Source organism: Nicotiana sylvestris, chromosome 9, assembly GCF_000393655.2.
Source record: "Nicotiana sylvestris chromosome 9, ASM39365v2, whole genome shotgun sequence".
NCBI lineage: Eukaryota > Viridiplantae > Streptophyta > Magnoliopsida > Solanales > Solanaceae > Nicotiana > Nicotiana sylvestris.
In genome coordinates, this window is record NC_091065.1 from 5,853,576 (window position 1) to 5,925,664 (window position 72,089).

General features: G+C 37.3%; 2 protein-coding genes across 5 annotated transcripts; both read right to left on the bottom strand.

Annotated features, from left to right (window-relative positions):
- Positions 1 to 25,404: 25,404 nt before the first annotated feature.
- On the bottom strand, positions 25,405 to 39,373 carry LOC104245041 (replication factor C subunit 3). 4 transcript variants are annotated; one of them, XM_070156560.1, is made up of 12 exons: positions 39,290 to 39,373; positions 38,448 to 38,579; positions 38,248 to 38,358; positions 38,095 to 38,127; positions 32,417 to 32,585; positions 31,567 to 31,748; positions 30,473 to 30,609; positions 30,226 to 30,324; positions 29,633 to 29,702; positions 29,483 to 29,557; positions 28,603 to 28,648; positions 25,405 to 25,629 (listed from the first exon to the last, which is right to left on the bottom strand). In XM_070156560.1, exons 2-12 carry the CDS (start codon positions 38,529 to 38,531, stop codon positions 25,571 to 25,573), a joined length of 1,065 nt encoding a protein of 354 aa, XP_070012661.1. In that variant the 5' UTR covers positions 38,532 to 38,579; positions 39,290 to 39,373; the 3' UTR covers positions 25,405 to 25,570. The 4 variants fall into 4 exon arrangements, with proteins under 4 accessions (XP_070012661.1, XP_070012664.1, XP_070012663.1 ...); XM_070156563.1 differs by having other exon boundaries at positions 38,448 to 38,554; positions 39,290 to 39,316; XM_070156562.1 differs by lacking the exon at positions 39,290 to 39,373 and adding an exon at positions 39,135 to 39,273 and having other exon boundaries at positions 38,448 to 38,554.
- An 8,873-nt stretch (positions 39,374 to 48,246) lies between these two features.
- Positions 48,247 to 51,103, bottom strand: LOC104214670 (uncharacterized). The gene is made up of 5 exons (XM_070156789.1): positions 50,758 to 51,103; positions 50,381 to 50,585; positions 49,681 to 50,231; positions 48,895 to 49,505; positions 48,247 to 48,690 (listed from the first exon to the last, which is right to left on the bottom strand). The coding sequence occupies exons 1-5, from the start codon at positions 51,101 to 51,103 to the stop codon at positions 48,247 to 48,249; spliced, it is 2,157 nt and encodes a 718-aa protein (XP_070012890.1).
- Between the last annotated feature and the right edge of the window lie 20,986 nt (positions 51,104 to 72,089).

A 72,089-nucleotide genomic window follows, 5' to 3' on the forward strand; every position in this document is an offset into this window, starting at 1 on the left:
GGAATACAATTCAAGTTGAGCAATCAGGCGCCCACCTGGAGAGCAAGGGAATACAATTCAAGTTCAACAGTCAGGCGCCCACCTGGAGAGCAAGGAAATACAATTCAAGTTCAGCAATCAGGCGCCCACCTGGAGAGCAAGGGAATACAATTCAAGTTCAGCAGTCAGGCGCCCACATGGAGAGCATGGGAATACATTCAAGTCAGCAGTCAGGCGCCCACCTGGAGAGCACGGGAATACATTCAAGTTCAGTAGTCAGGAGCCCACCTGGAGAGCACGGGAATATAATTCAAGTTCAGCAGTCTGGCATCCACCTGGAGAAATGGAAAGCATCTCAGATTGCAATTCAAGTCAGCAACAAAAGAAGCTCGCGGCAAGAATGCGAGTCAACAGCCCGAGGTGATCAACAAAAGTTAGTCACAATAAAGAAAAAGAGAGAGGAGAAAGGCAAGAAGTTAATCCAAATGTAGAAGTTGATGAAAGATGTGGGTTGCCCAAGACATGGTTGAGGTCACAAGCACTACATGTCTGGTCTTGATCCGAAAATCTGAAGAAGAACGAACTAGTATCTGCAACTAGCAAGCGTCAAGGTTCAAATCCCAAGTATGCATGAAGAACCATTCAAGACTCAAGATCAAGCTTCAGAAGACTTATAGATAGGAATCTTGTAACTCATAGTTGTCAGACTTAGTTAGTCTTTTTCATTTTTTGATTTTGATATAATAACAAGACCGCGGACTGGAACCTCGACGGAACGGCACCTCGATCGGCTCTCCACCTCGTATACTCCATCATCTCACTCATCTCTGAACTACATGTGGCCTGATTCCTTTATAGCCAAGGATATGTAGGCAGCTCAAATACCAGGGCTCGGTCACATTCCCCTTTTCTCTTAGTTTTAGTCCTTCCAAATAAGGGTCGGGTCAAAAAACTTGTCTAGTCATTCTTTGTCTGAAAACTCTTCGCGTTCCAGTCAAAGAGGGGCAGCTGTAGACATGTGATATTTGACCCTCCCCAATATTTTTATATTTTAGCATGTAAATATTTAATTTAGGCCTAATATAGCTATTTCAACTCATTTTGACTCTTTTACTTTATTTTATTACAAGAAAAATGAAAATTACAAAAAATATTTTAGTTTATGTATTTTTCATAAGTTTTTTTAAAAAAATAATACAAAAAATAATACCTTATTTTTTATCTTTATATAATTTCGAAAACACAAAAGTAGTTTCATGTTTAGTTTAATTAATTAGGATTAGCTTTGACATTTATTTCAAATCATAAAAATATAAAAAAAAATATATTCTGCATTTAGGATTTTATTTTACATTTTTAGATTAATTAAGTAAGTTGTTGTTTGACAAAAATAGAAAAAATCATAAAAAATAGTCATGTTGCATTTTACTCTTTAATTTTCGAATTTTGGCAATTTTTTTTATTTGGTATTTAATTAGTTGGGATAATTATTATTTTGAGTAATTAATCTAATTTAGTAGGCTGAATCTTGGGTCAATTTGACCCATTTGATTTTTGAAGTAATTAACATGGGGTTTTAAGAGTAGTCTATGAATTGTTTAAATTGGGTAGTCTTACCTAACTAATTAGGAAGCTTCTAGAATGGTGGGGTTGGGAGTGCATTACTGAATAGAGTAAAGAAAAGGATTTGAGTGGAGTCAACTAAAAAATTAGGGAAGGGTATTTGTGAATAGGTAATTCATTTCTGCTACCTATTTAAAGAGAAGGAAATACACTGAAATAGGGGGACCTCTTTACAAATCCGCCGCAGAGGACAAAACAAGATCCTATTCCCCTGTAACTTCATCTTCTCAAAAAAAAAAACATAGGAGACCCACCCCCTGATCGACGGTCTTCATAGAAGAAACAACAAAAATTTTTATGGCTTCCTCTGAAGCGAAAACCCCTGAACGTTGGCACCCCAAACAACACCCCTGAGCCGTCTTCTTCTTCATCACATTCGCCAACCAACCCCCCCCCCCCCCAGCGAAACTTCATCTTTTTCATGGATTAAAGTCGCTAAACACACACACGCACACACAGTAGAGAGAACGGACAGAAAATCGGGACGGAGGGAGAGGATTTTTGACTGGGTTTATTTGTCGCAAAAAATTGAATTTGACTGATATTTGGGTTTGAGTTCATGTTCGATTCGAGATTCGTGGTGCCGAGTCGAGTTCCCAGTAGTTGCTCGAGGTTCCAGTCCAATTTCTGCTCGTGTTTGCCGAACTCCATCCCATCCTTTTTCTCCATTAGTCTGTTGAAACTAGGTACTATATTTGGTCAAATAATATAAAATTGCAGATTTGCTTGAACAAGAATTGTATGGAATTGTTTATGTTTCCTCTGTTTCATTCCTGATTGGTAGCCATTTTTTTTGTTATTTTTGTGTTGTTGAAATATTGTGATGCGTTTGAAGATATGTAGAGGAATTAAAAGGTTGAGACTATTATCTTTACTCTCTGTAAAATAAGGAAAAGGAAGGGTTATGTTCTTGGGTACCTTTTATGTGATATGTACTTTTGTTGTGCCATGATGGATTACCTGGAGCTATATCATTCCCATGTAGTATTTTCTTTATTAAGTTTATATATACTATGAATTAAAATATGTACTCGACTTTGGTGTAGTAAATCAAAAGTTCTTCTTCACGTGTCAACTGGTTGGTACAGTCTACCTCATTTACTTTAGTCTCTTTTTTTCCCTCTTACTCTTTGCTATACTTATCCTTTAATATTGATTAATCTGTTGCGGCGATTTACTATTATCATTCAGACTACAACAAGATTGAAGTATTTCATTTAGGATATTAAGGTTTGTGTGCTTTGTTACTCTTCGAGGGATTAATGGATTATAGTATTAAGTACTTGTTTAATATTACACTCCAGTGATCACAATGCCTAAGTTTACATTTCATCCACAATTACTTCCATAATTCATGGCTTCTCAATAATCTCTAACGTAGGAGATGAACAGCTTATGAATATCGTAGCTTGCTTTAGGCGCAATTAAAAAATCATCGTTATTATGGGTATGTTTCCCGTGAATAGTTACGATGCCAAATTCCCAACTTCGGGTGTGCATTTCATGTGACCCTACCATAATTTTGAATAATGATAGTAGAAATAAACATGTTATAAATACGGGTGTGCATTTCATGTGACCCGATTCTAATTCTCAACAACAGTAAATAAAATGTGTCATGGACCACGAGTGCATTTCATGTGGCATGGTTCAAGGCGTGTTTTAAATAACGTTGAATTTTCCTAAAAATAATTAAAAGCATTTAAATGAGTTAAAAATGTAATAAATCAGATAATAGGCCAATTTTAATAGTTTAAGAAACCGTGCTAGAACCACGGAATCCAGGGATGATTAACACCTTCCCCCGGGTTAACAGAATTCCTTACTCAGAATTTCTGGTTTGCAGACTTCAAAAGGAAAGTCGATTTTTCCTTGATTTGGGATTTTAAAATAAATTGGTGACTTGGAACACCAATTAAAATATTCCAAGTGGCGACTCTAAAAAAATCCCATTTTGAATAATGTCATTTTAATTGAAAAAACTCCCTTATATCTTCCTCGTGTAGGTAAAAAGGAGGTGTGACACTTCCCCAACTCGTGAAGTCCCAGCAATAGGTAAGCTCTGGCTAGATGTTCGCCCTCGTTTCCTTCAGTATTTTGGCAATCCTCGATTCCTTTGAGGGATTTCCTTTCCAGCTCCACTATGCCCTGCTCCAAGTATGCCAATTGCTTATTGGCACTGACAACCATGTCTTTCCACTCCTCAATCAGCTTTTGGTTGGCTTCTTGTATCTCACGGTGCTCGCTTTCGCATTCCCAGATCCTCTTGCGCAGTTGATTGTATTTGACCTGTGCTTCGGCCTTTTCATCTATGATCCTATGACCTCGAACAAACCCGAGCTGGCCCAGACCCTTATGATTATCCTTCAACCAGCTTGAATAGTAGGGAGCACAACCATCGTGGTATCTATCTGGCTCGATGGTATCCCTTCCCATGACGATCTTGCAGTTCCACATATGCTGAGCTTGGCACTTGTAAGGGCTATCATCATCTTGGAAGTCGGCCCGGAAATGACTCATCTTGTCCACCCTGTGTACAACTTGCTTTCTACCAGCTTGCCTCATAGCCCGAAGAGGGACGTAAGGGTATGTTCCTCTTAGACCGACCAGTATCAGAAATGGTGCATCCCTAAATCGGGCGATGAACTCATCGGTAGGGAACCACTCGAACATCCATTGTACCTGACCCTCAGTTAGATTATCAAACAGCTCCACCCATCCCTTGGCGTCTTCCGGCTGAGCGAACATATTGGGCATGTAATTCATTCGCCTTGGATGATAGAAGGCTATATGATCATCCCAGTCCCTTCGCTGAATCTCTTGTCGGTATTCACCTCTTTGGAGATGCTCCATGAGCTAGAGCTGGAGTAGCAAATTGCAGTCCTCGAAGTGTTTGGCTCCTTGTTGACACTTCTCCAGGGCTCAGTATATTTCCGGAATGATCATGGGCACAATATTGAATGGTTGCCCACCAATTCCCTCCATTAGAGTTTTAGTTACCATAGTCGGCCTGGTATGGATCCTTGATTTCTTCATTGGAAACACTATCATCCCCAGGAAACAAAACATGAAGACGAAGACCGTTTGGTGAATATGCCCCAATTATTAATGGCAAACTCGTCAGGATAGGTACGGTAGGATTTGTTGTGACTGTACCTCTCGTACAAATAATCAAAAGGGATGTAGGATTCTTTCAAACACGTCAGATCTGGATTCTTCTTTAAACCCATCATTTTGAGGAAGCCCATGCCCTTGCGGTTTTCAAGCATTAACAGACCCAGAGTTTCCCATGCTATACCGGCCAATCCCCCTATTTCTTCTAGCAAGGGTGTCATTTCAATTTCCCCGAAGCGAAATACGGACATCTCACAATCCCAAAATAAAGTAGCAGCTTCTATGATTTTGTTGTTGTGTTGGATTTCCAGGAGGGAAGGTAGGTTGTCCAAATATTTCCGGACAAGGGTCTGATCACTGGAGTGAAAGTCCTCCCACCAGCTTAGCAATTTTGGGTGGATGTTGGTGACCATGCCGAATCTGGAGACTTCGTGCCTCGTATTTCTGCAAGACAAATAAGGTTAGGCTCTTACCCCCACCAGACTCGGATACTTAATATCAACAATTGGCATAATGCATTTAGTTCTCCAAATAAATGCACAGAACGTGGTAGTGTCCATTTGGGTTTAGGGAAACCCAGTGGACTTTGGACAAGGCCATCTTAAATAGTCATTATGCAAACAACATAACTGACTCGACTAGGTTTGACCATGATGCATGCACAGTTAAATAGAGTAAGGTTTCTATGGGATTTTACACTGGTACCCTTGAGCGGACAACTCAAGGGGGAAAGGCACGGATGACGGAACCGTCGACTACACCGTTTATCGATAGGTTTTACCGCAAATATGTCTTTTTCGGATTTAAGGGGTGATAATATTGGAAGAGCGCAACCACTCATTATAAGCATTGCTATGGTATTTGTTTGGCACGAGTGGAATATGATGTTGAGCATGATTATTGAATAATTAAAAGCATGTTGTCACGTATTTGCACGTTAAGAAGGCAATAAATACAACAGTTTTCATAATTTAAAGCAATAGTAAAGGAAAGAAACAAAAGACAAGTCAATTGCGCAATTGAAAAGGGAATTGAATGCTTAAAGGAATTAAACAAGTAGTTTCACATAAAGAGGTGTAAATTCACAATAGTAGTCTGAAATGGTAAAAGCCTAAAGTCCCCAGCAGAGTCGCCATGCTATCGCGTCCCCTTTTTCTCGCGAAATCGGGTTTATGACATTTGGAGGGACAACTCATTCCTTTTGAGAACTGGGTTTGCGTTTGAAGAGTCACCACCTAATGATTAAGGTGCATTAGGACACCAATAGAGATTCAACTCTAAGTTTGTTTGAATAACCAGAGATTGGGTAAAGGCTTGAAATTATCCTAAGAGGAAGGTGTTAGGCACCCCTTAGGATCCACTAGTGTGGTTCCCGGCCATACAGTTATTGTGAATTGGGGTACAATTAACATATAAGTAGATAAGGCTCAAATAAGAGGGGATTTCAATACATAATGGTTTGAAAGTAGACAAAGTTTGAAAGAACAATTAAAAGAGCTGATTTTTTAATAAGGAATTACAATGCTAAAAGAGAATAAAGAATAAAGGAAGGGGGTCCTAGGTTTATTAAAAATATGGATCACCCCACACAATATCCGGTAATCACTCCTCAATGAGGGGCTACACGTGACATTATCACGTGGTCATTATATCCATATCTACCAATCCCACCCTATTAAGGTATTAAAGCACGGATTGGTCTCGATTACTTATTGCATGCTATTACCCGTCCCGTTCCTATCTGTCCCGGAGGCACTTAGGACTACTAATCCTAAAAGGGATGGATATTAGGCTCATTTGAAGTTTCAAGTGTAAAAATTCTAAGGCGACATACAAAACATATAAAGACTGCACATTAAAGGGGAAACACATAAACATATAAGGCTCAAGTATACCTCCTCTAAACAAAACAATCCAATAGCACGACTTAAACAAATGAGTAAGGTCTGATTCTAAAAAATATACTTGAGGGAAGAGGAGATTGTTGTATTGCAGCAGGCCTGGCTTATTACCTGACTTAGTTAGGAAACAGAATCGGGCCTACCTACTGATTGTAACACTCAAACAAATAACAGAGGCGAGTTCAGTTTTATTTATATTGCCTAAGGCTTGCCTAAATGTTTAGGTGAGACCTTAGAAACATGATATCTATTACTGATTCCGAATAGACTGATTTTAAAACGAACCAGTTTCAGATTTTGCGGGTGATGGCATTTATTATTGCTGATTTAAACCCTATGAACATGATATCTAACATTGAGTGGGAATGAAACGAGTCAGAATTATTTAAGAATACCTATAGGCATGATTTCTATGCGTTACTGATTTTAGGTCCTTATAGACATGATACCTAACATTGCATGTGAGTAGAAACGAACATGATTTTACTGATGAACCCCTATAGGCATGATTTCTATATGTTACTGATTTTAACGCGTTACTAGATTATAACCACTTGGGCCCTAAAACATGATATCTAAATGGTGACAAATGTGCAGAATTTTAGATGATCCCTATAGGCAGGTTATCTAGATGTGAAGTTAAACAAGAAGTCCTATAGACATAGTTTCTAAATGCAGTTTATAAAATTAAAATACCATATAGGCATGGTTTTTGAATATGCAGAAATTTAAAAATAGTCCTATAGGCATGGTTTCTAAATACAGTTTGAATATGCAAAACTTTTAAATAGTCCTATAGGCATGGTTTCTACCTTTGACATGCATAAATACCCAACCCTTTTCACTAGCCAGCCCCAAATGTTTATTACAAATTATTACACACCAAGAATATTAAATACATCAATACATTAAAAAAAATACAACTAGAGGAGGCCCGATTCTTGGTTCCTCTTTGAGCTATGGAATAACTGCCTTAGGATGCCATTGCTTCAAAGCCTTTTTCCAACTTGAGTGTGTCATAGTTCCCTAAGAGCCTCAATAGGACACCGGGCAGTGCTTACACCCAAATTACATCACCAGAAAAGGGACAAGTATAGTGTGGAAATGCCAGCCCTTATGTGTCCAAGTTCATAGGGAGCTCATGGGTCCCAATTCAAGGCTCACATGAGGGGGACAGAACATAAGTCTAAGAGAGAGTGGAAGTGCAGAAACTGAGTTTTAAAAGCTGAGGGAACAAAGAAAAGGGAAAGGTGATGGGAGACAGCCATTAATACTTTAAAGAGTTGATAAATTCACACCAAAGGGGCAGGGGATTGGGAATCCATTGCAAGGGCCTATATACTTAGGCATGAGTCAATTCTGGGCATGCACAACAATAGGGGTGATGTCATGCTTGTAAATCAACCAAAACACACAACTTATAAGGGTAACATGAAATTTATGATCCTATGAGGACCAAGTTTGAGTCATGTTCAGCAATATTCGATGTTGTCATGCCCCAAACAAACCATAAGTATCAAACACATTGGGGTAGGGATTTAGGATCCATAATACATTGATTCAGAACAGGAGAAAAGAAATTACAACATGCTAAATAAAGTACTGAAATAGATACAAGCAATAGACAGACAAGAATGCAAGAACATTAAGTAACCATGTTGTTGTTGGTATTGAAAACTTAATTAGAATATACCAGTCAAAGAAGAAAAATACAGTAAAGAAAGGTAGCAGGACTTCGAAATATAGCTTTGGCTTTCAGCCAGCTAAACAGGCAACAGTACAAGTAGTAAAGCAAGAGAGAGTGTTTTGAGTGTAAGTGTGAGTTCAAACTAAAAGTGTTCGTGTCTTATTTGTGAAAAACTTAGGGTATTTATAGTTGAAAGTAGGTAATGAAATAAGGTACAAATCATAGTACTATATTAACTTAAGAACTCAGAATCAATCAATTAGAGAATCAAGGAAATACTCAACTAAGTTAAGGGAATCAAGATCAAACGGAAAGATTCAGTACCATATAAGGCAAGAAGAAAAATCAGTGCATGATTAAATAAGGAAGGAGTCAAGGTTCAGTTGGCATAGAGTAGTCAATTAGGACCAAATTCAGAAAAATTCAATTAAGGAAAGGCTCAGTATAGCAAATAAGGTAACAAAATCAGTTAATTTAAACAGGCGAGTAGAATTCTAGGGCTTTGAAAGAAAATCTTTCAATTACCAACAATCAAGGAAAATTAGAATCAATCATGGGAAGTCATGATTCTGTATTCTCAACGTATAAATAGAGGCGAATGAACAAGAGTAGCAAACAAAGTCAGTCATATAGACAGAAAGAAACAAGATATGAACAAACACAATCATTCAGAGGTGGTATAAGTAGGCTAAGATTCAGCAGAATATATTCGAAGCCTGGTGGCCACGAGACACTAACAAGAATCAAGCCAAAGAAAGTCATGCTAACACACAGAACCCAGGCAAAGAAAGTCATGCTAACACACAGAACCAAGACAAAGAAAATCAGGCTAACACATATAACCAAAACGAAGAAATCATGCTAACATACAGAAACAAATAAAGAAAATCAGGCTAACACACAGAAACAAATAAAGAAAACCAGGCTAACACACAAAAACAACTAAAGAACATATTTAAGAAATTAGGGTTTTTTACAGAGTTGAGTTGAAAAATAGTAAGAACATAGAATCGGTCAAGATAAACAAGGGAAAAAGTTTAATCACGAAGAAATCAGTCGGGACAGGTGTAGAAAGAACTCCGAAAAACCTAGTTTTTCAAAGGGATAAAAACGGTTTAGAGTAGAAGATCTTTTAGAAGAAAGCTCGAGAATAAGCAAATCATAGAAGGAAATAATCTTTAAGCATAAAAATAACATAGATCTGAGAGATTCAGGAGGGAGTCAAGTTTTCAAAAGGAAACCCAAGTAGAAATCGGAAGAACCTATTGAAACTTCACCGATCGTGACATATGAGGTATGATTTTGCCCAAAATCACACCAGAGAACCCATAAGTAATAGAAACAGAAACCCTAGGTCCAAATCAACATGGCCCAGGATCCTTGAAGGCCTTAGAGATGATGAGCAGGGTGATGAGAGACCTATTGGAGGCTTGGGTTGAAAGGGATAGTCACCGGAGATGACCGGAGACGGAGGGGAGTGGAAGAGTCTAGGGTTAGGTTTGAGAGAAGAGTGGAGATGAGAGAGCATCTGAAGGCGGCGGATTGGGGGAAATGAATTAGGTTTAAGGGTCATATGGAAATTAAAAAGGAAAAGAATTATTTGGACCGTTGATTTGGAAGATCAACGGTTATGATTAAATGGGTAGGTGGGTTCCGGGTTTGAAGATGGGTTTGGGTTGGATTAAATTGAAATTGGGTCGGGGGTTAAAAGGTTTCCAACTGGGGTCAGAATTGGGCTATAATTGAAATAAAATTGGGCTAGCACTTAAATAGCCAATTTTTCCTATTTGATTTATAAAAATAATGAATTGATTTCTGGAAATAAATTAAAGGTACCCAAATGATTTATAATACATAATTAACTATTTAAAAATACCAGACCTAAGTTTTATGAATATAAACATAATTAATCGTAAAAGAGGCTAATATTGTAATTACATACAATTTAACTTTAAAAATACTAAATGGCCTTGTAAAAAATATCCAAAAATTATATTAGCCATATTTTAGTATGAATATGAAAATCCAATAAATGAATCGCCAAAAATGATAATTTTGAAAATAATTATTGGGTTTTTATGGATAAAAATAGGGCAATAAATTGATTAAAAAGTCTTTAAACAAATTAAAGAAAAATAGTAAAACATTTGGACATACTTATATATGCATGCACATTCTATTTTGAAAGTATTTTGCATATTAAAAATACATCGGGAAAAATTGGGTATCAATAAAAGTTTCCGGTTCGATAGTGAAATTTTGATCCGAGGGTCGGAATGGAATTCCGAGAGTTGCAGTAGTATCGTTATGTCATTTGGGATGTGTGTGCAAAATTTCAGGTTATTCGGAGATGGTTTAGTTGAGTTTTTTATCGAAAGCATATTTTGAGGAAATTTGGAGTTCTTAGGCTTAAATCCTTGATTAATCCAAGGTTTTAATGTTGTTTTTGGTGTTTTAAGGATTGGTACAAGTTTGAATAAGGTATTAGGTAATTTTGGTGCTTTGGGTTGAGGTCTCAGGGGCCTCGGGGTGAATTCGGATGGTTGACGGAGGAATTTTTGGAGTTTAGATTGCTGCAGCAGCTGTTCTTATGGTATTTTTGCATCTGCGGTTTGGGGACCGCAGATGCGGAGCCGTAGAAGTGGCATGGGGACCACAAAGTGGCATGGAGACCGCAAAAGCGAATTTTTGTCTTCCCTTCAGTTTCCGCAGAAGCAGAAGTTATACCGCAGAAGCGGTTTCGCAGATGCGAATTAGTTATCGTAGATGCGGTCCTGGCCCTTTTAATGAAAGTCGCAGATGCGATGTAGTTCCGCAGAAGCGGGATCGCAGATGCGGTCCCAGGGCCGCAAATGCAGAAATCGCGGGGCAGAACATATAAATAGTTGCCTTTGCGAATTTGAGGGATTCTTTCACCATTTTCATCCGGGTTTGAAGCTTATAAGAGAGATTTTTAAGGAAAACAAAAGGGAATCACTTGGAGGTAACGTCCTTGACTTTATAACTCGTTTTCATATGATTAAAGACCTAAATAATGGTGAGAAATTTGGGAAAAATGGGTAATTAGGGCTTAAGTTTAAGAGGCCTTTAAATGAGGATTTGAGGGGCTATTTGGACTCTGATTTCAGTGTTCTTGTTATGTATAGACTCGTGAGGATACGAGGTTTCTGAAAATGTAAATTTCACCCGATTTCGAGAAGTGGGCCGGAGGGGCATTTTGGTCATTTTACCTAATTTCGCGTATTAGCTTTGAATTAAATCGTAGAATCAGTTACTTGAGGTGTTATTTACAATATGCAATTGAATTGAATATACTCGTGGCAAAACGTGGTTTCGGGTTGAATTTGAGCTTGCTCGATGTAAGTGGCTTGTCTAACCTTATGTGGGGGACCTTCCCTTTAGGATATGATTTTTTATAATTGAAATGCCTTGTACGTGAAGTGACGAGCGCATACTTGAGCTAATTGTTGAAAAATCCGGTTTACTTTAAGTATTCACACTGAGTTCCTTTCTTACTTGTTTTTATTCTACTTGCAAACTTCGCTTGAGTTAGTTTAGAAAAGCATATTTAGTTGACTTAAACAACCGTGCTAAAACCACGAAATCCGAGGGTTGGGTTAACAAAATTCCTTATTCAGAATTTCTGGTTTGTAGACTTCAAAAGGAAAGTCAAAATTTTCCTCGATTTGGGATTTTAAAATAAACCGGTGACTTGGGACACCCAAAATAAACTATTCCAAGTGGCGACTCTGAACAAAAAAATGAATAAATAATGTCATTTAAAGTGAAAAAACTCCCTATATATATATATACCTTTTGGGTGTGCAAAAATGAGGTGTGACACCTGTTCTAGAGGAAAGCATGTGAAGTCCTCTTTTAAGTCTAAAAATGATGTAAGCACCTCAAAGCCACTCGAGCTTCTGCATATGGACCTATGTGGCCCTATAAGAGTGCTAAGCAGAGGGGAAAAAGATACATTTTTGTGATAGTGGATGCAGATTCACATGGACACTGTTTCTTAGAACTAAAGATGAAACATTTGATGTGTTTATAGCTTTTGTGAAGAAAATCCAAGTGAAGATGGAGTCTAGAGTTGCATGCATTAGATCAGATCATGGAACAGAATTTGACAATGCCAAATTTGATGAGTTCTGCAATGCAAATGGCATCACTCACAACTTTTCAGCTCCTAGAACCCCCAACAAAATGGAGTAGTGGAAAGGAAGAATAGAACTCTTGAATAAATGGCAAGAACAATGTTGATCGACAGTGGAATTGCAAAGAACTTCTAGGCTGAAGCGGTCAATACTGCCTACTACTTGGTGAACAGGTGCATGATCAGATCACTCCTAAACAAAACCCCATGTGAGTTGCTGAATGGAAGGAAACCCAAGCTGACTCACCTAAGAACATTTGGGTGTAAATGATATGTTATCAACAATGGAAAGTATCAACTTGGTAAATTTGATTCCAAGAGTGATGAAGGAATATTTCTGAGCTACTCTTATCAAAGCAAAGCATACAAGATATACAACAAGCGGACTCAATGTGTTGAGGAAAGTGTTCATATTATTTTTTATGAGTCTTATCCATCCTACGAGAAGAGTGCTGAAGAGGATCAAGATGAAGAACCCTTACTCGTCCCTGGTGAAGTCATTGACATGACAAATAGAAAGGCAGATATGATGAGCTAAGTGAATGAGCTTAATGGAGACAACATTGTATCTTCCTTAATGGAACCAGGTATCTCAATTACCACCACTGAAGCCGAAGAAAGAGTGGTTGATGTTGTACAGAGTACTCCACCAGTACTTGAGAGAAGAACACAGGAGAACCAGTCGAACATACCTAGATCCTCTACAAATGATCCTCAAATTCCTAATTGGAAATACAAAATGTCACGACCCAAACCGATGGGTCGCGATGGGTGCCTGAGTCCTACCTGTCAAACACCCCTAAGCATGCATCTAAGATATGAACCTGATTAACATCTGTTGCATTACGAAATTAACATACGTGAGGGAAACCTGCCCTCAAGGCATATGTGTGTATACATGCAGAATACAGTGGGCGAGCCGGCAAGGTTGCTATAGACAACTATACATTCAAAACTGAAAGCCCGTAAGGCCACATACAACCCAACTAGACATACTGTCCACAGACCTCTAATAGAAATATAATTGTACAAAGACAGGACTGAGTCACGTCATACCCATATACATATATATATATATATATATATATATATATATACACAAATGTATCGTACCAAAATCAAAAGCAGCTCTGGATCAAATAAAGCACGCCAACTCTCGCTGATCAGGGATTTTAAGAAGCGGGACCGTCAGCTTGCCTACCTACACATGCGGGCATGAAACGCAGGCCTCGTGAAATAGGGCGTCAATACGAAAAAAATGTACTAAGTATGTAAGGCATGAAAATTAGTACGTAAAAGATAGAGATGAAACATGGAATACAGAAATACATCTTTAAATCTGAATAACTTTATAAATTCTGAAACGTTTATAATATCATGCACGTGCGTATAAATGGCGTGCCATGCATAGGTATGGGTGTACATAATATCATCAAGCCACTGAGGGCATCCCATCATATCATCTCGGCCACTGTGGGCAACATCATTAACATATACCAGCTGATCAGGTGGTGATGCGCATATAACGCCGTAACCTTTTTTCATATCCCATATACATATATTTACATATTACGCGTATATAACACCATTTGGTCATGTATTAATGCACACGTATAAATGAGAGAAATACATGAAAAATACGTAATAATCTCTATATTCCTTCCGGATAAACTTTTTTCAACTGCGTATTATTCTGAGACCCATGAACAAAAAATAATAATAATGTTCATGGGAAATCAAGAATATAGACACCCCTAATAATTCTATGAATAGAGTAATTTATGGAAACTGTGTGTTTGCTCGTTTCTTCAGTATAATTTTAACCATGCCAAAATAAAGAAGAGATGACCTTAACATAACCGTTTCTGAAATTATTTGAACGAATCTGCTTCTGCAAAATTTACACTGGATTTCCTTGAAATTGGAACGAACTTGGCTTGGTTTTGAAATTTTGGACGAATTTGTTTCCTATTCAACGTTCTTGGTTTCAAAACCAATTAGTGGCCTTGTGTTTCCAAGTGTTTGATTTCAAACTAAAGAATGAATTGAAACTTGTTTGAAATGCGTCCTCGGCAGATTGTGGCTTTGAAACTTTACACAATATTCCTTCTAAATGTCATGGGATAAGTCTTACCAAGACTTTAAGTTTAAGACTCTTTAAACTTAAGATACATATACATGTATTAGTGAGTCATTCTTACCAATTAGTGGCCTTGTGCCACGTTTCCTTTTGTAATTGATTAAATTTTGTCCGCTTATTAGTTAACTGGATAATATTTTGTTACCCGGTAATTAATCAATTAGCCACATAATTTAAAAATTACCATAAATTACTTAAAATTTTATTTATTTTTAAAATACTTCATATATACTTTATATATTATACACTATCATATGGTACCTTGCATGGTACTAGTTCATAATTATCGAGTATTATCGCTCAACCCGTATTTTATTCCAAATTGGTCACTTTCAACGAAACTCATTTTCTTTAATCCGCGTACCCCTTTTTCCTTCAAAATACTTATTTATCGCTTGTTATAGATAGTGTAAGCACATCAATGTCAAGATGATCTCATCCCCGAGTCTACGTCAATTAACCGAAGATGAAACTTTTCATGTACGAAAATTGATCCCGACCCTAAATCGGGTAAAAGCTGCTTCGACCATCTCTCGCTACTCAATAGTAGTGCAGGGTAGACCTCGATCACTTTTTGGCGTCGTTGCCGAGGAGCTAACGATTTTGGCTATCTACCTAAGTAGTTTTGTGTATTGTTCTTCTTTCCTTCTTTGTTACTAATTTGTGTGTCACAACTTCAGGTGCACAATGGAATTAAATTCTAATGACCCTCTTGGAAACGTGCTTGCGGGGGAGGAGGTTGATGATGTTGGAGAGGATGAGGTGTTTCTTGTACCTCCAGGACAACGAAGAAGCCGCCAGGCCAATGTTAATGAAAATATTCCAGACCCTCCTCTGGCACCTCTAAGAGCGGTCCCTCGAGTGCTCCCGAACCAAGGCTATGCAAGTGCATTTGTCCCACCCCGGATCCGGGCAGGCAATTTCTAAATTACTAATATGATGCTGACATTGCTAGAGCAGCATGGGTATTTCACGGGCGCTGCCACTCAAAATGCTTACAAACATCTCAAGGGGTTCGTGGATACCTGTTGAGGGAGCAAGTAAACTAATGTGTCCGAGGATGCACTCCGGTTGAGACTCTTCTCATTCTCGCTTAGAGGGAATGCTTTAGATTGGCTTGAGCGACTTCCCAACCATTCCATCACGACTTGGGATGAGTTGGCGGACAAGTTCATTGCAAAGTTTTTCTCACCGGGACATATGGCATCTTTGTGGGATGAGATCTTAGCTTTCAAGCACGAGCCCACCGAACCATTGCATGAGATTTGGGAGAGATATAGAACCATGGTGAAGGAATGCCCTAATAATGATGACGGAGAATATGTTGCAACAAACTTTTTACCGGGGCATGACGAGTGTCTGGCATGTGTATAAATTAAACTCGTACTCTGTCAAATTATAGTATAGAAAGATGTGAAACCCACAGAGATTGGTTTATCTATTCTACAGACGTTTCTTATTTTAATTACTATTTGAGAAAATCAGAAAGAGTTGAGTTGTAAATTAACTAACTAAAAATGCATGAAAACAATCGGTAGAAAATATTTTATTTTTCACAAATATAATAAAAAGGTGTTGGGATCCCGACTTCACTTAATACTTTTATTAAATAGTAGATATATTTATTCTGCAATTTCTATTTCTCGTAAATGTTATAAATGCCTCTCACGATTACATTTATATATTATTACTTAAGTTAAACAATTAATTGCACTCCTCTCGGTTATACAAATTAAGCGTCAAAACAGTAATATTAAAGAGTCAGAAATATATACTTAAACTGAAACATGCTCTTTTTTAGTAAGTTCTTTTCGGTTACCCTACTTGTTATAACTGACTATTACAATATTCACCTCTTTCGATTATAAATAGTTGTAGAATCAATTTTAACATATAAGAGCTAGATGTCACTAAATAAATTTAACATTTATCAATACCAAATTTAACTAAATTACTTCTTCCGCCTCTTTCGATTACAGAATTAGTACGAAGTTAAAATGTAGTACGAAATAGATAGATGTTGACAATTTAAATAACACCCAACTATAAAGCATATAAAATTTAAATAAAAAGCTTCGACTCAAGCATGTGAAATTGAGGAATAATAGCTATTATTATATAAAAATATTAAGATCTGTCATTCTCCCAACACAAGAAAAGTTACTTCATAATGGAGTTAGTACTGACAACGAAAATATTCTTGTCCATTAACTAAGAAAATAGAAAGAAATATTCAAAAGAATAATTCCCCTATTTAATTAAAAATAGGAATTAGAATAATTTCCTACACCGGATAACGGAAGAAGTAGAAGAAAGAAAAAGAATATTTCAATTTTTTGTCTCGATTTTTCCTCCCCGAGAATTGTGTCCCGCAGCTTTGTAAAATGACGGTATTTATAGATATTTTCATTGCTTTTGTCGTGTATCACAAAGTTTCAGTAAACTTTGTCTTTCATCTTGCCAACTTGTCAATGTTGAAATAAATTTTGATAAGAGAATGGTGTACACCAAGTGTACACGTGACTTTTGCTGATGCTAGCTTCTTCCTTTTCCACTTTCAACTTCCTTCTTCCTTCTTATTTATTCCTTTATTTATATTTTGATATTACCTATAAGAGAATAACAATATTAGTATTAAGGATTCAATAACAATTCATATTATGCATAGTATTTTTATCTTATCAAACTCCCCCACACTTAGCATTTTCTTCGTCCTCGAGGAAATTTCTGAATCATTCTTCTTTTCAAGAAAACAAATCAAGCCAGCTGTTAGTAGAAGATTTTTTTCTCTTTTTTTTTTAATAATTTTTATTTTATTTTTTTACAAAAAATTTGATATCACTTGCTATTTTAATAAATTTTCTAGAATTAATTTCCCCCTCTTGGTCATGTGTTTATCATCCTGCAAAAGATCAACTTTTACATACAAGAATATTCATCAATCAACTTTGTTTACGATAATCATAAATAGTGTATATTGAATGACCATAGGCTTGCCATGTTTGTAAATCTCCACTAATGTAAACTAGCACTGATCATAGAATCTTTTAGATGAGTATAGAAGCTATAAATGTAGTGCATGAACGATAAAAGAGGATTAATACTTTCAAATAATAGGTCAAGGACCTGGTTCTTGTACCAAAGGTTAGTAGTTCTGTGCATTCTTTAATACACGTCTTAAAAGGGTACAAAACTCAACTGCCATGTCATCCACCTTTTCAGACCATGTTGTCACGTCTCTTCACTTCAAATCGTTCCATCTCCCTCTGAAACATTGCACTTCTCCACGCACAATCGCTATTTCAAAACAGGCCCCTATCTCTCTCTTCATAATTATTCGTTCTTAATAAAACCCTCTTCCGTTCTCCACAAACCATAAGTCCTCCATTAGAACTTCTCAAAGTACCTTCACTCCATCTTTTCAATGGCTGATACAAACTCCGACCTCCCTGCCTCAGTCATCCCTGATATTGAAAAACCTATGGAATCCTCTGTCCCTACTGAGTCTTCTATAACCACTCTTACTCTCCCCGCTGAAATCACACCTCACCTAGATTCCCCGTCTTTCTCTATTTCAGAAACCCCTAAAATTGTTGATTCGTCATGTCCATCTTCTGAGGTTCCCACTAATCAAAGAACAAGTGAAGAACAAGGTCAAAGCCCTAAGGTCGCATAGGATTCTGCCATTGTTGCTGCAGATTCCGTGGTGGCAGCGGTGCTGATTGAGGAAGAAAATGTTGTAACCATCTTTGTGGTGTCTGCTGATAGTCTCCTGCATGAGATAATTTCTCAGAGAAACAAGGTACATGGTATGGGGGAAGAAGGAGCCATAGTGACTGTTGCGGGCTCTGCACTAGCAGAAACTACTGGACCCTCACATGAGGAACCTGACCCCTCTCCGGAGGACCCAGGTCAGGGTTCTCATTCCCAGGACAGTTCTGCTCCTGGATTTACTGTTGCGCCTTTGGACATTCAAGCACTTGAGATGAGGTCCAGCGATGAGGAGGATTTAGACAACTTGGTTCTTGATGCGTTCATAGTCAAGCGAAGAGTGGTGTCCACTCCTGAGTCTTCCACCAAGCGACCTACGACCAGGTTGCAACCTAAGGTGGCTTACGACTCTGCCTTTCAGAAAAATAGAAAAAGCAATAAAAAGTAAATGAGGAGGTTGGTGAAAGATAATATGCCAGTATGTGATAAATATGTCCTTGTGGTAGAAGTGGAAGAGGAAACACCAGAGAAATCCGGTTCCTTGGTGAGACGGTTTCAGAAAAAGAAGCAGCCTGCTTCAGTAGAGAGAGTTTTGACCACCAGTTTCAAATTGAAGGATGTTGTGAGTGAGTCCTCAATTTCTGATGAGGATGTGTTAGTCAAGTCTAAGGGAAAAGAGCAATCAAGTGGTGGGAAGTCTGGCAAATGAAAGGCTGAAACTGTTCAGGGACCTAGTTTTGTGAAAATGCTCAGGAGTGAAGGCAGTTCTGTTTTAGAACACCTAAGGCACCAAAAGGTTCTGCTGGGTCATACGTTTGACCCAGCAATATCTGAGACGGCTGGTATGCGACAAATCTTGAGATGGTTGAGTTTCAACGATGGGGCATCTATTCCAAATAGATGCACCTAAGGTGTATGAGGATGAGGTTCAAAGTTTCTTTGCTATCATCTTTCCCGTTGAGACAGACCATGTTTGTTCTTTGGTGAATGGAGTAGATATCGTGTTCGACGTAGGTTTGCTTGGGGACATTCTTAAAGTCCCTACAGTTGGTATGTCTAGTGTGAAGGATGCGTGTCAGTCTAATTTCCGGAATGTTGTGGTAAAGGACAATGTGAACCAAAAGGGGGACCAAATCCACAAGAAGGCATTACTCCCTATTTATCAACTGCTCTTCGAATTGGTAAACAAAGTTCTATTGCCTCGTGTTGAGAGGAGGTCCATGACTTCTAAGTCTGACCTATTTTTGAGGGAGCAACTGGATAGCTTTACTCCTGCCAGCCTGCCTGCTATTATGATCGAACGCATGCAAAAAGTAGCAACCTTCAAGGATGGTAATTATGGCCTTCCATACAGGAATCTGCTTACGCAAGTGTTTAAGTTCTTCGAGGTGCTACTGGGGCAAGGCAAGGTAGGAACTAAGAAGCAGACTTTCTCACAAACAACATTGGAAGAATGCGAGTGCATAGAAAAGAATGGGGGTAGGCAGTACATCGACCATCTCACAGCTCATTAATGCTCAAAATAGTGCAACTGAGGAGATTCGTTGGTTTAAGGCTAGGAATGCTATCCTGGAATGTCAGCAAGCCCAAGGGGTTCCAGCATCAAATGATGAAGTAGCTCGTTTGACTAAAGAGAATGTTGATCTCAGGGCGCAAGTGGAGAACCTGAAAGCAGAACTGCTCAATGACCAAAAGTCAGTCAATGCCCGAATAGACCTAGTTCTCCAAACTCTTGTTGCAGCCTCCAAGCCCTCTACTCCTAGTGCCCCCTAAGTACCCCTTCAGTGACCAGTTTCTAGAATGTTCTTTTAATTTTTTTTTATGGCATATGTTTTGTTTCTTTTTTTGATGTGGTTGGGATGTAACAGTACTGCTCACGTCTTTAACAGTCCAATTTTGCATTTGCTTTTTAAGCAAAGGCATATATTTTTATCTATATAAAATCTATCCTCTCTTATTGTCTCATTGCTTTTATTTTATGATTCTCTTCTATATCTTGTTGTGTGTACATATGTGACATGAGTTAGCTCGGCTAGACTTCTTTATGTTATTTAATTGCTTGTGTATTTTTAATGATGCCAAAAAGGGGAATAAGTTAGATGATAAAGTTTGAGAGTATAATTTGAATCAAGGATCTGATTCAGGGGGAAGGCATAAAGTCAAGGGGAACTTATGAGCTCTTGTTACTTAATCTGGATATTTCTGCTCTAAATACATGTTATCAATGTGTAAGTTTGTCATCATCAAAAAGGGGGAAATTGATGGATTCTCAATGTCTTTGCCTTATGTTTTGATGATCTAACAAACTTACTGTCAAGGACCAGATAGGGAACCTGGCAAACTTGGGCTACATTGCAATTTAATAGATTCTAGCTAAATGTGAACTACTATAGCGTTAGGAGATAGAGAACCAAATAAGGACCTGATACCCTTGTGGTTCCCTCATAGCAGTACGAAGTCAATTGGACACAGTTGGAAGCGATGTGACTGCCTAGAATATTTCTGCCTGCACTGCACTGTTTCATGTGGCCGCTTATCCCTTGACCAACCAAAGTGCTTACATCATTCAAGTGATGTCATCAAGGTGGATCAACAAGGAGATTATATCAAAACATCACTTGAGAATTAGATTCACGCTTTCAAGCTTTCTGCAAAATAGTAAACTTCATTCTCAAGAGCTTGAAGAACAAAGTTAAATGCTACTACGGACCATTTCCTAAATCTAGTATTTTGTTGTCCTTAGTTGAGTTGTAACTTTGTGATTGTTCTTATTGTAATTCATAAATTGCTTTGCTAGAAGCGTTGATTAGGAACCCTCTTGTAAGAACCATAAACTCTCTGAGTTTGTGTTGTGACTAGAGTTAGTCATAAGTTAAAGCCTTTTGTAACTAGAGAGTTACAAAGTAGTTTGTGGTAAGAATATCACAAGTTAGTTGAGTTGAAGTCTTTGTAGTGGAGTCATTACAAAGTGGCTTGTAATAGGTGTTTACAAGTTAGTGAAGTTGAAAACCTACAAGTGTAGGTCATAGTTTTTTGTCCCCTTGAGTTGGGATTTTCCACGTAAAAATCTTGTGTCTTATTTACTTTCTGTTTCATTAGCATTCTCAGTTAAAACTCATAGAGGACCAGGTACTCTATAGTTTGGTGGACTCATATAAACTAACAGGTTTTGACCCTAATGCTTACAAGCTATTTGCAAAAGCTGGATACAATCCCAATGAGCCGTCAAAGTTAGGGAAACTCCCAGCAGAAGCTGCAACGAGACAACCACGTGAAGGTTTGGGATACAAGAAAACATCATCAATGCGCACCTCAATAAGAAGGGCGAGTAGCAATTATATCACTATAGAAGACGAATTTGCCGCTTCTAACAGGCCTTATGTCTTTGATCGACTTGGAAAATCAACTGTGTGAACTTCCGTATTGAAGATATTGGGTCCATTAAAGAAGGGGAATAAGTTCCAGAGAAATTATCGAAATACAAGAACACCCGCTTCGCCCAAAATTCAAAAGATCTCTAAAGATTTCCAAAGTTTGGTTCCTTCTAGAATGAAGCGGCAAACAAAAGTCATGGTTTCGTGTGATGAAGTACTGAAGGTGAAGCCATACACTATGGTCTACACTAAAGAACGTGATGAAGACGAAGAAAGTGTGGGTTCTTCGTATCATGTTACTACACAAAGCGAGCATGATGTTTTATCTCTAATGGAGGATGACGAGAAATTGGACGATGTTTCACCATGTTATCACATATCCTTCAACGATGGAGACTCTCAAGAAAATGAAGATGCGGAAGACGCTCCACCTGAACTTGAAGAAGGAGTGAAGACTATAGTTGATGCCTTAAAAGAAGTTAACCTTAGCACCGATGAGGAATCAAGACCCACCTACCTAAGTGCATTATTAGAAGTTGATGAAGAAAGAACTTATATTGAGTTACTCAAGGAGTACAGGGATGTCTTTGCTTGGAGCTACAAAGAGATGCCTGGCTTGGACCCGAAAGTAGCAGTCCATCACTTTGCCATCAAGAACGGTGCTTGCCCTATTAAATAAGCCCAAATGCGCTTTAGGCCGGACTTGGTTCCCTTGATTGAAACCGAAGTTAACAAACTCATCGAAGCTACCTTTATTGGTGAAGTTAAATACCCAACATGGGTTTCAAGTATTGTCCCTGTAAGGAAGAAAAATGACCAAATTCGAGTGTGTGTTGACTTCAGGGATCTCAACAATGTGTGCTTAAAAATATGAATTTCCCCTTCCTATTATAGAGCTGATGATCAATGCTACTATTGGGTACGAGGCAATGTCATTTATGGACGGTTCATCGGGCTATAACCAAATTCGCATGGCGCCATAAGATGAAGAGCTTACTGCATTCTGTACCCCCAAGGGCATTTATTGCTACAAGGTAATGCCTTTTGGCTTGAAGAACGTTTGTGCTACTTACCAAAGGGATATGCAGAATATTTTTGATGATTTTCTCCACAAGAATGTCGAATGTTATGTTGACGACTTGGTGGTAAAATCAAGAGAGAAGAGCGACCACTTGAAAGACTTGAGAATGGCGTTCGTGTTGCTCCGGAGGTACCAACTTAGGATGAATCCATTGAAATGTGCCTTTGGAGTTACTTCTGGAAAGTTCCTTGGTTTCATTGTCCGACATAGAGGGATCAAAATTGATCAAGCCAAATTGGATGCCAATTTGGAAATGCCTGAGTCTCGGGATATTCACGGATTGAAAAGTCTGCAAGGAAAGTTAGCGTACCTTAGGAGATTCATCTCAAACCTATTTAGGAGGTGCCAACCTTTCAGTCGCCTTATGAAGAAAGGTATCTTTTTCAAATGGGACTAAGCATATAAAAATGCCTTGGAGAGCATTCAAACTGAAGATCCAATAGGATCATGACACGTGTCAAAATGACAAGGCATGCCGAGTCACATTTAAAGGCCAATGAAACCGCGCCATGTGTGCAAGTGACATGTTCTGGCCAATCAAATGCGGCCTTGTCACACTTCAATTCGATTGGTCGAAAAGAGTTTATTCTTTTCACAACTCCTCCCTTCCACAACTATAAATAGGGGCCTGCATAACTTAGAAAAGACAGCAGAAGTTATAACAAGAAGCAAGAAAGAGCCCGTGGATCAAACGCTGCAAAATCCTCCACAAGTTTCAAGCTTCAAGCAATCAAGTTCAAGCTCAAGAACGAAGAACAAATCAAAGTCAAGTTCAAGCAATCAAGCTCAAGCTCCAGAACAAGATCACCGTTCGTGGCAACAACTGCATATTTAAGATCAAGCTCAAAGGCCCTTGAATTTATTTACAATTGGAAAGAAGAATCAGAGGATTCATAGAGATTGTACACTCATATTATTTGAAATAAAATACTACGATCGTTGCAATATTTTTCGATCTTGATTTTATTTTCTTGACGCAAATTTATTGTCATAATTACATTGTTTTCCAAATAACTTTCATAAGTATGACGTACAATTTTGAGACTACATATATTATTTTTTTGTTGTAGTATCTGGCTAACTATGAACAAGGTGTACATAACAAATCCGAAAGTAGATTGTGTAAAATGTAATAACTAATAGAAAAAAGATTACAATCGAATTTTATGACACAATTACAACGGAAAAAGATTGCATAGAGAAGATAATGATGCATATATAGCTTGAGTTTGTGGTACGTTTATGCTTCCATTCTTGTGGTAATATTTTTTATTTTTTAACCTGCATAAGAGCTTCCCAATTTGCTCCCTTGATGATTGAACCTGCAGGAGTTAGAGGTGAAGGATGCTTACCGTTTGAGTAATCTTCTAGTCTTTATAGTACTCCCTCCGTTTCAATTTATGTAAACCTATTTCCTTTTTAGTCCGTGCCAAAAAGAATGACCTCTTTCCCTATTTGGAAACAATTTACTTTTATGCAATGATTTATAGCCACACAAAATATATGTGCTTCATTTTACACCACAAGTTCAAAAGTCTTCTCTCTTTTCTTAAACTTTGTGCCCAGTCAAATGGGTTCACATAAATTGAAACGGAGGGAGTAATAATTAATTATAGTGCTCTATGCACGCGCACACACACACAAAAAAAAATTAAGGCATATAAGTACTAAGCTTGGAGTTGGAGGTGAAGGGTGCTTACCGTTTGAGTAATCCTCTAATCTCTATAGTAATAATTAATTATAGTGCTCTATGCGCGCGCACACACAAAAAAAAAAACTAAGGTACTAAGCTTGGAGTTGGAGGTGAAGGGTGCTTACCGTTTGAGTAATCTTCTAATCTTTATAGTAATAATTAATTATAGTGCTCTATGCGTGCGCGCGCACACAAAAAAAAAAAACTAAGGCATATAAGTACTAAGCTAGCATATTCGAGAAATTTCTCCATATGATTCAAATTGCAATAGAGGCAACTGCAATCCTCTATTCTTTTCCAAAAAAAAAATGATTTTCTTATTCACGATTTATATATCTGGCTTTTACTGGATAAAGCAATTGCTACTAGCATGGATAGCGTATTGAGGATATGTTTCCATTGCAGCATGATGTTTAGACCTTTTTATGAGGAATATGCGACCAAATAATGGCGTTTATCAAGTAAACCACGAAGTTTAATCCTTTTTGGTGCTCATTTCCTCTTTCAGATTTTACCTCTTAAATTTTCCTCTGGTCGTGAAGCAAGTAAGGAGATTGGATTTGAATCGAACACGAGAACTGAGTTAGATGGGCTTCAGCTTGTGGAAATAGTATTGTATTTAAAATGGAGGGTGGAATAGGGAGGATGTAAAAATGGCTTAAAAGAGGTAAAGAGAAATAAGAGAACCGAAATTAAGCAAAATGAATACAGACGCAATGAATAATTGAGCATGTAAAAATGGCTTAAAAGAGTTTTTGACACTACTTGAGAAGCAAAATATGGAAGGACCAAGGCCGACCAAGCTTCAGGCCAACCTTCACTATATATGCATTAGCACGTCCATTTTCTGTTGTACCGACCAAGACATGATGGACACCCTTTTGCCTTACACTTCCAACTTCAAAGGTAGAAGCTGTGAAGCCCTCTTCTGATAGAATATCAAGGTAAAGAGAAATAAGATACTTGATCAAATTGGCATATAATTCAGGTACAATAATACCTAATCACGACTACACGCCCCAAGAAAATTAAAACACATAGGAGATTGGTACAATGGAACAAAAAAAGTTCTTCCTCCTGCCGAATAGTTCCATAGTACTTCACACCTATTCTAGCCAAATGTTGAAATGAGAAAACTCTTGTAGATGCTCATGAATTTGGCCACAAATGCTGCAAAACAAATCAAAGATGAACGTACGAAAATGAGCTCCTAATATGAAATAACATCTATACATGACACCAAGAATTCGCGGTTACCCACAGTATGTATGCAATGTAGCATAACTATAAACATCAATGACGCTTATCGAATTAGGTATGTTTGTCTCCGCCAAACAACAGAGAGTATACAGTCATAGACCTGAAGATAAATGCTGATGAATAGAGTTAAGCAATCCTCTTGCTTCCATTGATTATTTTCCAGATTGTAATGAAAGCACTACCATCGTTTATTGATAGAATTTTGCAGTATCACCTGGGGTGGGATCATCCCGTCACCATGGGTGGGAAGATGGTAGAATCTAATTGATTTTGATGGCTCTTAATTGGGTTGTTTAATGGTGTAAAGTAAATATATTTCCAATTCATATTGAGCCCCTTCTCATCAGTAGTCAATTTGCGTTAAATCCCTCAAGTTTCTCAGCTCCAAGTTACCAATATATCAGACTAAAAGTAGGAAGACTAATTAGGAAAACAAAAAAAGCTAATGTTCTTATTTCCTACTGTTCAAAAACTTATTTCCTACGAAACAGGCTGTCACGGGCTTAACTCAAGTAAGCTACGTGCGGACAACTGGACAGCCTATATGCTGCTCCAAGCTTCAGTCCTAACCAAGAAAGAAGCACAAACTCGTACTCAAGCTAAGGCAAACACACACACACAAGTGGTGGAAAAACAGTGAAGTAAAAGGCACCAACGCCAATTTTCTGGATTTACTTGATACAAAGGGAAATTACAAAGTGTATGAGATGCCTTTGACAAAGGGCTTATACATGTGATTTCAAATGCCCCGTTTCATATGGTTAAAGCTTGGGTCAAAGGCATATGAAACGGGGCATCTGATTATTATATATACATGTATAAGCCCTTTGTCAAAGGCATCTCATACACTTTGTAATTTCCCTTTGTATCAAGTAAATCCAGAATATTGGCGTTGGTGCCTTTTACTTCACTGTTTTTCCAGCACTTGTGTGTGTGTGTGTTTGCCTTAGCTTGAGCACGAGTTTGTGCTTGTTTCTAGGTTAGGACTGAAGCTTGGAGCAGCATATAGGCTGTCCAGTTGTCCGCACGTAGCTTACTTGAGTTAAGCCCGTGACACAGGCACCCCATAACAATTGAAGTATTACTCCTTAGCTTCAATCATTCTATTCAAGTTGTCCATCAACACTCTTCACACACTATCATGCACTCATAGTCACTTATAAATAATGAAGGAAAAATGACGCTCTCAAAACAATATATATATATATATATTTGTATGTTATATACAAAAAATTATTTTATACACTTTTGCGGCTACCAGATGTAAATAGTTTCGGCCGCGGGCTAAAGTGATCTTTACCCAATAATGAATTATGTCTATATCCTAACCCTTTGTCGATATGCTCGCTATGATGCTAGACAGGGATTTAAGTATATTACACACGCAGCTGATGAAATTATGTATTCAACTATATGGACAATGTTGTCGAGTCAATCCAACAAGCAGAAAGCTAAAAAATTCCTTCCTACTACCATAGCTTCTAGTATTGTCTGTTATTGACAAATCCCAGGTATCCATGTCTTGTTGTATTAATAAGACATTTCTGAGCAAACCATAAACAGAATCTTGAGAATCTAATATTTGAGGAGAAGAGATAAAGCACTCAGGCAGAAAGGTGGTAATCGGCCGGAACGTCAGAATGCTGAAATGTTACTTCTAACAATATAATGGGTGAGCCAATCAAGTACTCAACTTTTTGATGTCTTTTCTACAACAAAAGAACAGGTTGGTACACGGGAAATCCATGTACAGTGAAAATTAAAGGCAGATCAGGTAATTTATGTTACATTCTGAGTAGTGATTACAGCCTCTCTACCCTTCGGGGTAGGGGTAAGGTCTGCGTACATATTACCCTCCCCAGACCCCACTTGTGGGATTATACTGGGTCGTTGTTGTTTTGTTGTTCTGAGTAGTGATTACATGTCCTTGACATTAGCTTATCACGAAGCTTGCATCTAATAAAGAAACCTGAAAGTAAGTGTGCATCTCATAGAAGTGCTTATTCTCTCAACTTAACTCGGGTTTATTTTATTTCTACAAGTCCTTCATGTATCCTTTTCTCAAGTCAATGTATATTCTATTTCAGAGGTCCGACGTTAAGCTATATCTAGCCCTATTATTTATTTATTCATCTAATATATTTTTTGTAACTGATAAATCCCTCAGGGTCTGTGGCACACAGTTTGATACTCTGTGGATAATGGGCACCCCCTCTACCCTACTCCACTTAATACCCAGGCTTTGACTATGGCAAGGTTCGAAACCGTGACATGTGCTTAACTCAAACATCATGCTGCTTTCTTACAAATAGAAAGCCCCAGGCAGCTATATCTAGACATATCTAATTAATTTTTCCACATCATATCAACCTTTTTTCTTAAAATTGATTTCTAGTGCCTAACATTCAGTTGTGACCTATGAGATACACCTAAAACACCTGACATTCATGTATGTAAGGACCTCATTTATCCTATATAGTTTGATTCGAGATGAAAACTAGAGATTTAATAGACTGAGGAATTCTAATAGGCTATCTACATCATAATACTTGGAAAAGATTCAGCAATGTTAAACTTCCAATATAGTTCAATTCAAGATGAAAACTAGAGAGAAATGCTCGCATATTGGGATGGTTCAATAGAAGAGAATAGGATGGAAGCAAAAGCCTCTCATAATGTCCCTTTTTCCTATTTGGCAAGCAAAACAGAAAGTGAAGGAAAGTTTTCCTTATCTAGAGGTGACATGTTTACACTGCTCTGAATGGAAAATGCTTTAGATTTTCTGTTTTTTCTAGAGGTAACAAGTTTCCACTTCAACACAGCCAGTCTAAGCCATTTTCACATTATGCTCAAAGTACTTTTGATTGAAAGGTTATACAATACCTTCAAGATGAAATATAGCCTTCTGTCCCAGGCGCATCCTATGCTCCTGAAAGACAGTGAGAAATTTTCTAAATTATGGAATGTTTTAATTTTCTTTTTATTAATCTGCATAATTCATCCATGCACAGGAAAAATTCCAGAAGAATCTATAAAGCAGAAGAGCAATATAACCTAATGAATCACATGACATTGCATATAAAGCATCTGTTAGCCCCCCCCCCCCCACCCACACACACACACACACACACAACATAAGGAAACACAGCTGACTCTTTAGTTACTATCGCTTAAAGAAACAATTAATCCTTTCTAGTTACGGATTGCTTCAATATTTGCGCCTACCTGGATATTAAGCAATTTTCTTCTGCATATCATAGTAGTGATGTTGGTCTTCTTTTAGGTAAAAACCAACTCAAATCAAACCACAAACACCCTTACCTTCCAGCATGTTTAACCAATTCTAAGAGGGTGTTAGGATTGGCTTATTTTAAGTGCTTATTGAATTTTAAGCACATCTTTAGTTTTTGTGGTGTTTGGCAATGATAAAAAGTGCTTAAAAGCACTTACTTTTAGGCATGAAAAGTACAAAAATAAGCCAAAAGCAAAAACTTGGGTATTACCAACTTATGATTTTTGGCTTTTAACTTATAAACTATTTTTTAAAAGCCAATCCAAACACCCTCTAAGTTCACACATGGACCTGAATCCAACTTACAAGTGCGAGAATAAATTACTAAAGGTTGATTCTAGTACTACGCGAAGGAATTTGGTCATCCAATCCAAACCCGTAAGGCCATGGTTGGGGTAGTCAAGACATCTATAAGTTCCTTTGATTCCCTTAAATATCCAACGTGCTACATTATGTAGCTCAACAACTTACGTAATAAGCAGCCCAGTGGGACACCTCATGCTTCAACTCTGAATCCAATTTCTTCAATAGTTCGAAAAGCAGCCTCTGCAGTCAAAGGTAGAATCAATAAAAAAAACAAAGAATTTCTAACACCTTATAAGAGAGGGGGAAAGACCTTACCTTCAAAATAATTTCAGGTGGAATACAATTTGTTAGTAGCTCATATAACTTTCCCCTAACCTCAAACAACCTGAAACAAATGCATTGCAGTTTAGATAAAGAGGCAAATGTATTATAGTTTTGAGGTGCTGTCATTAGTACAAAAAGGAGACAAGTTATGTTGTCCATGCTCTAGACGTTCAGCCCTAGTGTACCAGGGGTTTTAAGTGTCCCACGTTCGTTGAGAGAATTAATTGTTGTCTCCTTATATAGTCTTAAGCAATCGTTCACCTCATGAGCTACCTTTTGAGTTTGAGTTAGGCCTAAGGTCTATTTTCTTAGCAATAACATACTCTTCTCTTTGCACTCAAAAGCCTAGACTCCTCCACTATACAGTTTCCCTTTTCTCAAAGTTAAACCTTCAGTTGCCTTGTATCTCTAGTGTCAACCTCTAGTTCCAAAGTTAGACAATTAAAACACAGTTATCCAGAGCACATTGATATAATACTTCAGAGCTGAAAAAGAAAACAATCATCTTTGTCATCATAAAGCATAAGCTTCTGAAATCACTTGCTGAACATTGAATACCCTATTTAGATGGACTGCAGCTGTACCTTTTAGGGCTCTGCTCTTTCATTATGTCTGATGCAATTTCTGAAAGATATTGCTCCCAGTCCATTGGAGGTATAGCTTGGTTGTTTGTGAAGGGATACCTTAGGCAAATAGTACAAGGGGTCAACACATGCATAAGGAAACTCTGGTGCAAATAGTTCAAATAATATGTGAAAAGCTTGGATTTAGCAGCTCAAGCTAGCAAGAAGCTAAGACAAATCAGTCCAGCCAAGGTGTTACGAGCTCAACTGTTGAACACGACAAGTCTCAAACGTCAAGACTGCCCTCCTCAGATTCCTATTGGACTTTTCCGCAATGCGAGCAGCAAATCCTTGTGGAAGTTGAAGTCCTTCCTTTTTGGCAATAAAATCCAAAACATTAACAATCTGCCGAACAAGAGATATTGTAAGAGAATTTCAGGAATGCACCAAATAATCAAAGAACATGTCAACAACATTTGCTACATGACTAACCAGGCTGTATATATACTCCGATTTAGAAAGTTTAAATGATTTACAAGACTCAGAGAACTTCCTGACGGACACACACCAACGTAAATTACGCATTAGGTCAACTAGAGTTACAGGGTCCTCAAAACCACATGTTGTATAGCCCTTCAGTTGAGGTGATTTCTAAAGTCAAATATTAATCTTAGACACATCTTTTCCTGGACACTACAACATGTTAGTGGAATATCACTGAATCATGCGGTGCCTATCCATGATTAAACAAAAACTGAAGTAGGATCAAGAAAATGATCAATTGTTCTTAAACTTTATCCAAATATAACGAAAGAGTTCAAATTGTAGGAAAAATTAAACAAACTCATGTGACGATAAGTTTTACAAGTATGCTACACTTGTATCCTACAACTGTTTAATGTGTTGACTAGGTAAATGTTCTCCTTAATGAGCTTACATCTATTATCTAAGGCACAAATTGGTATATAAGAGTAAAGACTGCTCAAACTATTTCAACGATGAACAAACACCCTTTCCTCAAAAAGAGCACTTTCTGTGTCACACAATTAACCAACACAACTGAATATGGGCATTTATAGTCCACCTCGTCTAAACAAGTGCAGCAGGCCACTTCACTTGGAACCCATTTTGGTGAGTCAATGTATGTCATTACTGAAAAACTCTCCACCATTAAATGGGTCCTGGAGGAAAGACCAGACAAACACACTAGTCTAAAGCAAGCCTGAGCCTAGAAGATGCAGGCAATTGTTATACAGAACACACTTCCACTCCTCACTTTGTAGTAAGAATGCAGGAAAAAAAGGGAAAAGAGAAGAAGACATAGTAGTCATATCAACTGTGGGACAACTGAATTTCACTGACCTCTTCCTCCATTGGCGCATTTATTCTCACATTAAGGCATCGTGAGCGGACTGCTTCTGTAACCTTTGAAGAACTGTTAGAGCATAGAATTAGGCGGCACGACGCACTGTACTTCTCCATTGTTCTTCGAAGTGAATGTTGTGCTTCTCTTGAGAGCTTGTCAACTTCATTTAGCACTAATACTAACATTTACCAAAATGAAATATTATCAGCTAGATAGCTTATATAAGTAATCCACAAATTACAAGTAATACGGCTTATCTACATAATGCTGCTGGTAAACAACTCAAACTAGAGAAAAGACATCTCCAGAGCACCTCCCTAGGAACCTTATCATATGCTTTCTCCAAGTCAATAAACCTCCTATAAGGTGGATAGCTTCCGTAGTGGAGCGGCCCGGCATGAACCCAAACTGGGCAAATAATTCGTTACTTAGGCAAATAAGAAAATCATTACATATCTTAAACCTTTTCCCATTACTCTTTCCTTTCCCGTGTTGGCCTCTGTTTAGTCTAAAAATGCAGCAGACATTAGTGCTGTCAGCCTTTTTCATTGCATCCTTGACATGGTAAGGTCTTAGGACCCTACTCCATATAAAACCACGTGAACAAAAAAACACGCCTCAATCCCAAACAAGTTGGGTAGGCTATATGAATGCTAGCTGACCGTGCTACTCCATTTAGGCTAATCACATGCCAATATTATGTAAATACAAATGAAAAGTATTAGGAGTTTGTAAAATAAAAGCACGAGAACACAGATGAAAATAAAACACAAAAGGTGAGTCAGAACTCAGAACTTCTACAACTTCTCCCTGGATTAGAATCAAAAGATAAAGTTGTTGAATCACCTTTAAACCCCTTCTTTCCTTTAGTGTCAATTGGTCTATTCTTGGCCATTTCTTTGATTATCTCTTGAACAACGTATCTATCCTGAAATCCAGCATCACTTGGACTCAATTCCACATGGTTGGTGCTTGATAATGTTGTGAGCTCCACATCAATTGTCCTCGGACCAGCCTGAGAAGAAAAGCATAAATCAAATTAACATCGGCGAATCACCATGCTTGTTTTCAATTCCCAGAAAACGGGTATGGGTGAATCCCCGCCAATGCAAGAAGTAATGCTCCTCGTTATTTCCTTTTCTAACTAATGTTTTCCTCTCTAGCAAAATGTCTCTCACCTCAAAGATCCATTTCCATCTGCTCTTGAATATCAAATTTCTCAGTGTTGACAAATAGATTAGAGGCATACTTGCACAAAAAGAGGGATCTGTTTTCTCAAACGCAACAACACCCTCAATCCCAAGCAAGTTGGGGTCGGCTATATGTATTCTCAGTTCCTGACTATCCATGTCACTCCATTTAAGGTCATCACAGTCCAATATGTTTTCTCAAATGCAATAAATAATTAAATGTTGTTAATATGTAAAGAATGTATCAAAGTAAGTTTATGAATAAGTACCTTTTTTATAAGAATTTTTATGAATAAATACTTGAATTAATCAGTTCCAGACATCAACTGGATCAAAGTAGCTTTCGTAACTGATAGTAACACATTTCATTTTATTTTGTGGTTGCCTAAATTTTCTGCCTCTTTAAATGGAAAAAGCATTATGAGGAATCAAAAGGATTATCATGATTTTGACACTTCTGTTTATTTCAATTTAACTAGCAATACTTCTCCTGAAGTTAAAATTTATGGAACTTGTGCATTCACATGTTGCCTATCCTTTATATTCTTTAAACTTGAAATCCACATACTATGTTACTAAAACAAAGAGAAAAAAATACACACACATGGGTAAAGTAAAACTAAAACTTCTAAAAGAATTAAAGAATATAGAAAGAAAGAAGGATATCAGTTGCAATTGATCCCTAACCATGGAAGTCACTGGTTGTTGTCGCTTTTACCAAAAGTAGATCTCTATTGATTGCACCCTAAGTTTTGTTAAAAAAAAAATATAAAACCAATTATACTTTTTTCATCCATACAAATTGTGTGAATACATCCTTTCCCTCTAGCATCAATGTCTGATGATGAGTCATGTATTTTATATTTAAAGCAAAAACACATTAAAAAGGAATCTCTACAACTACATGTGCATCATTCAAGCTGACACAATATCAATCATAAATTCTTGCCACAAAAAACTACAGCAAAGGAATGGGATTTTCTATCCAAGCTACTGACCCTCTTTCTTTTCTTTTACAAATCAAAAGAATTTATTAAAAGTACATCAAGATCATGATAACTTCACAAAAGAAGTTCAGCTGCACTGTACATTAAATCTCCCAAAACTCTAACCAACTATCTATAAGTAGGTACGGCCGCTGTGCACCAAAAGTATAAGAGGATCAAAATAGAACTTTTCACTCTTCAGACAAGGCTCTCAAAACGCTTCAAAAATTCCCTATTCCTTCTTCTTCAACTTCACCAAAAAAAATGCAAAAACACAAATAATGCAAAAACTAAAGTTGTTGCTCATTAAAGACAACTTATTTTCTGTTCAGCGCCCTCCACTTTCTGAACAATGTAGGAATGACAACTACAAGTCAAACACGAGGGCAGAAAATATTGAACTCTAGAAATGCAAGAAGAGAAAGAGATAGATGAGAACAGGGCTGGTAGGGCTGGTGCTCACATCATAGCAGGAACGATTAAGGGAAATAGATGAAATCAGTCAGCTGTTGGCTGTTTTAGAAGCCTTCAAACTGGAGAGTTCAAAGAATGACTCACTGGTGTGGCTGACGGACAATGAAGGAATTTTTACAGAAAGTAGCTGCTATAATATGTTTCAAGAATATTTGAATAATTGGAAGGAGGCATGGCCTTGGAAGATGATATGGAAGACTAAAGCACCATCAAAAGTGGCATGTTTTGGGTGGGTTGCTACTAAAAATGCCTGTCTAACTCAAGATCTGCTCCAGAGGAGAGGATTTATAATGTGTAGCAGGTGCTATCTATGTGAGAAGGAAGTAGTATCAAGAAATCACATACCACTGTGTTTTTGCCGGGCAAACTCTGTTGTGTTATGATTATTTGGAGTGCACTGGGTGATGCCTAGAGATGTGCAGAGTTTGTCAAGCTGGAAAGCACAGAAGATTGGAGGAAACAGAAAGAAAATTTGGAGAACAGCTCCTCTATACATCTTATGGAGTATATGGTTAGAAAGGAATAGGAGGTGTTCTGATAAAGACAAGAAACAGATAGCAGTTGTAAAGTATAATTGTTTAGAAAATCTGTTGCATTGGTGTAAGGGGATGTTTTATACTTTTTAGATTCATTGAGATGAGTGTGCTTAATTGCTATATGATGACCTCTGTACTAATGTAGTTTTGTATTTTGCAGTACCATCTTGGTCCTTGCCTTAATAATATTTACTTATCTTATAAAAAAAAGATTAAGGTCATTCTTAAATCCCACTTTCCTCTTGCCTCTTTTAGCTAGACTAAAGTATCTTTTTTTTACGAGTATAGCTAAACTAAAGTATATGTATGGCCACTAAAAAACAACATATCTAGTGTACTCCACAAGTGGGGCCTGGGAGGGTAGCGTTGTTACAAGGCCAATTTTAGCACAATTGACACTGCACGGCAGAAGCCAAACTCTCAACCACTCAGCCTTACTTTTTTCGCACACAGTTTAGAACTTGATTATTTCAAACTTAGCAAAACGTAGCAACACACAGTAGTATGGGTAAAACCCAACCTTTATTCAATTCTCGCAGAATTTACAAAGGAACTCAGTTAGAAGGGTCACACATGCTACTTGCCTTTGAACCAACGAAATTACAACATATAAAAGGGGCTGCATATGGCACATTACAAAGGGGCAATTATACAATGTGCCTTTCACATGACCAGGCTAAAAACAAGCATAACTACATAGTTATATTTTGATTTCAAACTTTCCCACGAAATTGAATCCCTCTTTAGCATTTTGGCCAACTACAACATGTGCATTGCACATGGCTAAACTTCAACAGCACATGACTTGCACACTTGTTCTACAACTTTTGCCCACACTGCCTTGCTTTGTCTTTGGAACATGCCTCGCCCATAAGCTCATGACCATGTCTTGTCACAAACTTAGACGTCCCACTGATCCGCACGCATGCCTTAGTCAAGTGTCATGCGCCTTTCATTTGCTATAGCCGTTGCCCACAATCAAGGTTGCCTTGTCATCACCCAAGGCACCTTGTCTAGCTGACTTGTCTAAGTCCATGCACTAACTTAGACGCACCTTCAGCTCCGCACATTGCTTGCCAACACCCGCACAAACCTATGCCAAGGGGCAATGTACAAGCCTTTGACATAGATTCTGCCCGACATCCGTCATGTCTCAATATTAGGGGCTAACAAACCACCCCCACTAGTTGAACTCGATGCCCTCGTGGAGGCTGATTTCAAGAAGTCCTCTATTTGCTGTTCATATTGCCACAATGAAGCACCCTTTTCCCAAGTCGCATCTGCCTCGGGCTTTCCTTTCCACAGAATCAGAAATTATGTCTGCTTGTTTTTCTTATGCATCCTAAGAACCTGATGGTCAAGAATCTTCTCAATTTCTTCCTCAAGCTGAGTGCGCACCTCAGGAGGAGCTCTCTTTGTTTTGTGCCTGTCCGGATCTTCAACATAAGGCCTTAGATAACTCAAAGAAAGCAGTGGTACGTTTGATATGTTGTTCAAAGAAAGCTGCTCCTTTGACAGAACAAAGAGAGCTCCTCCTAAAATGTGCACTCAGCTTGAGGAAGAAATTGAGAAGATTCTTGACCACCAGGTTCTTGGGATGCATAAGAAAAACGGGCGGACAGAATTTCTGATTCTGTGGAAAGGAAAGCCCGAGGCAGATGCGACTTGAGAAAAGGGTGCTTCATTGTGGCAATATGAACAGCAAATAGAGGACTACTTGAAATCAGCTTCCACGAAGGCATCGAGTTCAACTAGTGGGGGTGGTTTGTTAGCCCCTAATATTGAGACATGACGGATGTCGGGCAGAATCTATGTCAAGGGGTTGTACGTTGCCCCTTGGCATAGGTTTGTGCGGGTGTTGGCAATCAATGTGCGGAACTGGAAATGTGTCTAAGTTAGTGCATGGACTTAGGCAAGTCAGCTAGGCAAGGTGTCTTTGGTGTTGGCAAGGCATCCTTGATTGTGGGCGACGGCTATGGCAAACGAAGGCGCATAGCACTTGGCTAAGGCATGCGTACGGATCAGTGGGACGACAAAGGTTGTGACAAGACATTGTCATGAGCTTATGGGCGAGGCATGGTCCAAAGACGAGGCAAGGCAGGAAGACAAAGTGTGGGCAAAAGCTGTAGAATAAGTGTGCAAGTCATGTGACTGAAGAAGTGTGATGCGCATGTGCTGTGGAAGTTTAGCCATGTGCAATACATATGTTGCAGTTGGCCAAAATGCTGAAGATGGATTCAATTTCGTGGGAAAGTTTGAATTCAAAATATAACTAAGTAGTTATTCTTGTTTTTAGGCTAGTCATGTGCAAGGCACATTGTATAACTGCCCCAGTGTAACTGCCCCTTTGTAATCTGCCATTGGCAGCCCCCTTTTATATGTTGTATTTCGTTGGCTAAGGCAAGTAGCATATGTGAGCCTTCCAACAAGATGCTTTTGTACATTTCTGCGAGAATTGAATAAGGTTGGATTTTACCCGTACTACTGTGTGCTGCTACGTCTTACAAGTCAGAAATAATTCTAAGTGTCAAACTGTGTGCGAAAAAGTAAGGCTGAGTGGCTGAGAATTTGGCTACTGTCGTGCAGTGTCAATTGTGCTAAAATTGGCCCTGTAACAATTGGTATCAGAGCCAGGTTCGTGAACTGGGGCCATGTGGAGGTAAGAGGTTGTTTTCGATAGACCCCCGACTCAAGAAAAGCATTTCTAAGCAGGATTGAAAAAGAAGCAGCCACTAAAAAACATAAAGAAATAGACCAGAACGCTAACTCAATGGGCTATCCATTGTGTCATCTAAATATTCCATGTTTATGCAATATGAAGAACAATTATTGGATGGAATAGATCTTCCAACTTTATTTCCCTCAAAAGCAAACACCTCGACAACCAGTGTTGGAAGCTTGCAAGATATTTGCCAAGTTGGATTGGGAGGACGATGGGCTTCATTTTTCTACTTTAGTTTGTATTATCGTTATGCTCTGATTACGGTAGTGCTTGTAATGCATGAGACAAACTTCCTGACTACTCGTTAAGGCACCAGATTGAGTTGTAATTATTAAGTAACTTTGTCAATTGTTGGATTCTTCAGTTGTTTTTTCCATGTCTTACTTTTAAATAAAAAAGGCATTGAAATATTCTCTAGACACTTCAAGTACCAAGATTTCTTCTTAATGTTTTTCCTTATATTGTTGACTTGAGCAGCGCCTTGCCTTGAAAAAAATAGGAACCTACTGATCTAAATATTTTGATATATGTACAGAACTAAGAATAATACAGCTATACACCGAATTCACATTAACATACTTGCACCCTGAAAAAAGAAATTCAAGGAAAAGCTTACATCAACTTTCCAAATCTTGTTCTCAACCTTAACCTGCATCAGTTGTCCAACCAATGGAAATCATATTACTTTAGAGATCAATTAAGCAGCAAATTTCATATTTTAGCGAAGAAAACACATAAAAAGAAATCAATTGAAAAGAGACGGAGTTACCTTATCGGCACTTGGACCAAAAATCTGCCTCAGAAGTGCCATAATCAGAGTTTTCTTCCCTGATCCGGAAGGGCCATAAAAGAGAAGATGAGGACAATCTCCCGCTGACACCTAATAGTAAGCATAAAGAAAAGGGTCACAAATAGTGAATAATTCGAGAATTCACAAAGGTGTATACTACAAATAAAAAGAAGTTTTACCAGCTTTTGAAGATTTTGAGCAACATCCTCGTGGACAATAACTTTGTCTAGGGTTTTGGGGCGGTACTTGTCGACCCACAACATCTTCAAATTTGAGCCAAACTACTCTAAGAGAATGTGGAAAACAGGAGCCTGAGAGTAGATATTAGGCGACAAATTTTTATAATTCTTTTTTTTTTGTTAAACAATTTTTATTTTTATAATTCTTATGCTAGACAAAAATGGAAAGCACTGTAATTTTTGAAGTTTAATTTTCCAATTACATATTAAACAATCCCCAAGCAAAACTACCGAGATCAATTCGCGACCAACTATATAAGTCTTGGGGATTGAAAAAGCTAGACCAACTATATAAGTCTGATTGAAACCACTAAATAAAGTAGTATGCAGAATTTCACTGTCAAAAAACTCAAAAAATTTAAAATAGCATAAAATAAAGAGCAAATAGAAAGATCATGAAGTAAGTAGCTATTATCAGAGGCAAAGAAAGGCTCAGGTGAGGAGTAAAGTAGTATAAAGCCAAGCATTTCATAGTAAATACTTCCGCAAAAAAAAAACGAGAAATGCTCTATGCACAATGGCCATGCATATAGGCAATCAAGTTGTATGCAAAATTACTTCTTCGAAGAAAAATAAGCACGAAATAACACAGGCCTTAGGTACATTTTCGACCAAAGAAATGCTTACAAGCTGCTTCTTCAATTTAATTTAAAGTTGAGGGTTTACAATGGTTCGCAAATCCAACTCTAGAAATCTTCAACAACAATTTTTTCCAGTGAAATTCATCAGATTTTTTGTGACTTTCAAGATTCGGAAACAAAGAAAAGTGAAGAAATTTTGACCTGATTCGCAACCAATTTGCCTTGGGGTGCTTGGGAAGGCTGTCAGTGAATGAGCAGACTAAAAAGAGGCAAGTGTAGCAGAATGTGTAAAAGATCAATTCCCCGCCAAATGCGAACGATGTCGTTTTCGCCCTAACTTGGATGTTGTGCTAGATGGGCTACTTACTAGGGTTGGGCTATTGGGCCTACCCAGCTATAAAGCAGCAAAAATGGCATTAGATATCCACTTTGAGCACCCCTATGTAAAATGTATCCAATTTTTAAAAATTATGTGACATTTAATCAACTTTAAGCACTCAAGACCGTCCACAACTTAACGTAGCATATTGTATAATTGATTTTATAATGATTTACAATAAAAACACCATTTATTAATTAATATGATGTATGTTTGAGTATTGTGCCGAATGAAATGACTGTTTTTCTGTAGGATATGAATACTAGTGGATCGAGGTATAAATTGGTAAAATTATTAGAAAAATAAGCATATTGATCAATGACTTATGTTGTTACCGGAGAGTTTCATTTGATTCTATATTGTCTCTCTTTTTGTCTTTTTGAGTCGAGGGTCTACCGAAAATAGTCTCTCAACCCCCTCGGGATAGGAATAAGATTTACGTACACTCTACCCGCCCCAGACTCTCAGGGGCGAATTCAGGATTTAAATTCAATGGGTTCAACTTTTAAAGTTTTTAGCATTGAACTCGTTATATTTTTAAAGTTATGGGTTCATACCTACTATTTTTATAATTTTAATAAATTTTTACATATAAATTTTACTCCGTATCAAAAATTATGGGTTCAATTGAACTCGTCGACAATGCGCTACATTCGCCCCCGCAGACTCTACTTATAAGATTTTACTGTGTTGTTATTGTTATTGTTGTTGTTTTGTCATGCAGCTGCAAACTTGGCTTGCAATCTAACAATATGAGTAATCAAACATAACGGTCTAAAGTTAGGCTAGTCATGCAAAATATTATATTGAAACCAAATGATCTATAAGTGATAAGGAAAAAATACAGTGAAATTAATTTTTTATACTTCAAAATAAACTATCCCGATAGTGAATTTTTTTTATTTGTACCTAGGAGTGGCAACCGGGTGGGTCAGGTCGGATATGGCTCAGGTTGAAAACGGTAGTGAAACACTAATAAATTATCCGACCGACCCATATTTAATACAGATAAAAAACGGGTTAACTGGCGAATAATATGGGTAATCATAGTATTTATGACTTCTTGAATATGATCACCTTTGGAAGAATTCCTAGTCGACTTTATAAATATAAAAGTAAAACTCATTGGTCATCCATTTTCTAAATGAATAATATCGTTTTTATCCATATTTGATATGTTTTTAAAAAGTTCATAATCCAACCCATTTTCTAGTGAATAATATGGATGGTTAACTATTTTTTTAAAACCATTTTGTTACCGCTATTTATAGCTACCAAAAATATCTGACTTTGGTGGATGGCGGCAACCACAACTTCAGCACAATGTGATTCCTAATATAAAAATTTATATACAAAATCCCGTCTCCGCTATTCTTTAGTATGGATCTCGAGAGTAGGGACAGATCACCTACTCCCACAACAAACTTTCTGTTGAATTTCTTTGATTGCTGCAATAATTATTTAAAAATATTGAAAGGGTAATTTGGACATTCAAAATGAGATTTGCTTCCCTTTAATATGTAATATGTAAGTTGCCAACCGTAATGAGGAGAAAGTGGCCCCTGACTAACAGCCTACTAGCCACTGTGGATTCTGCATTTATATTTAATGAATTTAATATTCATATTTATATTCTCACCATTAATTTGTTAATTCATCCGGTCTAAAATAAGTTATTTTTTGGCTATTTTCATACAGATTAAGGAATCCACCTTTTAACATTAATTAGCAATGAAATTGACCATACTAACCTTTAGTATCTCACATAAACACTCCTGACACATACTCCAACGCTATTTACTTCAAGGGCAATTTAGGTAAAAAATAATTAATTCATTTTTGAAATCTGCAAAAATCACTTATTTTGGACCATAAAAAAGGGTCAAAAAATCACTTATTTTGTAATTATGAGTTTAATGTTTATTAAAATTCGATGAACTTATGATGTTTGAAAAATATTAATACATCGGCGTAGGCAAGTAATAGGTACCAAATACCAAGGTTTGTGCTCATGTCGTTTTTCTAAGGGATTTTTACCTATCTATACCATATATCAAACAGTATTACCTTCATTGTTTAAGGATTGTGTTAATTACATTTAAGCATACCAAATTACCTTTTATATACCATAATTCAAATTAAGGGTATAATTATTCCTTCATTTATTTTAGGCGTGATTTTAGGACTGTATTTTCACGTTATTTGGTTTACCCGCCTCTCTCTCCTCCCACCCCCCCATACCCCCTACGATTTACCTTCAGTTAATTCCCCCCACCCCACCTCACCCCCACGATTTACCTTCAGTTTTTCCTCCATTCTCGTACAATCTCTTCTCAACCACAATTACCATCACTTTCTCCTCCACTTAATTACCTTCAGTTGATAGTATCCCCCACAATTTGAATTCACTTCCATCTTTGTCTTCAACTCCTAAATCATGAAAAAAACCAACACTCCCCCAAAAAAATCATCAAAAGCTATATTAGCTGATATTCCAACCTTTGATTTGGGTGTTTTAACACCAAAATCACCACCAAAAAACCCACAATCGACGCATGCAAGTGAACAAACTACTGGTATTTCATCTCCTAGACAAATTCGTGCGGAAATGAGAAGCAAGCATTTGCACGATGTTGATGTTGGTGGAGTTGATAAACTAGTCGAGAATCAACTGAAACGCAAGGGGAAAGAGTTGAGTGTAGATGACGATTTTGTAGATGATTCTCCCAAAGTTCCATCTGTGAAAAAACACAAGGTCTCTCCTTCTTCATCAAAACCAAAGAAGAAGAAACCCTCAAAAAAAGTACCAAAATTGGTTAAGGAAAAAATTTCAATAAAGGTAAACACTATTTATGTTTCCTCACTGTTTTGTAGTTTGATTTTGGTTGTAAAAATCTGTTGTTCAAGTGTTAATTTAGTGTTCAAGTGTTTTTTGGCCAAATGTGGTATTGTCCTAATTTTGTAGATTATTTTTCGCAATTTTGTAGGTTTAATGGAACTGTGATTATTAGACAATAACTGTAGTTAGTTTGTAGTTGATTTGTAGTCTGATCGTTAAATTGTAGAGATGGTATTTTTCATTGCAACCTGTATTGCTGCTACATTTAACTTCATTCTAAATACAATTAATCTACATTTTGTGAGTTACTTGAAGTAACTGTTACATTCTGTAGATAATGTTTACACGTGCATTGTTCTTCTTTGATTGTTCAAGTGTATTTTGGTAAAATGTGGTGTTGTCCTAATTTTGTAGATTCTTTGTCTCAATTTTGTAGTTTAATTGGAACTGTGACTCTTAGACAGTGTATAAATGTAGTTAGTTTGTAGTTGATGTATAGTCTGATGGTTAAATTGTAGATATGATATTTTTATTGTAGCCTGTATAGCTCATATATTTAACTTCATTCTAACTACAGTTAATCTACATTTATGTGAGATACTTGAAGTAACTGTTTTGTAGATTCTTTGTCTCAATTTTGTAGTTTAATTGGAACTGTGACTCTTAGACAGTGTATAAATGTAGTTAGTTTGTAGTTGATGTGTAGTCTGATGGTTAAATTGTAGATATGTTATTTTTTATTGTAGCATGTATAGCTCGTATATTTAACTTCATTCTAACTACAGTTAATCTACATTTATGTGACATACTTGAAGTAATTGTTACATCCCGTAGATAATATTTACACGTGCATTGTTCTTCTGTTATTGTTTTGTAGTTATAGGTGTGGGTAGGCTATTCTTCTTCTAGTTATATTTTGTATTTGTCATGTAGTTATATGTAGATTATTGTTTCCTTTTATGCAAACTACTAATGTTCATTAATTTTATATTTTCTACAGAATGGAGCTTACTTTGCATAACAAAATGTTGATTATGGTGTGCTTAGATTCCACAGTTTGTGTGATCCTAGCATACCTAGTCAGATACAAGCTTTACTCTCTCCGAATGCTTTAAGGGTTTTCAAAAAAACTTGTTTTGGTTACTTATTAGGTCTCCCCACAATCTGTATGCAAAACCAATCACTTCATCTTCTGATGAAGTATGAATTGACAAAGTCTACTGACTCATATTTTTCAGTACTATTTAAGGGTGAAAAATTGAATTTTTCCTTGAGAGAATTTGGGTTGATAACTGGTCTTAATTGTGTGAATAAGTTTTCAGACTATGGTTACACTTCCACCTATGTTAGCCCTTTAATGAATACATATTTTCCGAACAAAGAAAGGGTTGAGAAATGACATTTGAAAAATGTAGTGACTAATAAAGCATGGGCAAACGATGTGGATGCGGTGAAGTTGTGCATTCTTTATATGTTGGAATTTTTTGTTTGTCCTTCTGATAAAGACCATGTGACTTTCATAGACAAGTTTATGTTCTTTCTAATAGAGTCTGGTAATTTTGAGTCATACCCATGGGGTATCAAATCCTTCAAGCAGGTTATTGAATCTGTCCGACATCGTCTTAATCCCCATGTACATTCTTATCTGATACGGGGATGCTCATTAGCCTTGCAAGTGTGGCTATATGAGTGTTGCTCGTCCGTCAGCACCGAGCTTGCTACGAGATGTTCTGAATCTATACCTCGCATTTTAAGATGGTCAGCTACAAAGGGGCAGATTTGGTTAACTGCAATTGAAGAGAAGATGATCAAGCCTGAGTGGATCAAGGTATTTTTTTCCACTTTTGTATGATGCTACAATTACATTCATAATAACTACATTGAATCTACATTTTTTTTGTCACTTGAATTAACTGTTATTTTCATCATTCAGTTCACAAACATGATTGAATCTGGAGAAGAGCTTGGAGTGCTTAATCTGCCAGACAAGATTCAATATGAAGATGAACATGGTGCTCAACCATCACATGTTCCAACTGCTGCTTCTCCATCATTTGAACCCAAATATACAGATTGTCAAGAGGACATTGAATCTGTCAGTAGCAAGCTCATGAAGTTGGAAAAGGGGATTGTGCAGGTATTATGAATAACTACAATATATTGACATAATTTGCTACATTTTGACTTCATTACATAACAATTATAGTATGTTATACATTGTAGTTAATTTGTGGTATAAATCTATAACAATTATAGTTTGTTGAATTGTAGTGTAACTGTAGCAGTTAGAATAAGATTACCAACTAATTATATATTTAATTTTTAGGTTGATGGAAAGTTAGATGCCTATAGGAAGGCCTTTTTTGAGGAACTCTCAAGCCTTCGAGAGTTCATAGATTAATCTTTGAATGGTGTTATGAATGTGATAAACAAGAGGTTTGATTTGGACGAGTCAAAGGTAAGAATTTACATATAATTTTGTACTAAGACTAATTAAGACATATGAATAAAATAGTCTCAAATATTCCCCAAAATTGTAGTTTGCTGGTAGTTCAACAAAAAATAATTACCAACATCAAGGAGAGAACAACCAGCAATTCCAGTTCAATGATGGTGATCAACTGCATGGAAGCACAAGCAATACAGGTATCTACAAAATTCCTACATACATATCTACAAATTTCAAGACAGCATTATTTAATTATACTAATCATTTTTTTACTATGTGTTGCAACTACAATTTCTCCAGAACATTTTCAACCACAAGTTGACTTATATCCTGACTTCCAAGAAGCAGCTGAGGCATATAAAGTAGGTACAGAACCATTCCTTCATTACAATAAGGTTTTTATGCAAAATTTTAATAATTTACACCTTAACTGCATATTCCTACATATATCTACATTTCTCATTCCCAATTATTCATTCAAGCTGAAGTTTCAGCAGAACATCTACAAGGAAATATCGAGGAAGAACCAGTAATTGATGAAGTAGCTGAGGCACAACAAGCAGGTAATATATTCTCTATATTCTCTATAACTCCATAATACTGTTCATATCTACATAGATCTACACTTATCTACAGAAGGTGAAGTTCCACAGTCGCCAATTCACGGTGTGACTGTGACTGAAGTTGTTCCTGAAGGCATTGATAAAAAAGTTGTTCCTGAAGGCATTGAAAACAAAGGTTTGACATTGGATGACTTTGAGCTGCCAGAAAACTTATCACAGTTGGTCATGTATGGCGAGCCCATACGAGATGAATCAACCCCTGTTCATCCCGGTAGAACCAGGCAACCGGGAAAACATGCACGATCACCTTTCACATCTTTGTATAGTTCTGGAGGCAGCACATCTGTTGGACCTAAATTTTTTTACCTCAAGCACCCCTTCACAAGTGTCATAGGTGAAAATGTAGATCCTGAATTGACAGAAAGGTTCACCAACTGGTTATACATTCGTAGTGATAAAGTATCTAGGAGGTATGAATGCTTCATTTTACACTGTCTGTTCACCATTTTTATACTTTAAAATTGTAATTCATTTTGTCAATTTTTTGTATTTGATCATCTTTTTTTGTTATTACAGGAGGAAATATTACTTTTCCAAGAAGGATAACCAAATCAAGCCTTGGTTGGATTTTGGTTGTGAAAAGATTGATAAGAAGGACTGGTTTTATGACCTTGCTCACCCCGGACAAGTCATCAATAACACAGTAAGTATAAAGAACATAATCATTCACAATATCTGTTTTGTCTTCAGCTGTGTAGTGTAATTGTAGTTTATTTTTCAGCTATGATGTGTAATTGTAGTAATATTGTAGACAACATATATATGTTACTATATTTATGTCTCAGCTGTGAAATTTTGCTTTTTATGGACCTTATGTATCATATGTGATGATGATTGTATGTACAAACTGGAATTTTGGTACTTTTGACTGACTTGGAATCTCTGTGTACCACAACTGTAGTTACCTTGTAGTAATATTGTAGAGCTTGTGATTGTGCCTATTAATATTAACTGTAGGTTGAACTTGCTGATTATTGGGACCTTAAGTTAGGTGGTATGTTTCATTTGTTCCTCTGTATAGTGAATAAATGTAGACAGTGCATAAATATAGTTAATGTGTAGTTGTTTTGTAGTCTGATGGGTCAATTGTACATATAGTACTTGTTCACTATGGTTCATACAAACTACAATTAAATTACATTTTGTGAGGTACTTGGACTAACTGTTATATTTCTGTAGTTATAGTGTAGCTAATTTGCAGCAATCTGTTAGAGTTTTTAATAAATTCAAATTGTAGTTAATCTGTAGCTGTCTTGTAGACAAGTGTGGTTACACCGTACCTTATTGTATATGTTTATTCTATTTTGGCAGCACATTGATGTTATTATGTATTATCTGCGAAAAAGAGGCAAATATGGCCCCAACAATAATACTAGGTTCACAACCACGGATTGCTTGTTCAAGACAAAGATTGAAAGAATCTATGACAAGTTCATAAGTTCTCCACCGGAACAAAGGTATTCGGTTGTTAAACCCGAGGATGATGTTGGAGAATATATTCTTGGGTACAGAATTCTTGCTAATGTTGCCTGGGATCTTGTTGACTATGTGCTCATACCTGTGAACCTTGTAGAGAACTTCCATTGGTTGTTGCTAGTTTTTGACATAAAGGACAGACAACTTTATGTTTATGATTCCATGGTGAGAGCAAACCGTCATAAAACAGTTGAGACATTGGTTGACAAGTTTTCAATCATTATCCCTCTGTATTTGTCATGCACTGGTTTCTATGGTAAACGTAAAGACATTAACTTCAAGAGCACAAAGGCATACATCGAGAAACCAGTTACGGACCCTCTCGACATACAATGGATGGTTGCTGAGATTCCACAACAAAAGGAAGGCTCAGTGTAAAAAAATAATCTCCCTTTCTATATGTTTAATTTTTTTATTTTAATCATTTGTTATATAATGAAAAATTCTCATCTTATGCAGCGATTGTGGTGTATTTGTGGCTGCATTTGCGGAGTATGTTAGCCTTGGAGATTTGGCAATCCCAAAGGAAGATCTTTCTGATATTGACCAACACCGTAGACGCTATGGAGCTCTACTGTGGGACTATGCAACAAAGAAGCAAGAAGATGGGTCAATCAGTGAGAGTGAGGTTACTGGCAGGCTAGCAAGGAGGAAGGGTGCTCCGGCAAAAAACGAGAGGACTAGAGTGCAACGAAAGAAGAAATAGACTATTGTGTTCCTAGTTTGGTCTGTGAAATTTGGTAGTTGAATTGGAAAACAATGTAGGAAATATGTCGTTTTGGTTTTCTACAACACTTTTTGTTGATTACATTATACTCGAGTACTCTGATTACATTTTTACAGCAACAACTTTGTCTTACAATTTGACTTTAATCTTCAAGTTATTTTTATAAATACCTTCAAGTGCCAAGTAATATCTGTATATAACTGTCATTTGTTACACAGCAGAAAGATAAAATAAATACAGGAATCATATAAATAATTTAGCCATTTTTTATCAACAAGGTTTATCAAAAAAATTCAATTTATCTACATTTAAACTACGTCAAACTACATTTTAACTACAACTCCTCTACATATGAATAACAGGACTACAGTTCTAACACAGTTAAACTACATATTCACTACAATCTGGATACAATTTACGTTGAATGCATTCTTTATTAATATCAGTTTTTTTGTATACAGTAAATATTAAAGTTTAACTATTCTATAAAAAAAAGACAACTTTAGATGCTTGACAGAATACATAAAAACATAAATAGTGCAGATACACAAATTGATGTTTATACTTCTTATTCATCTTCAAAAACTTAAACAATTACACAAGAAAATCCGATAATTTGAGCTCACTAACATTTATTTTGAATAACTATTCTAACTACATGATATTCATTTCTTTTTCGGCGCATTCTTGCAAGTTCTTTTGTTATGCCCTTCACCTCCACAATTGCCACATGACACCTTGTATTTCTTTGACTTTATTTCATCAAATGTTTTATATCTTTCCTTGTGAGGTCTCCCTGGCTGCCTTTTATCTCCCGCCGGTGGCTTTACTACCTCATCCAAAATATGTTGTGGCACATCCCATTTGCCTTCATCAGGAAGAGGATTTACTGGCATTTCATAGGTAAGCAGAAGGCTCTTCCTTGTGTAATACGGAGAGCAATAGTTTTCGTATGTTTCATTCCTATGCCTTAATGCTGCCAAAGCATGCGCACATGGAAGTTCATCAAGTTGGAATTGTCCACAGCTACATTTCTTGTTTTCTAGACACACAATGTACCGCTTCACACCATCTAACACAGTATGTATATGATCTGTTGAAGCCCTCACCTACAATTGAAGACCAAACAGAAATAATAATACATCAATCATTAAAATGGATTATCAACAATTTACCTACAAATCAGCAACAAATATATTACAGCTCATCTACAAACTATTATTACCGACAATTTGACTACAGTTTAACTACAATCTGGAAAAACTGCAGCTAGTACTTTTTTGATTCTACTGCACACACAAAAAATATCTTACCATTAGTTTCTGAGATAATGTACTGTTGTCTTCCAATTCTTTGTTGTATTTGTGACCAAGGTATGTGAAAGTACCCTTTGCCTTCGATAACTTTTCTTTTGTCCAACGTTCAAGAAGAGTCCTCATATACTCAAATAGATCAAATATTGGAAGCTCTCTTGCATCTTTTGTTACAGCATTCAACGACTCGGCAATGTTTGACGTCATAGTAAAAGTTCTATTCACCGTTGCATGTACTCTTGACCATCTATGATAGCCAATATCATATAGGTAAGACTTTACACGCAGGTCTACCTCTTCAATCTTCAACATCCTTTCATTAAATTCATCCATAGTGTATGACCGTGCTGTAGCAAAGTACAATTCATGTAATTGTAGATGTCCCTTCTTGAATTTTGACCTTATATTTGTCCATATATGCCACATGCAAGAGTAGTGTGCCAATCCCGGATAGACAACTGATGTTGCCTTCAGTATACTCTCATGCCTATCTGAAACAACACACATTGAAGGTCTTTCACCATATGCCTCCTTGAATTGCTCAAAGAACCACTTCCAAGACGCGTCGTTTTCAGAATCAACCACAGCATATGCCAAGGGAAAAATAGTACCTACATTTTTAAGACATAAAATATGATTAAATAACAACTACAATATATATTGAGAAATATAGACATGTTAACTACATTCTTTTATATAACTACAAAATAACTACAACATAACTACAATTTAACTGCATTTTAAAGACTGTCTACAAAATAAGTACAAAATCATTCCATTATTTACCTGCTGCATCCATGGTGCTTGCTGTCAGCATAATCCCCATGTAGGCTGACTTTAAGAATGTCCCATCAACCACTACTACCGGCCTACAATGTTGCCAACCATTTATTGATGTACAAAGAGCAACAAATGCGTATAAGAAGCAATCATCTGCTGCCTTCTTCAATTTAACAACAGAACAAGGATAATTCTTCTCAAGAATATAAAAATATTTGGGTAATTTGTTGTAGGAGTCACACGGATTCCCTCTCAAAAACTGTAAAGCTTTTTCCTTTGCTCTCCATGCTTGCATGTAGCTTAGGTTCAGTCCATGTTCGGATAACATGTCAGTTTGTATGTCCTTTGGTGTGTAAACAGTCTTAGGATCACAATACTTTGGAACGACCATGCTACCAAGTACTGCTGCAGTACGTTTGCGCTGTATGAATGTTTCGTCCATTAGGCAGCATGTGTGTTGACGGCTGAAACTTCTTATCTTGAACATTGCCGAATCATTAATTGACGTTGCCTTGAAATGCCATTTACAGCTTTCAGCAACACATATAAGCCAGTAGCTACAAAAGAAATACAATATTTACACAAATTTATGAAAAAACTACAATTAACTACAAACTGACTACAATTTAACTACAATTTATAAAACCCACCTATCTTCAATCATACACTAATTTTGCTGATATATTATCCACAAATAACTACATACCTTCTATGACTAGATATTTTTACTTTGAACTGGAACTTGTGCATCACTGAATAATTCTTCATTGCAGCAGCTACTGTTTGCTTGTCCTGATAAACTTGTCCTTCTTCAATATATGTTTGCGTAGATTCAGTTATTATTTCACTTTGATATTCCTCTATAGCTGGTGAGGATGGAAATTCAAGTAAGTTTAGGGATCCAGACGAACCTGCAAACAATAAATTCATAAATGTAGTTTCTATGTAGATAATTTTGAAAGCAACATTGCTTTATCCTTTTCAGTACTATGTGAGCTTTGTAGTTTAATTGTAGGTAATTGTAGTAATATTGTAGATAACATAGTAACACCATAACTCTCTGCAATGTCGAATCAAACATACCTGCACTGGTGCTTTCATTGTTGATTGCCAATTCCATATTAAAATCTCTTACGCTTATACATAAAGGATACGAACCTAAGTTTTTATTCTCCTCTTTGGTTTCCATGTAAGCACGAACCCCCATATCATTCCTAATCTCCATTGGAGGACAATTCTCGTTCACAATGTATTTGATTTCTATAATTTTATCCGATGTATCAATCGATAATTGTTCTGCAATTGTAGAACTGAGAATTCCGTAGTTTGCATTATCATCTACCACAATGGCATCAACTTCAAAATCTCTAAATCTGTCATAGTTATCCCAATTACCATTCGATTTAAGCATTATTGGGATTTTTGACATGATTTCGTGTAGTTGATAGGAAAAAAGACGAAGAACAGATATAGTTTCTACAATTTGAGTACTGATATCGACGAAGAGCAATTTTGTACAATTTGAGATGAAGAACAGATATAGTCTCTCTTCAGTAATTGTACAATTTGATTGCGTTTTTTGTTGTAGCTGATATCGACAGAGATCTCTTTCTGTTGAGGAAGGAGAGAATTACGCAACTGGTGCCTTCATCAGGAAGAGAGATCTCCTTCAGTTTCAAAATTCGAATAAAATCCTTGACAGAATCACATCAGATCTGGTGCCTTCATTTTAGGGTTTTTTTAATGGCAAAATCTACCGATTTTTGGATTGGTATATAATTTGTAGTAAAAGTGTGGACTGCATGGGTAAATAACAAATTATGAATATTTTTGGTAATAAGATTTGATATATGGTATAGATAGGTAAAAATTCCTTTTTCTAATTTCTTCACCAACTACAGCGCACCAACTTCTTAATCCCACCCACCGTGCAACTTTTTCTTTGGAGTTTTCTGAAAAGGATTATATTTATATTCAGACTAAAAGAATGGAGTTTTGAGGATTTTCTTTTGATTAAAGATTTTGAGGATTAAATTTTACACAATTTATTTTTTTTGCACAAAACTCTACTTGTTTAATATTTTTAGAATAAATTTTATATATTTAAAATCTATGCGGTTATTCTCATTTTTTATAAAATGATATAAATATTTATAATAAGTTGAAAATTTTCGTAGTAAAAAGTGTTATTTTTCAAGTACTGTAATAATTTTTGTAATGTCAAATAGGACCGAGTATCTAATATTAATAAATAAAAATTTCTTATCATAAACTTTACACTAGAATACACTTGTCACAAATTCTAGTTTATTTAATTAATTAATGTCGGCTCATTAAGCTTTCATATGCCAAATTGCTAGTGAGTTGAATGGTCTGAAACCAAAGTAGATCCAACTGACAAAGCAGAAAAAGTAGAGCCCCTTCTTTTCACCGGAAATTTAGAAAAGGAAAAAAAAATCAAATGATCAAATGATCTAAACAAAATAGAGCTTAAAGTGAAAGAAAGGAGGAGATTACATGTCAACTGTTGACATTATTAGTTTATCCATATATCTTAATAAAAAAAATGAAAAAATAAAAGAAGCAGGAGAAGTAGTGTTTGTAACATGAATGAATCTCCTTACCTTAGAATGAAAGCAACACAGTAACAGACAGCAGCACTAATTAGGAAACACAGCTAAAAAATAAGTATCACAACCACGTCACGGGAGTGCCTAAAGTAGACTACGGCTATTTAATAAATTAATTACTTCAAAGTTTTGGATCATTGGGGAAATTCAAACGCCATATGTACAGGGCAGTTGACAATAAAATAAGAAAAATTTAATTAATATATATTGAAAATTAAACACTACATATACATGAAGCTTTAATTACTACTCCAAACGTTTCATAAAACACAAACACCAATTCTTAAACAATTGTTTTCATATAACTAAACCACCGTTTCATAAACTGATGGTTATTCACTAATGGTTCCAGAACACTTTCACTTATGACAAATAAACAGAGTTTTATAGCCTTGCGATTCTACTATGAACGAGAAAGCTAGAGTTTCAATTTCCATGAAATAGAAAATGAAAATATAAGAAGCTGTTGAACATGTATGAAATCAACTTCTAGACCCATGGAACAATTATTCAGAGCAATAGCAACTTGAATCTCATTCACAATTTCAATTTAAAATAGCAGAGACATTTAGACATACCTAAAATAGCGTTGTTCTCTTGGGATAGAGTCTGATTTCTTTTGTTCTATGTGTAGGGTTTACTTAGTGTGAGGGGAAAACGGGTCGGTTTGGTTTTTGGGTTGGGTAGGAAAATTTGGGCCTGATTTGGGTACAAGAACTAGCCCAATATCCAATTAAAACTTTCCTTCAATTTCTTTTTCTTATTTCCTTTTCTCTTTTTTTTTTAATTAAGAAAAAAACCTAAATCAAATTACTAAATTAATCTAAATTATAAAATTAAACTAATTATCTAATTACAATAATTATAAAATTACTTAATCCTAAATTAAAAGAGAAAAATCACTAATCTAAAAATTAAAAGGTAAAATGTAACAATGAGTCATTTTTGTGATTTTCGTTTTTTAATAAAATAAATAATGAACTAATTAATCCTAAAAATGTAAAAACAAAACCTAAATTCAATGCATAGTAATTCACATTTGTTCACTTGTATTAGTCTTCAATATCTATTTTTTCCAAATTTTTTAATACATATCTTTTCAAAAAGGCCAAACATATAGAAGCATGGAATAAAGTTACAATTAGTTAGTTATTGTGAAAATTATATAAATAGAAAGATAAACTATGGGTTTAATGGGTACATAAATACTATATAAGAAAAAATAGTATGCACCCGATTGTCAAATAATAATCTTGTCATCCCATGTATATTAGCTTACTTACTCTTGCACAATACATAGGGTTGAATTTTTTAGTTTCATAGTGAACGTCTATTACAATCATTTGTTTATACCGGTAAGAGTAATTTTAAGTTAATAGGATTTAAGACATATGTTAGTAATATGATACGTTGGATCTTATTATCAAAAAATTTATTTACTAATATAGATGCTTTTACACCTTTTATAACATATATATCGTTGCACCATTTTGATACGAGAAAAAAATGAAATTGATGACATATTTTGTGTGATTTTTGAATGAATAAAGTTTAATTTAAAAATGAATAATTCAAAAGTACCAAAATTAGAGACGAGGAGATATGAATTCTTTATTCGAGCATTCTAAATTCTGCATTACGTTTATTGATTATCTTTTTCAGCCGAATTCTTTTTTTTCCTTTTTGAAATGTTACTTATCATGATTAAGCTGAAATTAGATAGGAACTAATGAACTTTGGGGATATTTGTACAAATATGCAGCCCAATACGCGGTACTGCCCTTGCTTAACCGTATTTTTCAGATTTCACCCGTATAGTCAATACTTTTTTTCGCTGTAGTGCGTATACGTCTTTATACATAGGGAAATTTTCGTTGCTATACGATATAAGAAACTATATTACCAAATATGTTCATAATTTGTATATTGCCCTTCATGTTAATAGTATTTCTACAAAATATAGACAATGCATTAAATAAGGAATCATTGTAGTTGTAGGATTCCTTATTTAGGCGCGCTAAAATTAGGGGATTAAATATTCTTCCAGATCTTCCACAACGCAAATCACGCACATTAATCTTCTTCGTCAGTTTCGTTTTAAATTTAGCGTCTCTGCTTTTTCGATACACTGTGTTTCAAACTTTTTTCTGATTTCACAAATCAAAAACGACTAAATCTTCTACAATTCTTCTACATCAAATGCAATTATGTCCAAATTTCAGTAATACAAAGCAAAGGAAAAGAGAGCAGCAAATCCACCATTGACAGCCATTAAAAAGCTTTGAATCTTGAATTCAAATTTGGGTTTTCAAAAAGCATTATTTGTTTGGATTGGGTGTTGTTGCAAATAATTGGGAATATGGTTTGGAGTTTATATCTCAATTTTGAGAGGTTTTGGTGAAGATTAGACTTGGTTTTGCTTGAATTTCGGATTGAAACTCGAAGAAGAAGAAGACATTACATACATTATATTGCAGAAATTATAAAAATTGTATTATGTTGTTTATTTATTTTTCTTTTATTCATTTAACTATTGTATGAAAATTGAACAACATTGTATAAAAATTATATCTAAGTGGTATTATATTATAGTTGTATATAACTTAGTAGAAATATTGTACGAAAATTGTAGATAATTTGTAGATAAGTTGTATAATATATAATTAGTTGTATGAAAATTATTTTTACTATGTATAAATCAGATACAAAAAAAAAAGACATATTGTATAAAATTTGTATGTAAGTTTTATGTTATTGTAATTGTATTTCACTGGATGGAAATAATGTGTGAAAGTTGTAGAAAATTGTAGATAAGTTGTATTCCTCTATAATGGGAGATGTTGGCATATCAAGTAACTTTAGTGTTCCAGACAAACATGCATGAAAATAAAGATAAATTCTGTTATGAACAGTTTGTGGAAAATTTGTAGATAATTTGTAGAAACATTAAAATTCTGTATTTTCATATTAATTTTTCAAATGATATGCAGTTTATTGTAGAATAAATGTAGAAAACAAGCCATTGTGAGTCTTATTTGACTCATTCCTCACATTCAACATATTCTACAAATTCACGCCTCTTTAAATACAATACAACCATACTTTCTTGAATTTAAAGGTATAGCAATATATATATATTACTTAAAAAACATCTTCTCCTCCTCTGCACAAGTTAGCTCCAAAACAGACGAAGTGGAATAACAAGCTCCCATCAAAACTTTTAAAACAAAAACACAAAGCTCAAATTTTATGTTATTGTAGTTATATTTAACTGGGTGGAAATAATGTGTGAAAGTTGTAGAAAATTGTAGATAAGTTGTATTCCTCTACAACGGGAGATGTTGGCATATCAAGTAACTTTAGTGTTCCAGACGAACATGCATGAAAATAAAGATAAATTTTGTTATGAACAGTTTGTAGAAAATTTGTAGATAATTTGTAGAAACATTGAAATTCTGTATTTTCATATTAATTTTTCAAATGATATGTAGTTTTGTTGTAGATTAAATGTAGAAAACAAGCCATTGTGAGTCTTATTTGACTCATTCCTCACATTCAACCTATTCTACAAATTCACGCCTCTTTAAATACAATAAAACCATACTTTCTTGAATTTAAAGGTATAGCAATATATATAACTTAAAAACATCTTCTCCTCTGCACAAGTTAGCTCCAAAACAGACGAAGTGGAATAACAAGCTCCCATCAAAACTTTTAACAGAAAAATAAAAAAGCTCAAAAATAAATAAATAACAGTCTACAATTTATCTACAATTGCTGCAATATAATGTATGTCTTGTCTTCTTCTTCTTCGATTTTCAATCTGAAATTCAGCCAAAACCAAGTCTAATCTTCACCAAAACCCCTCAAAATTGAGATATAAACTCCAAACCATATTCCCAATTATTTACAACAACACCCAATCCAAAAATAATAATTTTTGAAAACCCAAATTTGAATTCAAAGTTTCAAAGCTTTTTAATGGTTGTCAATGGTGAAATTGTTGCTCTCTTTTCCTTTCCTCTTATATTACTGAAGGAACCCGAAATCATAACCATCAAATCGACCAGGCTTGTGCTCATCTTCCCCGGGCACAAAAACATTGGGACAAGATTGCAGAGGTGCCGACAGTGCTTTGGCTGTGGAAGAAATAATGGAATTTTGATACAAAAATCATGGGTGTGGGAGGGAAACGTGGGTGAAGGTGTGGGAATTGGAGAGAGAAACGTGGGGGAGTGGTATTAGAAGGAATATACGGTACCATTAAATTAAGAGTGTAATTAATACCCTTAAAAACCACTAATGGTATATAATTAGTAATTAGGTATACTAAATGTAATTATATCAAACCTTAAACATTGAGGGTAATATAGTTTCCTATATGACATAGGAATGTAAAAATTCCTTATACATATATAGTACTAGTGTAAAATGGCATGTGCTGAGCCCAGGCCCAAACTCATATTATTTTATAAAAAGAAGGAAAATTTTCATAAAGCACTATCTTTTAGTAGTAATTAGCCATCTATAGATACCATTTGCTATATTACGGATTATAGATACATTTTCTGTGATTATATGATGTATTTGATGTATTTAAGCTATTGTATTCATGAATACAATAGCAAAAATAGGTGTGAATCAGGGAAGTTCAGCTAATCAGTTGTTGTATTTGAGTGTATTCGACTGTATTCATGGCGTGAAACATGGGATTGTAGCTGGACAGATTACTGTGTTCGATTGTATTCACGACGTGAAACAGGGGATTATACTATTTTTAAACGGAAAGTGTATCAATTAACATAATAGACTACTAATATAACTCAACAAACTCAATTATAACACACAATATTTGTATTTCCGGTTATAAAAAAGATTCTCAACTGGAAAAAACCCCAAAAATATAGCAATCTTCAGAGAAATTATATAATACATCTGAATACATAAATTATATTAATTGAAAAAACATATGAATACATATAATACAGCGGGATACATTGAAATGCAATGAAAAAAAAGACAGTGAATACAATGAAATACACGAAATACAGCGAGATACATTGAATTAAAATAAAAAAAAGACAATGAATACAATGAAATACATGAAAATACAGCGTGATACGTTGTAAATACATTGAAATATATTAACAGAAAATCAAGTTGCTCAGCCCCAAACTCCGTCGTCTTTGCTCAACAACAAACCCTAATTTCCGCCTTGTAGCCAAATAGTCCTTCCATCTTCAAAGATCTTGCACGCTCAAACCTGGAGGAAGGACTGCTTCAACTTGTCGGCCTTCTCAAAGTTGGACAACAGAGTGTGTAGAGGTACTTGGATGTCACGACCCGGATTTTCCACCTTCGGGAGTCGTGATGGTGTCTACTCGTAGAAGTTAGGCAAGCCACGAAGTTTAGAAATCTTTAACTCTTTCATTTTAATTCTTTTAACAAATTGTATTAACCGGTGATAAACATTTAAATAATAGCGGAAGATGAAAATTAAGCGAAAGACTTAGACGAATATAATACCAATATAAATACAAAAAAAAAACCAACATATGTCTCTACCCAGAAACCGGTGTCACAACATTCACGGACTGTCTACGATTACTACATACAAATGTTTGAAAGAAAAACACATAGTCTGTCTCGGATACAAGTGATAACAGAACATAATAACAGATAGAAGAGACGTCGGGCCTGTGGACGCCTGCAGGACTACCTCGGAATCTCGGTGGACTAAAGGCTGGCTCCCAAGCTACTGTCCCAATGATGCTCCGGCATCTATACAGAGTGCAGAGTGTAGCATTAACACAACCGACCCTATGTGCTGGTAAGTGTCTGGCCTAACCCCGACGAGGTAGTGACGAGGCTAGGACCAGATTCCAGATAAACCTGTGCAGTTATATAACATACGACGAAAAATAAACAGGAATAAGCAGTTTAAATGGGAGGGGGTACATGCTTCGGGGAACATATAAAATCTAGCAGAAACTAAATAGAAATATGAAAGGACAGTACAATATCTACAACAATACAGTAATACTATTGTTGCAGTACGCAACCCGATCCCTTATCATTTAACGTTGTTGTGGTGTGCAACCCGATCTATCTATATAACTGTTGCGGTGTGCAACCCGATCCAATATAATATTTGTTGCGGCGTGAAACCCGATCCAATATAACATTGTTGCAGCGTGCAACCCGATCCATATATAATAATGTTGTGGCGTGCAATCCGATCCATATATAATAAAAATGTTTTGGTGCGCAACTCGTTCCTAATATACAGTCAACAATAATCATAATAACCGTCCTGGCAAGGGATCAACAATAAACTACACTATCCCGGCAAGGGAATTCAACAGTACAAGTATATACGTCCCGGCAAGGGAGAATCAGCTATAACCAATCTTAACTCAACTCCTACTCATCTCAGTTATCACCATTACTCAATCTTAAGTAGATTCCACGAAAATAAACTAAGTCTTTGCTCAATGTCAAGAATTTACCTACTAAAGCATCTATAGTATCATTTAAGAATACAACAAGTGTCGATTTAAGACTCACGGTCATGCTCGACACCAACGTATAGATACTCGTCACCATGCCTATACGTCGTACTCAACAAGAAGCAAATAGAAAATTGGACTCAACTCCTAATCCTTCAAGCTAAGGTTAGACCGAACACTTACCTCAAACTTCCACGGCCAACTCAATCCTCAAATACCGCCTTTCCTTTCGAATTCAGCTCCAAATCAATTGTATCTATACATAATCGATTTAATAACATCAATAAATTCTAAACAATCCAATTCCAATACTTAATCATACCTTTCTAGTCATTCTTCCCAAAAATCCAAAAATTGACCCCGGGCCCGCTTGGTCAAAACACGATGTTCGGACCAAAACCCGATCACTCATTCATCCACGAGCCCGAATATATAGTTAGTTCCAGAATTTGACCCCAAAACGAGGTCTAAATCACAAATAATTAAAAAGCCCTAACTCTACCCAAATCCCTAATTTTCCATCCTTAATCACATGGTTTAAGCCTAGAAATCTAATGGGTGTTGATGGAAATTGAAGAAAATGAATATAAGATTACATACCTATGAATTGGTGGTGAAATTCCCTTTTAAAAATCGCCCAATTTGGAGTTGAAATGAAGAAGTTATGAAATTTTGGTGTAATTCTGTAATGGTTACTGTTTTGGTCTTTCAAAATAACTGGCCTAATTTACCCATCGCATTCGCGATAGGCTCATCGCGTTCGCTATGGGTTAGGTCTGACAGACCTTCGCATTCGCGGAATAAGGCTCGCATCCGCGGAGCTTTGGCTCCTCAAGCCTACGCGTTCGCGGGCCAGTGGCCGCGTTCGCGATGAACAAATTGGTGACCCCTCCCCAGGACCTTACGCATTCGCGAGTGCAAGGACGCGTTCGCGAAGGGTCTCCCCCCTCAGCTTGGCATTCGCATCTCGAGTTTCGCGTTCGCGAAGAAGAAATTGGGCACCTAGGATATTTGCCTTACGCGTTCGTGAGTGGGACCACGCGAACGCAAAGGGTAAAATCCCTGGGCACTAAACAACAAAAACCTGAAACTTTTCCTAAGTCCAAATCCTTCTGAAACACATCTGAGCCCTCGGGGCTTCTAACCAAACATATGTACTAACTCGACAACATCATACGAACTTATCCGTGCGATCAAATTGCCAAAATAACATCATTAACAATGAATTAAACCTCAAAATCAAAGAATTTTCTCAAACTTCTTAAAACATCAATTTTAGCAATTTAGGTCCGAATCACGTCAAATGACATCCGTTTTTCACCAAATTCCACAAAAACGTCTTAAATCATATATAAGACTTGTACCGGGCGCCGGAACCAAAATACATGCCCGATACCATCATGTTCTAATCAAATTTCATTTCAAACTCCTTTAAACAATTTCAGAAAATAATTTTCTTTAAAAAATTCATTTCTTGGGCTTGGGACCTCGGAATTCGATTCCGGGCATACGCCCAAGTCCCATATTTTCCTACGGACCCTCCGGGACCGTCAAATTACGGGTCCGGGTCTGTTTACCCAAAACATTGACCGAAGTCAAATTAACTCACTTTATAGCCAAATTTTATCATTTTTCACAGATTTTCATATTTAAGCTTCCCGGTTATGTGCCCGGACTACGCACGCAAATCGAGGTGACTCTAAATGAGGTTTTCAAGGCCTCGGAAAGATAGAATTTAATTTAAAAGTAAGTGATGACCTTTTGGGTCATCACATTCTCCACCTCTAAAACAACTGTTCGTCCTCGAACGGACAGAAGAAGGAAGTACCTGAGTCGGGGAAAAGATGGAGATAACGGCTCTGCATATCGGACTCGGACTCCCAGGTCGATGCCTCAGGAGGCTGACCTCTCCACTGAACACGAACAAAGAAAAACTCTTCGATCTCAATTGACGAACCTGCCGGTCTAGAATAACTACCGGCTCCTCTTCGTAAGACAAGTCCTTGTCCAACTGGAAAATGCTGAAATCTAACACGTGGGATGGATCGCCGTGATACTTCCGAAGCATGGACACATGAAACACTGGATACACGGTTGATAAGCTCGGCGGCAATGCAAGTCTATAAGTCACCTATCCCACTCGATCAAGAATCTCAAACGGACCAATGAACCTAGGGCTAAACTTGCCCTTCTTCCCAAATCTCATCACGCCCTTCATAGGCGACACTCGAAGCAATACCCGCTCACCGACCATGAATGCCAAATCACGAACCTTGCGGTCTGCGTAACCCTTTTGCCTAGACTGAGATGTACGAAGCCTATCCTGAATAATCCTGACCTTGTCCAAGGCCTCCTGAACCAGATTCATACCAAACTACCGAGCCTCTCCCGGCCCAAACCATCCAATCAGAGACCGACACCGCCTATAATATAAAGCCTCATAAGGAGCCATCTAGATACTCGACCGGTAGCTGTTGTTGTAGGCAAACTCTGCTAAAGGCAAAAACTGATCCCACGAGTCTCCATAGTCGATGACACAAGCTCAGAGCATATCCTCCAAAATCTGAATAGTCCCCTCAGATTGCCCGTCCGTTTGAGGATGAAATGATGTGCTCAACTCAACCCGAGTGCCCAACTTTCATTGAACTTCTCTCCAGAAACGTGAGGTAAACTGCGTACCTCGGTCCGAAATGATAGACACAGGCACACCATGAAGACGAACAATCTCCCAGATATAGATCTCAGCTAACCTCTCGGATGAATAGGAGACTGCCACAGGAATGAAATGCGCTGACTTGATCAGCCTATCAACAATGACCCATACTGCGTCGAACTTCCTCCGAGTTTGCGGGAGTCCAACAACGAAATCCATGGTGATCCGCTCCCACTTCCACTCGGGAAGCTCAATCCTCTGAAACAATCCACCAGGTCTCTAATGCTCATACTTAACCTGCTGACAATTCAAACACCGAGCCACATATGCAACGATATCCTTCTTCATTCTCTGCCACCAATAATGCTGCCACAAATCCTGATACATCTTTGCGGCGCCCGGATGAATAGAGTACCGGGAGCTATGGGCCTCCTCTAAAATTAGCTCCCAAAGCCCATCCACATTAGGCACACATACTCGACCCTACAATCTCAAAACTCCATAATCATCTAAGGTAACCTGCTTGGTATGTCCGCGCTGCATAGTGTCTCTAAAGACACACAAATGGGGATCATCATACTGCCGATCACGGATATACTCTAATAAAGAAGAACGAGCGACCGTGCAAGCTAACACACGACTAGGCTCAGAAACATCCAACCTCACAAACTGATTGGCCAAAGACTGAACGTCCAAAGCAAGCGGTCTCTCACCAACCGGAATATAAGCAAGACTGCCTATACTGGCTGACTTCCTACTCAAAGCATCGGCCACCACATTGGCCTTTCCCGGATGATATAAGATAGTGATATCATAATTCTTCAACAACTCCAACCACCTCCTCTGCCTCAAATTCAACTCCTTTTAATTTTCTCTAACAAATACTGAAGACTCTTATGATCCATGAACACCTCACATGTCACGCCATACAGATAATGCTTCCAAATCTTCAATGCGTGAACAATGGCTGCCAACTCTAAATCATGAACCGGATAGTTCTTCTCATGAATCTTCAACTGCCGCGAAGCATAGGCAATGACTTTGTCATCCTGTATCAACACTGCGCCAGGCCCAATGCGAGATGTATCATAATAAACTGTATAAGGCCCTGAACCTGAGGGCAAAACCAACAAAGATGCCGTAGTCGAAGCTGTCTTGAGCTTCCGAAAGCTCACCTCACACTCATCCGACCATCTGAATTGGGCACCCTTTTGGGTCAACCTGGTCATCGGGGCTGCAATGGATGAAAACCCCTCCACGAACCGATGATAGTAGCCTGCCAATCCTGAGAAACTCCGAATTTCTGTAGCTAATGCTGGGCTAGGCCAGTTCTTGACTGCCTCAATCTTCTTCGGATAACCTGAATACCCTCTGCTGATACAACATGACCCAGGAATGCAATTGAACTCAACCAGAACTAACACTTCAAGAACTTAGCATATAACTGACTATCCCTCAGAGTCTGAAGAACCACTCTGAAATGTTGCTCGTGCTCCTCCTGGCTGCGGGAATATATCAAAATAATATATCAAAATATCATCAATGAAGACTATCACGAACGAGTCCAAATAAGGCCTGAACACTTGGTTCATCAAATCCATAAAAGCTGTTGGGGCATTGGTCAACCCAAATGACATAACCAAGAACTCATAATGCCCGTACTGAGTGCGGAAAACTGTCTTAGGGACATCGAATGCCCTAATCCTCAACTGATGGTAGCCAGATCTCAAATCAATCTTTGAGAATACCTTGGCACCCTGAAGTTGATCAAACAAATCATCAATCCTCGGCAATGGATACTTATTCTTGATTGTAACCTTGTTCAACTGTTGGTAATCAATACACATTCTTATCAACCCATCCTTCTTCTTAACAAACAACACCGGTGCACCCCAAGGCAAATCACTGGGTCTAATGAAACCTTTCTCTAGCAAGTCTTGCAACTGCTCCTTCAACTCCTTCAACTTCGGTGGGGCCATACGATACGGCGGGATAGAAATGGGCGGAGTGCCAGGAGCCAAATCAATGCAAAAGTCAATATCCCTATCGGGTGGCATACCAGGCAAGTCTGAAGGGAATACCTCAGGGAACTCACGAACAATGGGCACAGAATCAATAGATAGAACCTCAGCACTGGAATCATGAACATACGCCAAATAGGCCAAACACCTCTTCGCGACCATGCGCTGAACCTTCACATAAGAGATAACACTACGGGTAGAATGACCAGGAGTCCCTTTCCACTCTAAACGAGGCATACCCGGTAAAGCTAAGGTCACAATCTTGGCATGACAGTACAAGATAACGTGGTAAGGTGATAACCAGTCCATCCCCAATATAACATCGAAATCGACCATGTCCAGAAGCAACAAATCTACTCGAGTCTCAAGACCCCCAATCACAACTACACAAGAGCGATGGACTCGATCTACCATAATAGAATCACCCACTGGTGTAGACACATAAACGGGAATGCTCAATGAATCACTAGGCATAACCAGATACGGTGCAAAATAAGATGATACATACGAGTATGTAGACCCTAGATCAAATAACACTGAAGCATCTCTATCACAAACTAGAATAGTACTTGTGATGATCGCATATGAAGCCTCAGCCTCGGGCCTGGCTGGAAGAGCATAACATCGGGGTTGGACCCCATCACCCTGGACTACGTCTCGGGATGTCCTACAGCGGCTGGCTTCCACCTCTAGCGGTCTGAGCTCCACCTCTAAATCCTCTACCTCCACCTCTAGCACCTCTACCCCCACCTCTAGCTGGCTGGGCGGTCTGTGGAACACCTGGTGCCTGAACCATCGCCCGAGAACCTTACTGTTGCGACTGAGTACCCACCAACCTCGGACAAGCCCTCCATATATGGCCATACTCACCACACTCATAGCATATAGCTAAGTGCTACGGCTGAGGAAACTAAGACTGACCCTGGCAACCTGAATGACCACCCTGAAAACTCTGTAGCGGCGGTGCATTGATAGGAGCTGGTGGTGCACTGTAGGGCTGCTGATCAGAATACTGCATGTGAGAACTACGGCCACCTGAAGCACCGTGAGAAACCTGAAGAGCTGACTAAAAGGGCCTAGGAGGATGACCTCTACCAGATGAATCTCTGCCTCCAGACGAGGCACCACTGAATCTACCTGAATGATGAGGCCTCTTATCTGACCCATGACCACCTCCTTGCGACAAAACCATCTCCACTCTCCTGGCCACATTGGCCGCCTCCTGAAAAGTAATCTCACTCCCAGCCTCCCTAGCCATTTGAAGACGAATCAGCTAAATAAAACCGTCAATAAACCTTCTCACTCTCTCTGTCTCTCTCTCTCTCGGTAGGAAGTATGACAAGAGCATGGCGAGCCAAGTTGATGAATCTGGTCTCATACTGGGTAACCGTCATGGAACCCTGCTGGAGGCGCTCAAACTGCCTCTGATAGGCCTCTCTCTAAGTAATGGGGAGAAACTTCTCCAGAAATAGCTGTGTGAACTGCTCCCAAGTCAAGGCTGGTGATCCGGCTGGTCTAGCCAAGCAATAATCTCTCCACCAAGTCTTGGCAGATCCAGACAAGTGAAATGTAGCAAAATCGACCCTATTGGTCTCAACAATACCCATGTTCCTGAAAACCTCGTGGCAGCTGTCTGGATAATCCTAGGGATCCTCAGTAGATGCACCACTAAAAGTAGTAGCGACGAGCTTGGTGAACCTATCCAACCTCCACAAAGCATCAACAGACATAGCTACTCCATCGCCGACCTGAGCTACCACACCCGGTTAAACTGCCTTAACTGGCTGAACCGCGGGAGTCTAAATTTGGGGAGCTACCTGCTCCGGAGTGCGAGTAGTAGGAGTTTGGGCTCCTCCTCCAGCCTGAGAGATGGCTGGTGCTACATGAAGCAAGCCTGCCCGGGTGACACTCTCCATGAGGCCCACTAGTCGGACCAGAGCATCCTGAAGAACGGGGGTAGCAATAAACCCCTCTGGGACCTGAGCTAGGCCTACCAGAACTGCTAGGGCCGGAACCTCCTCATCGAAATCAACCTAAGGCTCTGCCACTGCTGCTGCTACTCGGGGCTGAGCTCTGCCCCTACCTCGACCTCTAGCACGGCCTTGGCCTCGCCCTCTACCCCTCGTGGGAGCTGCTACTGGGGGCTCGGGCTGCTGAGTGGTGGATGAGGAAGCGCGTGTTCTCGCCATCTGTGAAAGAACAGAGTAGAAATTCAATTAGCATTGAGAAGTAAGACCACACGACAAGAAAGAACAAATGTGAAGTTTTCCTAACTCTGTAGCCTCTGAGGGATAAATACAAACGTCTCCGTACCAATCACTCATACTCTACTGAGCTTGTCCGTGAATGGTGAGACCTATGTAACCTAGAGCTCTGATATCAACTTGTCACAACCCGGATTTTCCCCTCGGGAGTCGCGATGACGCCTGCTCGTAGAAGCTAGGCAAGCCACGAAGTTTAGAAATCTTTAACTCTTTCATTTTAATCCTTTTAACAACTTGTATTAACAGGTGATAAATATTTAAATAATAGCGGAAGATGAAAATTAAGCGGAAGACTTAGACGAATATAATACCAAAATAAATACGAAAAAAAAAACCAACATATGTCTCTACCTAGAAACCTGTGTCACAACATTCATGGATTGTCTATGATTACTACATACAAATGTCTGAAAGAAAGAAAGATAGTCTGTCTCGGATACAAGTGATAACAGAACATAATAACAGATAGAAGAGACGCTGGGCCTGCGGACGCCTACAAGACTACCTCGGAATCTCGATGGACTGAAGGTTGGCTCCCAAGCTACTGTCCCAATGATGCTCCGGTATCTGCACAGAGTGCAGAGTGTAGCATCAGCACAACCGACCCCATATGCTGGTAAGTGTCTGGCCTAACCCCGACGAGGTAGTGACGAGGCTAGGACCAGACTCCAGATAAACCTGTGCAGTTATATAACATACGGCGGAAAATAAATAGGAATAAGCAGTTTAAATGGGAGGGGGTACATGCTTCGGGGAACATATAAAATCTAGCAGAAACTAAATAGAAATATGAAAGGACAGTACAATATCTACAATAATACAGTAATACTATTGTTGCGGCGCGCAACCCGATCCCTTATCATTTAACACTGTTGCGACGTGCAACCCGATCCATCTATATAACTGTTGCGGCGTGTAACCCGATCCAATATAATACTTGTTGCAGCGTGCAACCCTATCCAACATAACATTGTTGTGGCATGCAACCCGATCCATATATAATAAAAATATTGCGGCGCGCAACCCGTTCCAAATATTCAGTCAACAATAATCATAATAACCGTCCCGGCAAGGGATCAACAATAAACTACACTATCCCGGCAAGGGAATTCACAGTACAAGTATATACGTCCCGGCAAGGGAGAATTAGCTATAACCAATCTTAACTCAACTCCTACTCATCTCAGTTATCACCATTACTCAATCATAAGTAGATTCCACAAAAATAAACTAAGCCTTTACTCTATGTCAAGAATTTACCCACTAAAGCATCCATAGTATCATTTAAGAATACAAGAAGTATCAATTTAAGACTCACGGTCATGCTCGACACCAACGTATAGATACTCGTCACAATGTCTATACGTCGTACTCAACAAGAAGCAAATAGAAAATAGGACTCAACTCCTAATCCCTCAAGCTAAGGTTAGACCGATCACTTACCTCAAACTTCCACGGCTAACTCAATCCTCAAATACCGCCTTTCCTTTCGAATTCGGCTCCAAATAAATTGTATCTATACATAATCGATTTAATTACATCAATAAATGCTAAACAATCCAATTCCAATACTTAATCATAGCTTTCTAGTCATTCTTCCCAAAAATCCAAAAATTGACCCCGGGCCCGCTTGGTCAAACACGAGGTTCGGATCAAAACCCGATCACCCATTCATCAACGAGCCCAAATATATAGTTAGTTCTAGAATTCGACCCCAAAACGAGGTCTAAATCACAAATAATCAAAAAGCCCCAACTCTACCCAAATTCCTAATTGTCTACCCTTAATCACATGGTTTAAGCCTAGAAATCTAATGGGTGTTGATTGAAATTGAAGAAAATGAATCTAAGATTACATACCTATGAATTGGTGGTGAAATCCCTTTTCAAAAATCGCCCAATTTGGAATTGAAATGAAGAAGTTATAAAATTTTGGTGTAATCACGTAATGGCTACTGTTTTGATCTTTTAAAACAACTAGGCGAATTTACCCATCGCGTTCATGACAGGCTCATCGCGTTCACGATGGGTTAGGTTTGACAGACCTTTGCGTTCACGAAATAAGGCTCGCGTTCGAGGAGCTTTGGCTCCTCAAGACTACGCGCTCGCGGGCCAGTGGCCGCGTTTGCGATGAACAAATTGGTGATCCCTCCCGAGGACCTTACGCGTTCGCGAGTGCAGGGACGCGTTCACGGAGGGTCTCCCCCCTCAGCTTCGCATTCGCATCTCGAGCTTCGTGTTCGCGAAGAAGAAATTGGGCACCTGGGATATTTGCCTTACGCGTTCGCGAGTGGGACCACGCGAACGCGAAGGGTAAAATCCCTGAGCACTGAACAACAAAAACGTGCAACTTTTCTTAAGTCCAAATCCTTCCGAAACACATCCGAAACACACCCGAGCCCTCGGGGCTCCTAACCAAACATACGTACTAACTCAACAACATCATACGAACTTATTCGTGCTATCAAATCGCCAAAATAATATCATTAACAATGAATTAAACCTCAAAATCAAAGAATTTTCTCAAACTTCTTAAAACATCAATTTTATCAATTTAGGTCCGAATCATGTCAAATGACATCCGTTTTTCACCAAATTCCACAGAAACATCTTAAATCATATATAAGACTTGTACCGGGTGCCGGAACCAAAATACGAGCCCGATACCATCATGTTCTAATCAAATTTCATTTCAAACTCCTTTAAACAATTTCAGAAAATAAGTTTTTAAAAAAATTCATTTCTCGGGCTTGGGACCTCGGAATTCGATTCCGGGCATACGCCCAAGTCCCATACTTTCCTACGGACCCTTCGAAACTGTCAAATCACGGGTCCGGGTCCGTTTACCCAAAACGTTGACCGAAGTCAAATTAACTCACTTTATAGCCAAATTTTATCATTTTTCACAAATTTTCATATTTAATTTTTCCGGTTACGCGCTCGGACTGCACATGCAAATCGAGGTGACTCTAAATGAGGTTTTCAAGGCCTTGAAAATACAAAATTTAATTTAAAAGCAAGTGATGACCTTTTGGGTCATCACATTGGAGCAGCGAACCTTGAATTTGACCATATCCATATTCTTCTTGATCTTGACAGATCGTGCATCCTTCCTTAAACTAAAGTTTTTTGGGGTAAGCATAAAAACTATATATGGAGCTGTCAAATTTGGTGAACCAAATTAAACTAAATACTTAGCGAAAAAGAATGATGGTTTGCGCTTGTTTTGTGTGGGTTAGGGTTTGTTGTTGTTGTGCGTTAGAAGGAGGAGGAGAGCAGAAGTTTTAATGGGATGGAGGAAGAGAATGTGATGTATCAAAGTAGAAAGAGAAAGAAAATAGTGTAACTAAATAGCGTATTTAGTAGCTTAGGGATAGGAGGTAATCAAAATTAGATATTTTGCTATAAACATTAAAAGGTATCTATAGAATATAATTTTTTTAAATGGTATTTATTTAAAATAAATAAGGTGTTAACCTTTGCCATAGGAGGTAAAAATTCCTAAAAAGAATGGATAAATTTCTATGAGATGCATCCGTTTATTATTATTTGAGATATAGTTTGAGAAGCTCAATTCGTGAGGGGTTAAAAGAGAGTAACATAGCTATATTAAACTCATCGCAAGATAGCACTTTGAATAATCCTTTGGATCCCATGTCTGTAATGGGACATGCAGTAACATTTTCTATTTATTTATCGTTCTATTTTCACTCATTCGGAAAAAAATAACTTTGTTTCTATTTAATATGATTAATCAAAACCGTAGAAACTTCAGTTGATAGCAGAACAGAGAAAATAAATTCAAGCCAAAAAGATCATATTTACTGCTAGTCTTTGGTTGCATTATTTCTTCTTTGAAGAATAAGTTAATTTTGATCAACTTTAGTATAAGTTACAATAGTAATATCCCAACAATGTTTTTGCTATCATCCCCCACATCAAGGCGTTAAAGTATCAAACAACATTCAGTCTCTCTTATGATTAGAAGTATTTACAGTTCACAGAGGTAGAGGTGTCTTAACTCAATTCTAGCATCCTGATATAAATAAGACACTTGTGTCCCAAGCAGCATATTCGGAAATGAACGACAACATACCCAATATTATCCCTATTATATAGAGCTTAAGTCTTTCGGTGTTTCAAGTCACCTTCCAAGTCCAGTTAGATATGTTTTGAGTTCTTTATCGAACATCTTGTAGCATCGTATCAAATTCCAATTTAGATAGGTTTGAATATTTTTTTTTATTCATTCCAACAGAACACTAAAAGCGAACATACAATCTATGAAAATTTATTCACTGCATTTTTTTACACAGAGTCGAGTTAATAATTCAATTAATATACTCCATGTCAAACAGGTTCTGTTATCACCCTCAATTCACAGTGCTAATAAATTTATTTCTCCACGTGTATTCATATTCCATGATAAAACAGGCTGGAGTCCATCAAGGTGAAAATGTGGTTTGGAGGTATCATCGATTTTGAAGCATGGCAGCAAATAAAAGAGTCGGCCAATGAAGGTCCCCAAAATTCATATTGTATCTCAAGAAAAGAAAAGGGAAGGAATAAGAATAAGGCGGCAAGACAAGCCTTTGGGATGATCCCCAGTCCCATTTGGTTCCTTTGGTTATAATGTTTATTTCAAAGACAATCAATGTGTTAATAGAGGGGATAATCTTCACCCCTGGCCATACTAATGCCTATTTACTTAATTCCATTCCATTACAATGTCTTTAAGTTCAAGCAACATCATGAATTAAAATCAACGATTTTTCTAAAAGAGTTTTATTGATCCTCTTACATCGCAAAAATCGCTAAAAATCCAGAAGTTTCACCTTTGCTATACAAACTCCCTAATTCGGATACTAAAAGAACGAAATAAAATGACCTTTCTTTAACCTATAGATTAATAAAACAACAATATGTTTTGTGGTAAAGTCACAACCGCACAAAAGCACGACAAGTTCACAAGTATATATGCAAATATATAGAGAGATGCTTGTGTAGTCCTTTATATATTTCTATTAAAAAAGATAATAAATACTTCTAATAAAGAAACTTTTTCAGTTAACTCGGACACATAAATACGAAGAAGGAGATGAAATATGAAGCGCAAAATAATAACCTATAGCGACCAAGCAGAGAGACAAAAGTAGTAGGAAAGCGGAACCAAAAATATCAAGAGAATAAAATAATTTAATTAAGGAGCAACCTTGATTAAACTTAAGTTATTAGTCCTAAAAAAAGAGTATGCAAACTGAGGTTTTTGTTTTATATGATTTTAAATCTGCGCTATATTAATTAATGACAACAGAAAGAAGAAAGTAAGCTTGTTGGGTTGGAAAAGGGGGTCTGGCTTGATAGTCGCATATCAGCAGAAGGGTAATTTAGTCAGCACAATAAAGATTGTATGAAAGAGCTACAGTAATCTATCTTTCGGCTCATAAAATCACACAAACATTCGCACAGAGCTCCAGAGCACAGACATAAATTGAAAAAGCATATGTTAATCCAAGAGGATTCAGCTTCAGTGTGTCAAGATCCATTGAAAGGTAAACAACTACTTCACGAAATAAAAAGTTAATTCTACAAAAATCAACAATCAAATAAAATCTATAGAAGGAAATCAGTATAATAAAATGGTCAATACTTTATTTATACTTTAATGTATAAGTTTCGGTCTACCATACAGGGTTCTTCTAATTATATAAATAGAGTTATTATCTTTGTTTCTTCGTAATCCATTAACTTTGCTCATCAAAAAGTCACCTTCAGTTAACACGATAGGTTTTATCCCTTTAACTTATGTAACTAGTAATTAATAAACATCATACAACTGAAAAATTCAACAAGTTATCTAATATATTTTTAAAATTAAAGATCAAACAAAGTAATAATCTGTGAGGAAACGAGCACAGTGACGAAAAGGCGAATAGTGGAGAAGCGGAGCAAGAAATATCGACAGAAAACCTAAGTAGAACAGAGTGTAATCCAGAATTTATTCAACTATCATAGCTAAACACTTCAATAAACTGTCCAATATAACCTTAAAGTAAACATCATATTTGCCAAAAACAAGGGTGTCGAAGTAATCTAACCTGAAGAGACAATGTTTAACCCCCAAAATATATTGCTAATCCCCATGAAAACCTGAAGAGATAATGTTTAACCCCAAAATATATTGTTGATCTCCGTAAAACGCAGGTGTTTGCAAGGTAAAAAAACAACTCAAAGCACCAAAAGCAAGAGGAGCTTGATGTTACACGTCCGAGAGGAGAAAGAGCCGCGTATGTAGAGAGAGAAAGAGAGCGTGAATGGAATAGTTTAAAATAAAATATG

Excerpts from the sequence above, each read along its gene's own strand:
- LOC104245041 (XM_070156560.1), bottom strand. The coding sequence starts at position 38,531 with ATGTTGTGGGTCGACAAGTACCGCCCCAAAACCCTAGACAAAGTTATT. Across the intron at positions 30,325-30,472 it reads GAGACTTGTCGTGTTCAACA|GTATCCCTTCACAAACAACC; the intron begins GTTGAGCTCGTA and ends TATTTGCCTAAG. Across the intron at positions 29,558-29,632 it reads CACCTGAAATTATTTTGAAG|AGGCTGCTTTTCGAACTATT; the intron begins GTAAGGTCTTTC and ends CTTTGACTGCAG.
- LOC104214670 (XM_070156789.1), bottom strand. The coding sequence starts at position 51,103 with ATGTCAAAAATCCCAATAATGCTTAAATCGAATGGTAATTGGGATAAC. Across the intron at positions 50,232-50,380 it reads AAAATATCTAGTCATAGAAG|CTACTGGCTTATATGTGTTG; the intron begins GTATGTAGTTAT and ends TTTCTTTTGTAG. Across the intron at positions 48,691-48,894 it reads CATTATCTCAGAAACTAATG|GTGAGGGCTTCAACAGATCA; the intron begins GTAAGATATTTT and ends CTTCAATTGTAG.